This window comes from Lolium perenne, chromosome 2 (genome assembly GCF_019359855.2).
Source record: "Lolium perenne isolate Kyuss_39 chromosome 2, Kyuss_2.0, whole genome shotgun sequence".
Classification (NCBI taxonomy): domain Eukaryota; kingdom Viridiplantae; phylum Streptophyta; class Magnoliopsida; order Poales; family Poaceae; genus Lolium; species Lolium perenne.
The window spans coordinates 66974815-67046903 of NC_067245.2; the positions used below are offsets into that span (position 1 = coordinate 66974815).

General features: G+C 46.0%; 3 protein-coding genes across 5 annotated transcripts in view; 2 read left to right on the forward strand and 1 right to left on the reverse strand.

The window, feature by feature from the left end:
* The first annotated feature begins 26251 nt into the window (after positions 1 to 26251).
* Positions 26252 to 32061, forward strand: LOC127332847 (uncharacterized). 3 transcript variants are annotated; one of them, XM_071826044.1, is made up of 5 exons: positions 26252 to 26869; positions 26950 to 27094; positions 28318 to 28477; positions 28634 to 28726; positions 30894 to 31030. In XM_071826044.1, exons 1-4 carry the CDS (start codon positions 26335 to 26337, stop codon positions 28715 to 28717), a joined length of 924 nt encoding a protein of 307 aa, XP_071682145.1. In that variant the 5' UTR covers positions 26252 to 26334; the 3' UTR covers positions 28718 to 28726; positions 30894 to 31030. The 3 variants fall into 3 exon arrangements, with proteins under 3 accessions (XP_071682145.1, XP_071682144.1, XP_051215146.1); XM_071826043.1 differs by lacking the exon at positions 28634 to 28726 and adding an exon at positions 31196 to 31564 and having other exon boundaries at positions 26256 to 26869; positions 30894 to 31067; XM_051359186.1 differs by lacking the exon at positions 28634 to 28726 and adding an exon at positions 31773 to 32061 and having other exon boundaries at positions 26258 to 26869; positions 30894 to 31067.
* Positions 32062 to 33890: 1829 nt separating this feature from the next.
* Positions 33891 to 35028, reverse strand: LOC127332848 (uncharacterized). Its single transcript, XM_051359188.1, has one exon. The coding sequence runs from the start codon at positions 34911 to 34913 to the stop codon at positions 34059 to 34061; it is 855 nt and encodes a 284-aa protein (XP_051215148.1). The 5' UTR covers positions 34914 to 35028; the 3' UTR covers positions 33891 to 34058.
* Positions 35029 to 71657: 36629 nt separating this feature from the next.
* Positions 71658 to 72089, forward strand: part of LOC127332850 (NADH dehydrogenase [ubiquinone] iron-sulfur protein 4, mitochondrial) — a 7486-nt gene continuing 7054 nt past the window's right edge. Inside the window, exon 1 of the mRNA XM_051359190.1 lies at positions 71658 to 71921. Within this exon, the coding sequence (XP_051215150.1) occupies positions 71757 to 71921 (165 nt within the window). The 5' untranslated portion in view covers positions 71658 to 71756. The remainder of the gene's footprint in view (positions 71922 to 72089) is intronic.

The following is a 72089-nucleotide window of genomic DNA, read 5'->3' on the forward strand; positions in this document are numbered from 1 at the left end:
CCTCCCTAGCTCCGAAACTCCCTGAAAAAAATTCATTTCCCTCACTCTCTCCTCTGAGACCACCCACCGGAACTTCCCAAGTCCCTCTCTCTCCCACCTCCACGACCACCGCACCGGAACATCCCCGCCGGACTTCCCTGGCCTACCCGAGGCCTCGCGATCCTCGTCATCCATCCTGTCTGCCGGAGCCGCTTCATCGACGCCGTCATCAACCGGACTGGATCATCCCCGCCGAACCTCGAAACCATATACTCATCCGGCAGTCTACCGCGATCGCTTCAGCTGCGGTATCGTCCACCCCACCGGAGCCGCTCGCCGGATCCGTCGTCCACCGCATCGGATCTAGCTCACCGACACCGTTGTGCATGAACCGGATCTGCTTCACCGGCGCCTTGCATGATCTAAACTCTTCTACTGCCGCTTTTCTATTGCTTGCCCGCAAGTTCTTGTTTAATCTTGGGGGAACCTGTTTGTGCTAACGACGCGCTCGTTACGTTTTTGCGAGATGAGATGAGTAATCATGAAGTGTAATGGCCGTCTCTCCAACCCCAAGTAGCACATGTAGCGTACTTCATCACCGGATCTATCAACCCCGCAAGATCTCTTTGTGACTCCCACGTAGTGCTTCTCCTAATGTAAGTCCCTTGTTTTAGCGCCATGTTCGGGGTTCAGATGCTTGTTTGTCCGAAGCTCTTTTAGTTCATTCCTAGCTATGTCCGTAAAACGTTGCCATTTTCTACTTCATTGCTAACTTTAACCGATTTTATATTTTTGTTTGCATTCCCCGCGACGTAGATGTAGCCATCATAACTTCTATCTTGCTCGCCGTTGTTACAAAAATTATAGGTATTATAGTAACATCCTGCTATTATTTAGTTCATGGCCAAATTTAAGTAATTGCACATGTTGGTTCGCATTCCTGCTCTATAGCTTTTGGCATCGTCACTTATATATTTGGTTTACATTCCCTGCTCTGTAGATCTAGCCATAATAACTTTATCTTGCGCAGTCGTTGTTACAAAAGTTATGGCCTGCTACTATGTTGTTTGTGCCAATTTTTTACTCCATGAACATGTTGGCTTGCATTCCTGTACTACGGTGATGCCATTTTTTGTATCTAGTTCATTGTAAGCTAACAAAGTAAGGACTTAGTTTGGCATGCTATCACTACGCTTATCTAGCCCGTAGTACAAATAAACTTGTCATACTACTAGATAATAATTTTGCGTGCCATCTTGTTCTTCAAAAGCTGCATTATTGACTTGTTTCTCTCGACTTGGCATGACGCTCACATATGGAAAGCTGAACATATTGGTTTGCATTCCCTCTTATACAAGTTCACAGGTGATCCCACTATATTCTGTATCTGGTCCATCCTAAGCTCCAGCATTAACTATCCTCTATGTGTTGCTCATTACAAGTTTATATCCCGAAACATCTTGATTTGCATCCCCTTCACTATAAGTTCAGGAGTATTATTTAGTTCACGGCCAAAATGAAGTAATTGCACTTGGCACATGTTGGTTCACATTCCCTCCGCTTTATCTGTTGCCCTCGTCACTTCGATTTGTGGTTGAGATGCCCGGCTCTGTCGATGTAGCCATCATAACTTCATCTTGCTCGATCGTTGTTACAAAATTTATAGCCTCGCTACTATGTTGTTCATGCCAATTTTGTACTCCCCGAACATGTTGGTTTGCATGGGACTCGACGTAGTAAGTCTATTGTTTCATTCTAACATGCTCTGTTATATTGGCTGTTGGTATGCGGCATGCACTCTTTGTTTGCTTATTGTGCGCATTACAATGATCTTGTTATAACGACGAAATGATGAGTTCCAAATTCTTTGGCAAACAATATTGCAGTGTCTTTGCGTTTCCATAGTTGTTTTCTTAACTTGTAATGTCTTTGTTTCAGATATAGGTGCTGCATGGACAACTTAAAAGATTGCCGGATCGCTTCATTGTATTGCTAGGTTTAATTACCATTCAATTTCTCTGGGTTCTGTAATATTTTTTCAAAGCCTTGCAGCTGATGTAATATTTAGTTAGTTTTTATAGTTCTTTCGCGCATTTTTTCTTTGGTGTTTGTGGTAAGTGAGGCTATCCGACAGAAATCAATGCTGCGTAAATATTCTCAGTATCTAAATCACGAATTCCCATCCCTTAAACGGCCCAATTAAGCGAAATCACATATGTGCCGGCCCGCAAAATCCTAAAGCGCCTATTACGCCGGCATATAAACAAAGAACTAAACGCGCTGGCCCACTTACTTATTGGGCCAGCCCACTTGATTTACGGTGGACCCCACACTCTAATTGGGCCGGCCCACTTGCTTGAAGGTGGACCCCACCCACTACTGGGCCGGCCCACTAACTAGTTGGGCCAGCCCAATTGCTTTTGTGGTGGACCCCACATACTAAATGGGCCGGCCCTTTAAGACGAAAGTGGGACCCACCAGTGTTTTTGGCCCGGCCCACTATCTTGTTGGGCCGGCCCACTTGCTATATGGTGGACCCCACATACTAAACGGGCCGGCCCTTTAAGAGGAAAGTGGGACCCACCTGTGCTTTTGGCCCACCACTAGCGTGTTGGGCCGGCCCACTTGCTATATGGTGGACCCCACATACTAAATGGGCCGGCCCTTTAGCAGGAAAGTGGGACCCACCTGTGTTTTTGGCCCGGCCCACTACCTTGTTGGGCCGGCCCAATTGCTATAGGGTGGACCCCACATACTAAATGGGCCAGCCCTTTAACTGGAAAGTGGGACCCACCTGTGTTTTGGCCCGGCCCACTCTCTTGTTGGGCCGGCCCACTTGCTATATGGTGGACCCCACATACTAAATGGGCTGGCCCTTTAACAGGAAAGTGGGACCCACCTGTGCTTTTGGCCCGACCCACTGGCTTGTTGGGCCGGCCCACTTGCTATATGGTGGACCCCACGTACTAAATGGGCCGGCCCGATAGCAGGAAAGTGGGACCCACATGCTAATTGGGCCGGCCCAATAATTTTTTGGGCCGGCCCACTTGCTTTAAGGCGGACCCCACTTGTTAAATGGGCCGGCCCGATAACAGGAAAGTGGGTCCCTCATGTCTTGTGGGCCGGCCCTTTTGCCTGTTGACCGGTCAAACGAGTGCATTCGTCCCGGCCCACATGCTTAGTGGGCCGGCCCATTAAAGTTTTGACCAGTCAACTTTAGAGGTTAGGCCCGGCCCACGTAACTAATGGACCAGCCCAGCTATATAGTTGACCGGTCAAACTAAGTCAGCTGGCCCGGCCCGTAAACTTAATGGGCCGGCCCGCTTAAGATGTGGCAGGCCTCGTGTGGGCCTACCATCTACCACGGGGTTTCAGCCGGTTAACGCCGTTAACTGCCAGTTAACGGCGTCTGCCACGTGTCAGTTTGCATGATGTCAGCAGTCAACGGGCTCCCGGAAACACTTGGGCAACGGTCCGATTTTCCGTGGCGGAAGGGCGCCCAAGCGCGACGGACCGAAAAAATCGTCGTAGGACTTTGCCTGACGCAGTTTCCACAACAGAACCCATATTGTCGGGTTAGGCCCATAGGCGACGAAAAATACCCCTTAGCGGACGATTTTGAGACGTTGTCTATCAGAACTTTTCTTGTAGTGCATCATCTAAAGATTTATCATAAACATTTGCTAAGCAAAATTCTTTAGTACCATGCATTTCGACATCAGGCACAAACAAAGCATTATCATAAGATTTATCAAAGTAGCATGGATTATCATATATAACAGTAGCATAATTATTCTCACAAGTTTTACTCATAGGTAATATTTCAAGAGAATCCATAGGAACATAACATTCAACCTCTTTCGGTAAACATGGAGGACAATCAATTAGTGTAAGAGATAAAGAGTTACTCTCATTAGAAGGTTGGCATGGGTAGCTAATCCATTCTTCCTCCTTTTGTTCGTCGCTCTCCTCTTCTTTTTCATCCAATGAGCTTTCAGGTTCATCAATTTCCTCCTCTTTTTCATCCAATGAGCTTTCAGGTTCATCAATTTCTTCTTCCACCGGTTCCTGCAAATTGTTAGTGCATTCTTGTGCATTAATGAGTCTCTCTTTATAATCAATGATATAAGGATTACCACTGTAGCATTCTATGCAAGAATTAAGGATACAAGAGACATAATCTTTAAGGTCCTTACAAGCAACACAAGTTTCATAATTCTTAACCATGAAGGATTCTATCTCGGAGGCTCCCATAAATAAGATAAATTGTTCTACCTCTTCGAACCCATAATGAATATAGCAATTCCGATTATAGTCCTTAATTAAAAATTCCTCACTAAAGCCACATTGAAATTTAAGATGTTTAGTATCCTGTTGAGAGCAACAGTTTATATCATGGCGTTTAAGCAAGATTTTAGCCATTGTATTCAATTTTTCTATCATAGCACTCATTATTTTACCAGTTCTTGATTCTCTATAATTATTATAACATTCTATAAGCTCCAAGTAGGTTGTAGGTTCTCCCATAATAGCAGTTTTTAATTTTTAGGTTTTTCAAATTTTTATGGATTTTTGGGTATATGAGAAAAGTAAAACAAGACAAAAAGAAACTAGACAAAAGTAAACTAAGCAAAATAATACTAGACAAAAATAAACTAAGCACAAATAAACTAGACAAAAGTAAACTAAGCGAAACGAAATAAAAGAAAATAAAAACAGAGAGAGAGGTAGAGTGTACTCCCCAGGTGAACTTATGAGTAGAGCTATGCCTCCCTGCAAGCAACGGCGTTTAAAAACAGTCTTGATAACCCACAAGTATAGGGGATCGCAATAGTCTTCGAGGGAAGTAAAACCCAAATTTATTGATTCGACACAAGGGGAGGTAAAGAATACTTATAAGCCTTAACAACTGAGTTGTCAATTCAGCTGCACCTGGAAAAGCACTAGTAACAGGGGTGATGTGAAAGTAGCAGTAATATGAGAGCAATAGTAAAAGTAACACAGCAGCAGTAATAGCAATATGAGAGTAATGGCACCAGAAAATAGTTGATACTACTTCCAATGACATGTAGAACGAATATACGATGATGAGAGATGGACCGGGGTTCCCAGCGATCTACACTAGTGGTAACTCTCCAATAAGTGACAAGTGTTGGGTGAACAAATTACAGTTGGGCAAGGAATCAAAGCATTAAGACAGAACATCCAGATTATTAATTATGTAGGCATGTTTTCCATATATAGTCGTACGTGCTCGCAATGAGAAACTTGCACAACATCTTTTTGTCCTACCAGCCGGTGGCAGCCGGGCCTCAAGGGAAACTACTGGATATTAAGGTACTCCTTTTAATAGAGTACCGGAGCAAAGCATTAACACTCCGTGAAAACATGTGTCCCTCACATCACCGCCATCCCCTCCGGTTGTCCCGATTTCTGTCACTTCGGGGCCTTTGGTTCCGGACAGCGACATGTGCATACAACTTGTATATACAATCTAAGCAATAAGTATAGAGCTCAAATCTAAGATCATGCCACTCGGGCCCTAGTGACAAGCATTAAGCATAACAAGATTGCAGCAACAATAACTTCACAAACTTTATAGATAGACTAATCATAATGTACCATCCATCGGATCCCAACAAACACAACACCGATTACATCAGATGAATCTCAATCATGTAAGGCAGCTCATGAGATCATTGTATTGAAGTACATAGAGGAGAGAATACCAACTAGCTACTGCTAGAACCCGTAGTCCATGGGGGAACTACTCACGGAGCATGATGGAGGCGGTGGCGTTGATGGAGATGGCTTCCGGGGGCACTTCCCCGTCCCGGCAGGGTGCCGGAACAGAGAGTTCTGTCCCCCGAATTGGAGTTTCGCGATGGCGGCGGCGCCCCTGGAGTCTTTCTGGAGTTTCGTCAATTGGTACTGCGTTTTTAGGTCGAAAGGGGTTAAATAGGTGAAGAGGCGGCACAGGAGGGGCGACAGGGTGGCCTCCCCATAGGCCGGCGCGGCCAGGGTGTGGCCCGCGCGGCCCTATGGTGTGGGGCCCCCTGGCTCTCCTCCGACTCTCCTTCGGTGTTCTGGAGCCTTCCGGGAAAAATAAGATCTTTGGCGTTGATTTCGTCCAATTCCGAGAATATTGCCCGAACAGCCTTTCTGGAACCAAAAACAGCAGAAAACAGGAACTGGCACTGTGGCATCTTGTTAATAGGTTAGTTCCAGAAAACGCATAAAAACATTCTAAAGTGCAAGCAAAACATGTAAGTATTGTCATAAAACAAGCATGGAACGTCAGAAATTATGGATACGTTGGAGACGTATCACCTCTCCATCGACCAGCCATGTTTCCCCCATCCATGTGTGAGTAATTCCCCCGTTGTAGGCTGAAGGGGATGATAGGGATTGGATGAGATTGGTCATGTAATAGCATAAGATCGTTAGGGCATAGTGCCTAGTGTCCGTAATTGGTACTTTGATGATATTGTTGCAACTTGTTATGCTTAATGCTTGTCACTAGGGCCCGAGTGCCATGATATCAGATCTGAACATGTTATTGTTTCATCATGATATGCATTGTTTTATGATCTTACCTGCAAGTTGTATACACATGTCGCTGTCCGGAACCAAAGGCCCCAAAGTGACAGAAATCGGGACAACCGGAGGGGATGGCGGTGATGTGAGGATCACATGTGTTCACGGAGTGTTAATGCTTTGCTCCGGTACTCTATTAAAAGGAGTACCTTAATATCCAGTAGATTCCCTAGAGGCCCGGCTGCCACCGGCTGGTAGGACAAAAGATGTTGTGCAAGTTTCTCATTGCGAGCACGTACGACTATATATGGAACACATGCCTATTGATTCCTTTGTACTTGGACACCGTTTTATTATTATCTGCAAATGCCCTGCTTTGATTGTTACATGAGTTTCTCTCATCCATGCAACGCCCGTTATCCGTCCCTGTGCCAACAGTATTTTAATCCCGCTGTTTACTAAAATCGCTACTGCTGTCTTTGTTACTCTTTCTTGTTATTTCACTATCTTGCTATAAAGCTACATTACTACGATAAACTCTTGCGAGCAAGTCTGTTTCCAGGTGCAGCTGAATTGACAACTCCGTTGTTAAGGCTTTCAAGTATTCTTTGTCTCCCCTTGTGTCGAATCAATAAATTGGGTTTTACAACCCGCGAAGACTGCTGCGATCCCCTATACTTGTGGGTAATCAGCTATCTTTGCCTAAGAATAGTATTGATTCATGGACTAAATGTAAGGATGCTTTCATTGGTAGATATTATCCTCCTGCTAAAATTATATCTTTGAGAAGTAGCCTAATGAATTTTAAGCAATTGGATAATGAGCATGTTGCCCAAGCATGGGAAAGAATGAAATCTTTGGTTAAAAATTACCCAACCCATGGACTGACTACTTGGATGATCATCCAAACCTTTTATGCAGGACTGAATTTTTCTTCGCGGAACCTATTGGATTCAGCTGCTGGAGGTACTTTTATGTCCATCACTCTAGGCGCCGCAACAAAGCTTTTTGATGATATGATGATTAATTACTCTGAATGGCACACAGAAAGAGCTCCACAAGGTAAGAAGGTAAATTCTCTTGAAGAAACCTCCTCCTTGAATGATAAGATTGATGCTATTATGTCTATGCTTGCGAATGGTAGGAAAAATGTTGATCCTAATAATGTTCCTTTAGCTTCATTGGTTGCTGATACGTCTCCAACGTATCTATAATTTCTGATGTTCCATGCTTGTTTTATGACAATACCGACATGTTTTGTTCACACTTTATATCGTTTTTATGCGTTTTCCGGAACTAACCTATTGACGAGATGCCGAAAGGCCAGTTGTTGTTTTCTGCTGTTTTTGGTTTCAGAAATCCTAGTAAGGAAATATTCTCGGAATCGGACGAAATCAACACCGGAAGTCTTAGAAATACACGAAGCTTCCAGAACACCCGGGAAGGACCAGAGGTGGGCCCCTGGGGCCCCAGGAGGGTGGCCGGCGCGGGCCAAGGGGGGCGCGCCCCTATCTCCTGGGCACCCCGTGGCCCCTCCGACTCCGACTCTCCGCCTATATAATCGTCCCTGACCTGAAAACATCGGGGAGTTCGACGAAAACAGAGAAAACCATCCAGAGCCGCCGCCATCGCGAAAGTCCAATTCGGGGGACAGAAGTCTCTGTTCCGGCACCCTGCCGGGACGGGGAATTGCCCCCGGAGCCATCTCCACCGCCGTCTCCACCGCCATCTTCACCGCCATCGCTGCCTCCATGATGAGGAGGGAGTAATTCACCCCCGGGGCTGAGGGCTCCGCTGTAGCTATGTGGTTCATCTCTCTCTCTTTGTGATCAAGTTGAATATTATCTATGTGCTACTCTAGTGATGTTATTAAAGTATTCTATTCCTCCTCTGCGGTGTAATGGTGACAGTGTGTGCACCGCGTAGTACTTGGCATGGATTATGATTGTGATCTCTTGTAGATTATGAAGTTAACTATTGCTATGTTAGTATTGATATGATCTATGCCTCCTTCATAGTGTGATGGTGACAGTGTGCATGCTATGTTAGTTCTCGGTGTGATTGTGTTGATCTATCTTACACTCTAAGGTTATTTAAATATGAACATTGAATATTGTGGAGCTTGTTAACTCCGGCTTTGAGGGTTCGTGTAATCCTACACAGTTAGTGGTGTTCATCATCCAACAAGAGGGTGTAGAGTAGTCCTATTATGTGATCATTGTTGAGAGTGTCCACTAGTGAAAGCAGGATCCCTGGGCCTTGCTTCCAAGCATCGAATCTCCGTTTGTTTACTGTTTTGTTGAATGTTTACTCGCTGCCATATTTTACTCGGATTGCTATTATCACTCATACTCATCCATATTACTTGTATCTCACTATCTCTTCGCCGAACTAGTGCACCTATTGTATTAGGTGTGTTGGGGACACAAGGGACTTCTTGCTTTGTGGTTGTAGGGTTGCTTGAGAGGGATATCTTTGACCTCTTCCTCCCTGAGATTGATAAACCTTGGGTGATCCACTTAAGGGAAACTTGTTGCTGTTCTACAAACCTCTGCTCTTGGAGGCCCAACACTGTCTACAAGAATAGAAGCTCCCGTAGACATCAAGCACTTTTCTGGCGCCGTTGCCGGGGAACGAAGGAAAGCTACACCATTTCCTCCCTCGTCAACTACGCGCCAAGCACTTTTCTGGCGCCGTTGCCGGGGAGGAAAGGTAAAAGGCACTCATACTCCGGTTCCTGTGTACGTACTTTTCTGGCGCCATTGTGTGTGTGCTCGAAGCTATTTCCTTTAGATCCTGCAATTGCAACTTTTTGTTTCTTGTTTACACTAGTTAGGCATAATGGAATACAACTATGAGCTTTTTGATTTATTTCCTAAGTTAGGACATGAATTGTGTGATACGAAAATTAAAGAACCTATGGAGCCTCAATTGCATGCTAGTAGCAATGTTATTAGTATGAACGCAATCACTACTAATGCTATGAATAAGTCTAAGCTTGGGGAAGCTAGTTTATATAAAAATAATCTTTTTTGCTCTTCAGCTTTTGAAGAAATATTTTGCTCTGATAATGCTTTATCTCCCATATGCGATAACTCTAATGATGCTTCTGATATTTTAAATCCACCTACTGCAAGTACTTCTTTCAAGATACCCATGAAAATTATTGAACGTGTTATGGATAACCGCTATGAAGGGGATGGAACTGTCCATCCTGAAGATCATTTACTGTTTTTGCATGAATTATGCGGGTTATTCAAGTGTGCTGGTATCTCTATGGATGAAGTGAGGAAGAAGCTATTCTCTGTTTCGCTGTCTGGTAAAGCGGCGCATTGGTATAAATTGTTGGAGAATAGTCATTCTCTTGGTTGGGAGGAAATTGCATCTCTCTTTTATTCTAAATTTTATCCTCCTCATGAAGTGCATATTGATAGGAATTATATTTATAACTTTTATCCTCGTGATGGAGAGAGTATTTCTCAAGCGTGGGGGAGATTGAAATCACTAATGCTCAAATGTCCCATTCATGAGCTCCCCTGTAATGTTATTGTTAACAATTTTTATGCGAGGCTTTCAGGACAACACAAGGACTATCTGGATGCCTGTTCGGAGGGATCTTTCACAAGCAAGGAGGTTGAAGCTAGGTGGGATCTTCTTGATCGGATTGAGGAGAACACTGAAGGATGGGAGAACGACAAAGGTAAAGAGTCAGGTATAAATTATGATTATGAAAGCATTGAAGCTTTTATGGGTACCGATAAATTTCGAAATATGAGTGCTACTTATGGTCTTGACTCTCAAGTTGCTGCAAATCTTTATAAAGCCTTTGCTTCTCATTTTGAATTGCCTAAAAAGAATTTTGATAAGTATCATGAACCTTTTAAAGAGGCTTGCATGAAGAATGAAATTGTTGTTAATTATTGCAATAAGCATGCTCAAACTCCTAAGAATGCTATTTCCTATAAGCATGTTAATTTTTGTGGAATACATAGACCTTGTGAAATTAATCAAATCAAAGATGAATATTGTATCCATCATGCTAGTGAAAAAACTAGAAAGTGGTTTAGGGCTCTAGATGATCTTGGTAAAAGAGTTTGTGCCCTCTATCCTTTTATTTGTGAAGTTTGCCATGAAGTGGGTCATTTTAATTTTCAATGCTCCTCCAATGATAATTTGAACCCAGTGAGTGCTGCAAATTTGTATTGTGATGATGAAATTACTCCTAATCAGGATGATGAACTTACTTTATTTTTGGGGTGTGAAGAACTGTCGAGAAAAATCTCTTTGTTACATATGAGTGATCTTGATATTGATGATGTCCTGCATGGGTGTTTTTCTTATTGCATTGATAATAGCCATACAAATACTTACATACAAAATATTTTAGAAGATGACACCTTGCCAAAATATGGTAGGACCGCTGTGTGTTTTCAACTAATTAATGAAAAGGAGGGATCCTCCCAAGTTTCTTCTATTGTTTCTGAAAGTAAATCAGGTTATGCGGACAAGCCACCCTTCAAGCCTCTTCCTCCTAAAGAAGGGAACGAGGAGAAGGAAGAGAAGAAGAAGAAGAAGGGAACGAAGAAGAAGAAGAAGAAGAAGAAGAAGGAGAATAAAAAGAAAGAGGTAACGATGTATCCCCGTGTGAATGAGATAACGCTAGGTAACCGTAAGTATGTTGCTCCTAATGATTATTATGATAATGAATCTGAATACGATGATCTTCCTATGCTCTCTACATACATTAGTGATCATGATTTGAATGAGCATACTACTTTTGATATTGCAAATCTCTGGAAAACTAATTCTGAAAATGATGATGATAATTGCCATAGTGTCAGTGCTATCCATGCTTCCTCCCATAATGATATAGAAAGCTCTAAACTTGGGGAAGAGGTGTTTGAAAATACTTTTGCTACTGATCATTATGTGTTTGATACATCTCCTTCTAATAACAATGATGGTATGGTCATAGATAAACCGACTGTGAAAGATAACTATTCTATTTCTTACGATGACATTGTGCCTCCGATCTTTGATGATTATTATAAAGAATGCTATGATATAGGTTATAACTATCCTTATGAAACTTGTCATAGTCATGATTGGATTACCAAAAACAATTCTTTTAATATGCAACTTGTTTACCATGTTCAAATTCTTGATAATAATTTTGCTCCAATTACTATTAATGAGAATAACTCTTCTTATGCCAAAATTAATGATACTTCTATGCATATGAACCATGATAAGAATGTTTTAAGTGATGGGTATATTGTGGATTTCATCAATGATGCTACTGAAAGTTATTATGAGAGAGGGAAATATGGTTATATGCATCTTAATAATATTAAGTTTCCCCTCTTTATGTTGAGAATCTTGAAGTTACTCGTGTTTTATCCTCTTATGCTTGTCACTTTGTTCTTCATGAATTCATTTGTGTACAAGATTCCTCTGCATAGGAAGCATGTTAGGCTTAAATGTGTTTTGAATTTGCCTCTTGAAGCTCTCTTTTGATTCAAATACTATTTCTTGCGAGTGCATCATCAAAACCGCTGAGCCCATCTTAATGGCTATAAAGAAAGAACTTCTTGGGAGATAACCCATGTGTTATTTTGCTAGAGTACTTTGTTTTATATTTGTGTCTTGGAAGTTTTTTACTACTGTAGCAACCTCTCCTTATCTTAGTTTTGTGTTTTGTTGTGCCAAGTAAAGTCGTTGATAGTAAGGTTCATACTAGATTTGGATTACTGCGCAGAAACAGATTTCTTTGCTGTCACGAATCTGGGCAAAATTCTCTGTAGGTAACTCAGAAAATTATGCCAATTTACGTGAGTTATCCTCAGATATGTACGCAACTTTCATTCAATTTGAGCATTTTCATTTGAGCAAGTCTGGTGCCTCAATAAAATTCGTCTTTACGGACTGTTCTGTTTTGACAGATTCTGCCTTTTATTTCTCATTGCCTCTTTTGCTATGTGGGATGGATTTCTTTGTTCCATTGACTTCCAGTAGCTTTGAGCAATGTCCAGAAGTGTTAAGAATGATTGTGTCACCTCTGAACATGTGAGTTTTTTATTATGCACTAACCCTCTAATGAGTTTGTTTCGAGTTTGGTGTGAAGGAAGTTTTCAAGGGTCAAGAGAGGAGGATGATATACTACGATCAAGAAGAGTGAAAAGTCTAAGCTTGGGGATGCCCCCATGGTTCATCCCTGCATTTTTCAATAAGACTCAAGCATCTAAGCTTGGGGATGCCCAAGGCATCCCCTTCTTCATCGACAAATTATCAGGTTCCTTCTCTTGAAACTATATTTTTATTCGGTCACATCTTATGTACTTTACTTGGAGCGTCTCTGTGTTTTTGTTTTTGTTTTTGTTTGAATAAATGCTTGTGTGGGAGAGAGACACGCTCCGCTGGTTCATAGGAACACATGTGTTCTTAGCCTTTAATTTTCATGGCGAAGGTTGAAACTGCTTCGTTAATTGTTATATGGTTGGAAACGGAAAATGCTACATGTAGTAATTGGTATGATGTCTTGAATAACTTGATATTTAGCAATTGTTGTGCTATTGTTTAAGCTCTTGCATCATATACTTTGCACCTATTAGTGAAGAAATACATAGAGCTTGTTAAAATTTGGTTTGCATGAGTGGTTTCTCTAGAGTCTAGATATTTTCTAGTGAGGTGTTTGAACAACAAGGAAGATGATGTATAGTCTTATAATGCTTGTAATATGTCTTTTATGTGAGTTTTGCTGTACTAGTTCATACTTGTGTTTGTTTCAAACAACCTTGCTAGCCTAAACCTTGTATCGAGAGGGAATACTTCTCATGCATCCAAATACTTGAGCCAAACACTATGCCATTTGTGTCCACCATACCTACCTACTACATGGTATTTCTCCGCCATTCCAAAGTAAATTGCTTGAGTGCTACCTTTAAACAATTCAAAATTTATCATCTCTGATTTGTGTCAATGTTTTATAGCTCATGAGGAAGTATGTGGTGTTTATCTTTCAATCTTGTTGGGCAACTTTCACCAATGGACTAGTGGCTTCATCCGCTTATCCAATAATTTTGCAAAAAGAGCTGGCAATGAGATTCCCAGTCCCAAATTAATTAACAAAAAAATAGACACTCCTCCATGGTATGTGATTGTTGGACGGCACCCGAAGGATTCGGTTAGCCATGGCTTGTGTAAGCAAAGGTTGGGAGGAGTGTCATCATAATAAAACTAAAATAAAAAGGCACTCCTTCATGGTATGAGAATGTTGGCAGGCACCCGAGGATTCGGTTAGCCATGGTTTGTGAAAGAAAGGTTGGAAGGAGTGCCACCCAAAAATAAAATAAAATGGGAGCCGCTCTTTGAAGGTTTGTCTGGCAAGGGGGTTAGAGTACCCGCTACCATTCGTTGACAACAACATACACCTCTCAAAACTTTATTTTTATGCTCTCTTTATATTTTTAAAATAAAAAGCTCTAGCACAAATATAGCAATCAATGCTTCCCTCTGCGAAGGGCCATTCTTTTATCTTTTATGTTGAGTCAGTTCACCTATTTCTCTCCATCTCAAGAAGCAAACACTTGTGTTAACTGTGCATTGATTCTTACATACGTGCTTATTGCACTTGTTATATTGCTTTGCATTGACAACTATCCATAAGATATACATGTTACAAGTTGAAAGCAACCGCTGAAACTTAATCTTCCATTGTGTTGCTTCAATGTCTCTACTATGAATTTATTGCTTTATGAGTTAACCCTTATGCAAGACTTATTGATGCTTGTCTTGAAAGTACTATTCATGAAAAGTCTTTGCTATATGATTCAATTGTTTACTCATTGCATTTACATTGTTTCGAATCGCTGCATTCATCTCATATGCTTTACAATAGTATGATTAAGATTATGTTGGTAGCATGTCACCTCAGAAATTATCTTTTATCGTTTACCTACTCGAGGACGAGTAGGAACTAAGCTTGGGGATGCTGATACGTCTCCAACGTATCTATAATTTATGATGTTCCATGCTTGTTTTATGACAATACCGACATGTTTTGTTCACACTTTATATCGTTTTTATGCGTTTTCCGGAACTAACCTATTGACGAGATGCCGAAAGGCCAGTTGCTGTTTTCTGCTGTTTTTGGTTTCAGAAATCCTAGTAAGGAAATATTCTCGGAATCGGACGAAATCAACACCGGAAGTCTTAGAAATACACGAAGCTTCCAGAACACCCGGGAAGGACCAGAGGTGGGCCCCTGGGGCCCCAGGAGGGTGGCCGGTGCGGGCCAAGGGGGGGCGCGCCCCCTATCTCCTGGGCACCCCGTGGCCCCTCCGACTCCGACTCTCCGCCTATATAATCGTCCCTGACCTAAAAACATCGGGGAGTTCGACGAAAACAGAGAAAACCATCCAGAGCCGCCGCCATCGTGAAAGTCCAATTCGGGGGACAGAAGTCTCTGTTCCGGCACCCTGCCGGGACGGGGAATTGCCCCCGGAGCCATCTCCACCGCCATCTCCACCGCCATCTTCACCGCCATCGCTGCCTCCATGATGAGGAGGGAGTAATTCACCCTTGGGGCTGAGGGCTCCGCTGTAGCTATGTGGTTCATCTCTCTCTCTTTGTGATCAAGTTGAATATTATCTATGTGCTACTCTAGTGATGTTATTAAAGTATTCTATTCCTCCTCCGCGGTGTAATGGTGACAGTGTGTGCACCGCGTAGTACTTGGCATGGATTATGATTGTGATCTCTTGTAGATTATGAAGTTAACTATTGCTATGTTAGTATTGATATGATCTATGCCTCCTTCATAGTGTGATGGTGACAGTGTGCATGCTATGTTAGTTCTCGGTGTGATTGTGTTGATCTATCTTACACTCTAAGGTTATTTAAATATGAACATTGAATATTGTGGAGCTTGTTAACTCCGGCTTTGAGGGTTCGTGTAATCCTACACAGTTAGTGGTGTCCATCATCCAACAAGAGGGTGTAGAGTAGTCCTATTATGTGATCATTGTTGAGAGTGTCCACTAGTGAAAGCAGGATCCCTGGGCCTTGCTTCCAAGCATCGAATCTTCGTTTGTTTACTGTTTTGTTGAATGTTTACTCGCTGCCATATTTTACTCGGATTGCTATTATCACTCATACTCATCCATATTACTTGTATCTCACTATCTCTTCGCCGAACTAGTGCACCTATTGTATTAGGTGTGTTGGGGACACAAGAGACTTCTTGCTTTGTGGTTGCAGGGTTGTTTGAGAGGGATATCTTTGACCTCTTCCTCCCTGAGATCGATAAACCTTGGGTGATCCACTTAAGGGAAACTTGCTGCTGTTCTACAAACCTCTGCTCTTGGAGGCCCAACACTGTCTACAAGAATAGAAGCTCCCGTAGACATCAGTTGCCCAAGAAGAACATGTTGATGTGAACTTCATTAAAAATAATAATTTCAACAACAATGCTTATCGGAACAATCCTAGTAACAACTATAGGCCATATCCTTATAATAATGGTAATGGTTATGGTAATTCTTATGGGAATTCTTACAACAATAATAGGAATGTACCCTCTGGTCTTGAAGCCATGCTTAAAGAATTTATTAGTACACAAACTGCTTTTAACAAATCCGTTGAAGAAAAGCTTGGGAAAATTGATATTCTTGCTTCTAAAGTTGATAGTCTTGCTGCTGATGTTGATCTTTTGAAATCAAAAGTTATGCCTAATGAAAATAAAGATATTAAGTCATTTGCTACAGCAAACGCAATCCAAGTTCGAATTAATGATAATATAAGATTGATGGCCGAATTGCGTGCTAGGTGGGAAAAAGAAGAAAATGCTAAAAATGATAATGTAGCTAAAGTTTGGACTATTACCACCACTAGTAATGCTAATGCTTCACATGTTGCTACACCTCCTACTATCAATGGTAAAATAATTGGTGTTGGCAATGTTTCCACTCCTAATGCAAAGCTTGCAAAACTGCCTGAAACTGCTAAAACTGCTGAAATTGCTTGTGATAAAACTGCTGAAATTTTTCAAGATATTGGGGACAATGATCCCATTGCTTTAGATCATAATGGTTTAGATTTTGATGATTGTCACATCTCTGAAGTTATAAAGTTCTTACAAAAACTTGCTAAGAGTCCTAATGCTAGTGCTATAAATTTGGCCTTTACGAAACATATTACAAATGCTCTCATTAAAGCTAGAGAAGAGAAACTAAAACTTGAAACTTCTATTCCTTGGAAGTTAGAAGATGGTTGGGAGCCCATCATTCAGATGAAGGTCAATGATTTTGATTGTAATGCTTTATGTGATCTTGGTGCAAGTATTTCTGTTATGCCTAAGAAAATCTATAATATGCTTGACTTGCTACCATTGAAAAACTGTTATTTGGATGTTAATCTTGCTGATAATTCTATAAAGAAACCTTTGGGGAGGATTGATAATGTTCACATTACGGTTAACAATAACCTTGTCCCCGTTGATTTTGTTGTCTTGGATATTGAATGCAATGCATCTTGTCCCATTATATTGGGAAGACCTTTTCTTCGAACTGTTGGTGCTATTATTGATATGAAGGAAGGTAATATTAAATATCAATTTCCTCTCAAGAAAGGTATGGAACACTTCCCTAGAAAGAGAATGAAGTTACCTTTTGATTCTAACATTAGAACAAATTATGATGTTGATGCTTCGTCTCTTGATAACACTTGATACACACTTTCTGCGCCTAGCTGAAAGGCGTTAAAGAAAAGCGCTTATGGGAGACAACCCATGATTTTACTTCTGCACTTTTGTTTTATATTTGAGTCTTGGAAGTTGTTACTACTGTAGCAACCTCTTCTTATCTTTATTTTGTTGCATTGTTGTGCCAAGTAAAGTCTTTGATAGTAAGGTTCATACTAGATTTGGATTACTGTGCAGAAACAGATTTCTTGCTGTCACGAATTTGGGCAGTGTTCTCTGTAGGTAACTCGGAAAAATATGCCAATTTACGTGAGTGATCCTCAGATATGTATGCAACTTTAATTCAATTTGAGCATTTTCATTTGAGCAAGTCTGGTGCCCCAGAAAAATTCGTCTTTACGGACTGTTCTATTTTGACATATTCTGTATTTTATTTCGCATTGCCTGTTTTGCTATGTTTGATGGATTTCTTTATTCCATTAACTTTGAGTAGCTTTGTGCAATGTCCAGAAGTGTTAAGAATGATTATGTCACCTCTGAACATGTGAATTTTGATTATGCACTAACCCTCTAATGAGTTTGTTTTGAGTTTGGTGTGGAGGAAGTTTTCAAGGATCAAGAGAGGAGGATGATACAATATGATCAAGGAGAGTGAAAGCTCTAAGCTTGGGGATGCTCCCGTGGTTCATCCCTGCATATTTCAAGAAGACTCAAGCATCTAAGCTTGGGGATGCCCAAGGCATCCCCTTCTTCGTCGACAACATTATCAGGTTCCTCTAGTGAAACTATATTTTTATTCCATCACATCTTATGTGCTTTACTTGGAGCGTCTGTTTGTTTTTGTTTTTGTTTAAATAAATTGGATCCTAGCATTCATTGTATGGGAGAGAGACACTCTCCGATGTTGCATATGGACAAATATGTCCTTAGCTTTATTCTTAATGTTCATGGCGAAGGTTGAAACTGCTTCGTTAATTGTTATATGGCTAGAAACAGAAAATGCTACATGTGGTAATTGGTATAATATCTTGAATAATTTGATACTTGGCAATTGTTGTGCTCATTATTAAGCTCTTGCATCATATACTTTGCACCTATTAGTGAAGAAATACATAGAGCTTGTTGAAATTTGGTTTGCATGATTGGTCTCTCTAAAGTCTAGATATTTTCTAGTAAGGGTTTGAGCAACAAGGATGACAGTGTAGAGTCTTATAATGCTTGCAATATGTTCTTATGTGAGTTTTTCTTTGTCTTAGGTTCATACTTGTGTTTGCTTCAAATAACCTTGCTAGCCTAAGCATTGTATTGAGAGGGAATACTTCTCGTGCATCCAAATCCTTGAGCCAAAAACTACGCCATTTGTGTCCACCATACCTACCTACTACATGGTATTTCTCTGCCATTCCAAAGTAAATTGCTTGAGTGCTATCTTTAAATAATTCAAAATTTATCATCCCTTATTTGTGTCAATGTTTTATAGCTCATGAGGAAGTATGTGGTGTTTATCTTTCAATCTTGTTGGGCAACTTTCACCAATGGACTAGTGGCTTCATCCGCTTATCCAATAATTTTGCAAAAAGAGCTGGCAATGGGGTTCCCAGCCCCAATTAATTAACCTTCATAATTTTACAAAAAAATAGACACTCCTCCATGGTATGTGATTGTTGGACGGCACCCGAGGATTCGGTTAGCCATGGCTTGAGAAAGCAAAGGTCATGGTATGAGATTGTTGGCAGGCACCCGAGGATTCAGTTAGCCATGGTTTGTGAAAGCAAGGTTGGAAGGAGTGCCACCCAAAAATAAAAATGTTTCATGGGAGCAGCTCTTTGAAAGTCTGTCTGGCAAGGGGGTTAGAGTGCCCACTACCATTCGTTGACAACAACAAACACCTCTCAAAACTTTACTTTTATGCTCTCTTTACGTTTTCAAAATAAAAGCTCTAGCACAAATATAGCAATCCATGCTTCCCTCTGCGAAGGGCCATTCTTCTACTTTTATGTTGAGTCAGTTTACCTATTTCCTTCCATCTTAGAAGCAAACATTTGTGTTAACTGTGCATTGATTCTTACATACTTGCATATTTGCATTCATCATATTACTTTATATTGACAATTATCCATGAGATATACATGTTACAAGTTGAAAGCAACCGCTGAAACTTAATCTTCCTTTGTGTTGCTTCAATGTCTTTACTATGAATTTATTGCTTTATGAGTTAACTCTTATGCAAGACTTATTGATGCTTGTCTTGAAAGTACTATTCATGAAAAGTCTTTGCTATATGATTCAATTGTTTAACCATTGTCTTTACCATTGCTTTCGATCGCTCCATTCATTACATATGCTTACAAATAGTATGATCAAGATTATGATAGCATGTCACTTCAGAAATTATCTTTGTTATCGTTTACCTACTCGGGACGAGTAGGAACTAAGCTTGGGGATGCTGATACGTCTCCAACGTATCGATAATTTCTTATGTTCCATGCTTGTTTTATGATGCTACACATATGTTTTATACACACTTTATGTCATATTTATGCATTTTCCGGCACTAACCTATTAACGAGATGCCGAAGAGCCAGTTGTTGTTTTCTGCTGTTTTTGGTTTCAGAAATCCTAGTAAGGAAATATTCTCGGAATTGGACGAAATCAACGCCCAGGGGCTTATTTTTCCACGAAGCTTCCAGAAGTCCGAAAGGGAAACGAAGTGGGGCGACGAGGCACCGCCACACTAGGGCGGCGCGACCCAAGGGGGGCCCGCGCGGCCCTAGCGTGTGGCCCCCTCGTCAGCCCTCCGACTCCGCCCTTCCGCCTACAAATAGCCTTCATCGAGATAACTCCAGTACCGAGAGCCACGATACGAAAAACCTACCAGAGACGCCGCCGCCGCCAATCCCATCTCGGGGGATTCAGGAGATCGCCTCCGGCACCCTGCCGGAGAGGGAAATCATCTCCCGGAGGACTCTTCACCGCCATGGTTGCCTCCGGATTGATGTGTGAGTAGTTCACCCCTGGACTATGGGTCCATAGCAGTAGCTAGATGGTCGTCTTCTCCTCATTGTGCTATCATTGTTGGATCTTGTGAGCTGCCTAACATGATCAACATCATCTATCTGTAATGCTACATGTTGCGTTTGTTGGGATCCAATGAATATGGAATGCTATGTTATGTTGATTATCAGTCTATCATATATGTGTTGTTTAAGATCTTGCATGCTCTCCGTTATTAGTAGAGGCTCTGGCCAAGTCGTTACTTGTAACTCCAAGAGGGAGTATTTATGCTCGATAGTGGGTTCATGCCTCCATCAAATCTGGGACAGTGACAGAAAGTTCTAAGGTTGTGGATGTGCTGTTGCCACTAGGGATAAAACATCAATGCTATGTCTAAGGATGTATGTGTTGATTACATTACGCACCATACTTAATGCAATTGTCTGTTGTTTGCAATTTAATACTGGAAGGGGTTCGGATGATAACCTGAAGGTGGACTTTTTAGGCATAGATGCATGCTGGATAGCGGTCTATGTACTTTGTCGTAATGCCCAATTGAATTCCACACTACTCATCATGACATGTGTGTGCATTGTCATGCCATCTTTATTTGTCAATTGCCCAACTGTAATTTGTTCACCCAACATGCTATGTCTTATCGGAGAGACACCACTAGTGAACTGTGGACCCCGGTCCATTCTTTACATCGAATACAATCTACTGCAATACTCGTTCTTACTGTTCTCTGCAAACATCATCATCCACACTATACATCTAATCCTTTGTTACATCAAGCCGGTGAGATTGACAACCTCACTGTTAAGTTGGGGCAAAGTATTTTGGTTGTGTTGTGCAGGTTCCACGTTGGCGCTGGAATCCCTGGTGTTGCGCCGCACTACACTCCGCCGCCATCAACCTTCAACGTGCTTCTTGGCTCCTACTAGTTCGATAAACCTTGGTTTTTACTGAGGGAAAACTTGCTGCTGTACGCATCACACCTTCCTTTTGGGGTTCCCAACGGGCGTGTGCTTTACTCGTCATCAGCGATGGCGCCTCTGCTCCTCTCGTTCATAGGATAATTTATGGAACGAGATGGAGAGTCAGAGACAAAAAAATTCTCCCTTTCCTATTGCATGCAGCCATCGTAGATAGAAATGGATTCCTAATTAATTGCAAAAAAAATCTCCCTTTCCTGTTGCATGCGGCCATCGTTGATAGAAATGGATCCCTAATTAATTGCAAACAATTTCTTCCTTTCCTATTGCATGCGGCCATCGTAGATAGAAATGGACCCCTAATTAATTTGGCACATTTAACTTTGCATGCGGTGAGATTGTTTCCTAGTAATAAATTGGCATTCCTTTGAAATTGTTTCCAAATTAATTGATAATGTGGTTGATGATACCATAATTGTTATGCGGTGACATAGGCAACTCGATGTGAATTTGGATCGGACAAAGCGGAGCCATGAGATTGATTGGACGGACATGATGCTCTCAATGACGACCACCAAAGTGCGTTGAGTGTCAAACGACCAACTCTCATTTAATAGTAAAGATGATACCATAATTGTTATGCGGTGACAGAGGCAACTCGATGTGAATTTGGATCGGACAAAGCGGAGCCATGAGATTGATTGGACGGACATGATGCTCTCAATGATGACCACCAAAGTGCGTTGAGTGTCAAACGACCAACTCCCATTTAATAGTAAAGATTTTCAACCGAGATTGCCTTTTCTCGCCCTTATCAAGAACCTTTTTTGTGAAATTCGAGAGTGATATTTTGACCACCCCCTCCACCCCCAGTATACGTATGGCTTCCACACTTCATCATGGTTTCAGATGACTACATATATTATCAAGATGGGGGACTCAATCCCTATTACCAACTAGTTGAGTGCCCGTGCGTTGCCACGGATCCCCAATTTTTTCCACCACACATTTAAACCCCATGATGCATGTTAAAATTCATGTTTATACAATAGTAAAGTTTAATTTGAAAGACCAGCTAGAGCGCTTTCCCTATCATAGTCGTCCATTTCAACCACATTGTGACGAATGTGAGCGACGGTAGCTTATTAGTACCTTCAGAGACTTTAGTATTGTATTTATCTTATATTAAGTCAATCCAAGGCCTATGCGAATCTCAACGGCCCTGACCGGTGTAGATTTCGTAAGTATATATTTTCCCGGGAGCCAAAGCGTATCTCTTTCCTTCTTTCTTTTTCTTATTTTTTCTTAGCACCTCCCTATGCACATGTGATACTCTCCATATAAACTGGCAGACCTACCACTTTGACCTGATTTTCCTAGCAATATCTTTGCCAGCTACAATCATATATATCACAAAACTTTTTTAGTTCTTCTCATCACACATTGAACCAAAGATATTTTAAGAGAACACATTTAGCCGAAAATTTATTCTTAACTTGGTTGCACCTACCAATTTCTCATGGGAAATTACAACTACAACATACTGCAGATTATTTTTTTACTAACTCAACACAATGCATCTCTCATAATTTCAATGATATCTGTAGGTGTTCTTCGGATGACTCGTAAGACCGAAATTTGAGAAACAGAGCTTTTTCGTGTTGTTTCTTTGGAGAATGCAGATTGTGTTTATGTGCTAGCAGTCCTGGCAAACAAAATAGAACCTACACATGTTGACTGAATCATCAACGAATGTGATACATCAAGATGAAATTGGTAACATTTTATTATTGAAACATTAAACTAAAAACAACTTCTAAATACATTTTTTATACATGGAACTTCAACGCATGCACTTTCAGTTTTAATCTTGAATGAAATTGTCTGTCAGCATGTCAACTTGATGCATTTACCTCCGATATAAACCAAATGTGTTCAATATGTAATGTATCTACCTACACACTAAGATCCAGTAAGTACAAATCAAAATGTGTTCTACTCAGACATAGTCCTCTCGGGTTGACCTGTATAAATCATGATCCTGAATGTACCAAGTTTCATTTTGGCCAACCAAAATAATTCTACCTAATGGTAAACAATCAAAGTAAAATGCTAAAAATATCCAATTATAGTTTCTACTGGTTGTCCCAATTCCAAGTGAGCACTACTCTTTGGCAAAATAAACTACAATAGCCTAAATTCTTGTTTTATTTTGAAGAGACTAAGCATCACAAACAACTTAATTTATTTTCAATACAGGACCTCCCCAAAAATATTTATTATTTTGATTGAATGGTCCTAAGGTTGAAGAGACATGATTCAATTTCTTACCTTTCTTTAGGTCAGATGGCTACCATATAACAAAAACATCACATAAAAGTTCAGAAGTGAACATCTGCAATCCTGGCATAAGGCCAAATTCAGTACAAGTCACCACAAAAAAATGGATTAAACTTACACATGTTTCAACAAGCCAACCATATGACTGCAATTTACAAGTGAAAAATCATATGAGTTCACATGACAATCACATAAAAAATTGATTCACAAACGAAAGTAGAAATTCATTTTCCAGCAGTGTTTCAACACACATTGCAAAATCCTACAAACTATCGGAGACACTTGCGGTATTCTTTATTTTTCTCTCTTATGCTGCTACTCTAGCTAGTACTATTTTTTCTCATCAAACATCCAAGCATACCCACCTCGAAAACTTGGTGGTTCATTTCTGAGATGATCATTACTCACGGCATTTGTAGCTCCATCAGTCATTGTGTTCGTTAAGTCTTTGAATGGGGAACATCCCAAAACTTTTTGCCAAGAATTTTAACTCAGCGAGTCAATCTATAACCAACCAACTTAAAATATACATGAACCCTTTGTAATATCTTGATATGTAAAATAGAAGGTTCACAATTGCGTGAGTTCGAAAAGGAATTGGAAATGGCCAAGTAGCATGTAAACTTGCAATTGTGAGAACTGCAGATGTAGGAAAAATAACGGTATGTTGAGACAATCTATAAAAAACAGATTATTTTCAGCTTCTAGTTGCACAATTTACATGTGCTAGAGCCTGAAAGATTTACAACCTGATGCAACTCTTTTTCCATACCACTTCTCAATTCATGTTCATAGTAAAAAGTAAGAACTCATTGATACCCTAGCTTCTTTGCATTCTCATACAGAAAGTGCACAAAAATTAGTCAAACAAATACCGTTCAAGAACTGGAACCAATACATGCTATACCACTGCACTATTTGGATATAGACAAGTAAAGAAGTGGAATTGATCGAAAAATGAGTAAATTGCCACCATGAACACAACAATGCAATAGGGGAAGTAATATAGGTAGTAAGATTGATGAAAAAGCAAGTCTAGCTTGACCATCAGGTAGCAGCGTTAGGGTAACATCTAAAAAAAAGCAGCGTCAAGGTACCCCTGTCCAAGCTGGTCAAGGGGTCGGGGTGGAGGCAGCCACCGATCGTCCTCTCCGAACCACCAAGCTCGGAACAGCCGTCAACACACGCTAGTGACACATCTCTTCCTGAGTTACTATTCCTCCCCTTGTCGGCGACTGGCGGCGCTGACACCCGATCGCATCGCATGACCAAGAGCCACACCCAGAAATCCATCGCCGTCCGGTGCCAGGATACTCCCGGATGGCCGGACCCTGTCCCCTCACCACCGCATGCACTATCATCACAAGAGCCCCGACTACCGTGCCCCACCCGCCTCTGGCTCCACACCTCCGTACATCTCAGACGGGTACCGCTGCCTCGACCGGGACAGCCACCACAAGATCCTCCGATCCCAAGCGATCGGTTACAACATGCCCCGTGCACGTGTACGCGACCTCATACGCCGCGCCAGTACGTGAACGTCTCAAGGCCACTTGGGGGTTTGGGATGAGCATGCAGCGACAGCCGAGGGGCACCGGTCCGAACTGCCGGCGCATTTCTCCATTCACATGTGATGAGAGAGAGAGAGAGAAAGAGAGAGATGTGGGAGGCACCAGGCATGTACAGGAAACGAAAACTTTCACGGGAGTGATGCAAGGAGGTAGACATACATCACGTCCTGATTTTTGGGGAGATAACATTCGTTTCTATCTTGATAGTTTCCTTTTTTCGGAAATAACCTTCCTTAATGGATAAGGAGTGAATCACGTCTTGATTGTTAATTGGAAAGACCGGATTATGTCTGGATTCTTTTGTTGCACGGACGGTAGGATAGACAATGAGTATATTGGATGGACAAGATACTCCAAATGACGACCACCAAAGTGCGTTGAGTATCAAACGACCAACTCCCATTTAATAGTAAAGATAAACAATTCTTAGTCTCCATCAACAATCCAATAAGAAATCAATTCTCCAAACAAGTTTATTCAAAAAAATGAAACAAAAAATTCACTTTCCTGTGATGGCTCGGCGAGTAAGTGAATGAACAAATCTAAACTTCAGGAATCTCTCAAGCCACACTATGCAATAAGTAACTCCTGACCCATAGAATCTCTGAAGCCACACTATGCAATAAGTAACTCCTGACCCATAGACTCACAAATAAATTCCTTAATTCCTATCCCAAATGATAGAAGGCATCCATCATTTTATTTGGCTGAAATGAAATGAAATTGATGGTATGGATTCATTCTACAAATCTTGAGAAGTAAGAGGGTACCAAGAAAAAAATAAGGTTAAGGATGATATGAAATCCATGGAATTATGATACCAATTCCATGGTAACCATGCAAGTTGATTCTCTCGTTTGACATCCATCATTTCATTTGGCGGAAATAAAATGAAATGAAATTAATGATATCATTTTATTTGGCAAATCAAGAGAAATGAGAGGGTACCAATTAAAATTAAGGTTAGATATGGGATGCCATCCATAAAATTCTTAATTAAATTATGATAGTAACAATTTCATGGCAGCCAAATTCTCAGAATCATAAATGAATTGTTGAATTGTTTGATCCAGTCCAAATGATAGGTGCCACAAACCATCTCCATGAGGATTTTTGAGTACATCTTAGCTTTGGGTGTTAGGGCTAATCGCGGCCGTTGATTTTAGATCTGGCCGTTGCCCTCCGAGTTCTCAGACCGGGTCCTCGTGCCAGTCGTCTCCAGTCTCTGCGCAGGCCAAAACCCAGGCAGTCGGACGCCATCCCTAGCCACCGCGCCACCATGTCCGCCGCCGCCGCCACCGCCACCGCCACCGCCATCGCCGCGCTTCGGCCGACGGAGCCATTCCCCCTCCCGAGCGACCTATCCCTGGCGCGGCGCCTCAAGCTGCTCCTCTCCTTCTCCCGCGCCGACCTCTCCGTCAGCCCCGTCGACGAGTGGCAGCTCAAGTCCGCGCTCCTCGCCTTCCTCCGCAACCCGCCGCTCTCCCTCTCCCTCCTCCAAGACTCCGACCTATCCGTCAGCCGCCTCCCCGACCTGCAGAAGCGCCGCCGCGAGGACCCCGTCGCCTCCGGCGTCCTCTACGTCCGCGATCTCTCCTTCCTCAACCGCAAGGGGGGCGAGGAGATGACCCGAGAGCAGGAGGAAGAGAAGTACTTGCAGTGGCGGAGCTCCCTGGTCGAGAAGCTCGCCGGCATCGAGCTCAACCTGAAGGGGCTTGTATACCAGATGAGCGTCGAGATCCCCGCCTCTGACGATTTCGAGGCGATGAAGAAATCGTGGGAGGATTTCTACGCCTCCGAGCTCTACAGTAGCAGTATGGGCTTGCCCTTGTATTGGCCATTGCTGGTTCGATTTGCTGATAGGTGGACTTGATTGACGGATTGCTGGTTTCAGGGAATCCGGTGAGGAAGATTGCAAAAAGACCAGACACGATTCTTGTCCGTGGCGTGCCGTCCAGGTGGTTTGCTGAGACGCGGATATCATCCAAGGCGTCCACATTGGTCACCCACACTATCTTCTCCGCGCTTGGTAAAATAAGGTGCATTATAGTGTTCTTGATGCATGTTCTAGCACCTATTTTTTTCGACAATGGTCTACAATTCTTCAGGCCACAAGAATTAATGCAACCAAGTTGGAATCTGCTAAAGCATAGACACCTAAACTTATACATTTGTTAGAACATGACAACGTTCTTGAGTCAGCTTGTTCATCTTGGCGGTTCCTGATTTGAATGCAGTACATAATTGTTCTCACACAACTTCCCTGTTCCTGTTCTGGACACATAGCTATTGAACTGTGAAAATAAAAGGTGGACCACTGGAAGGTTCCTTGATATGTGTTTTCTCATGTGATGCCGGCCATATATAACCTTTTTTTTTTCTCATTGTGCTTTCTATCTGATTGTAAAATCATAATCTGAGTCTCCAAGTCCAACCCTAACAACTCGCATGCACAGGCCTCCCTCCGCGTCGATTAAATCCGACCGGAGGGAGTATGAATCAAGGATTTGTTTCTTCGTTATTCATGTGGAAAAGTATTTCCATCTCAATTTTAAGAAAATGACGTATGCAATAGCATCACAGTTATTGCTTTGAAACTGCCTAGCCAATTTCTGGGCTTCATAAGTTCGTCATGGCTAATTTGTGTTTCCCTAGGCCAGGATCAACATTTTAATTGATGCCCTGTAATTAGACCCACTGGAATTATGATCCACATATTCTTCTATTCCATATTTTATATCCGATCCCTGCTGCTTTAGAATTTTCTTACTAGCACATAAGGCAGCGTGAAGATTTGTGTCCTGTGATGCTTGGTTCACTGCACTCTCTAAACTTATGTTACACAGTCATCTATATCTTACAAAGCAAAACCCGACTAACATCCATTAATGATAATCTATCTCTACATGCAAGATATCCACATCATTCATTCTTTTAACCGTACAATTGTCCATGTCATCCCGCTAATATGCATTAGCGATAGTCTATCTCTACATGTAAGATATCCACATCATCCATCGTTTCAGTCATCCAATTGTCCACATCATCAATTTTTAGCCGTCAAATACACAACCATTTGACGCCGGTTGAATATTTAGCCTCATGATTTATATGACCAATTGAATCTTGCATCTTCATGTAGACAACTTCATGTTTCATGTGTCTTATACCATATCGTTTACACAATAGAGTTCTTAAAGAGATTCCGCTACAACACGCTTGTATCCTTCTAAGTTTCTTGACATCTCCCTCCAATTTACAGGACCTTGAATATTTCTAATGATGATGAATTGGGAGCAAGTAAAGATGAGACTAATAAGGGTCTCATATCTGGACTTAATTGCAAGGTGTGGGTGCAATTTGAGAGTTACGATGACTTCCACGATGCAATGAAGGCATTATGTGGACGTTCATTAGAGAAGGTACAGCTTGCCTATCTATTACTTGTTCTTTCTGAACTCTCCACTTCTGTTGATACAAGCAAACATAACACAATAACATGACATGAACTGCTTCACTATCTATTTATCACTGGGCAGCTGATGTTTTAGTACCGCATATTGGAAATGGTAATGTAGGAATGTTGCATGGAATACATCCTTCCTATGCCCTTCTTTGGCAATATTGTGCCCTATTCGTGTCTGACATCTTCTGACCTCTAAGAATGCCAGGTATTATCTATGTGTGTTACTTTCTTACCCATTTGTGGTTTGTCTGGTTACTTTCGTCTTGTGAACCCTATAGTGAACTATGTCATGGTCCAATAGCGCCTAATTTAGTGCAAGAACTGAGAGCCAGCTGAAGAACATTTATATGAATTGTGTTGATAGAGTCACCGGCTGGGCAAAACTTAAAAGTTTTTTACTCTTGAAATGTGTCGGTCCTTGCAAAAAGATCGACGGAGCGACTCGCAGGGAATAACTTTATGAACTCTACATTTTCTGTTAATCATGTCAAAATCATTCCAAGTGGTGGTACTTGTACGCTCAAGTCAAGTCAAATCTATGTGTTGGTATGGTAGAGTGCCCTTTTCGCATTTAACGGAAGTTTGTGGTGCATGGTCCAGTTGATAAGTCATGCTGGGAACTATATACTCTAATAAAGAAGGGAGAAAAAGAATCAAAATAACCCTACATACTTTTGTTGCATACAGAAAGCAATTATCTTGGATTCTAGAGCTCAAACATGCCATGGACTAGCGCATTGAAATGAAGAGAACTACATAAGGCCTTTCCAGTACGCAATGGCTCGAAATATCTTGCTTTTAGAGATGAAAACATGTCATGCACTAGTGCACTAACATTCAAAAGAAACTCGTGCATTAAAGACGGCGCTACCCCTGCTGCTCGATGTACTTGACCCCAAAGGGGGGCCTGGCCTTCTGTACGTTATTGAGCTGTAGCAACTCCGGAAATACCTCCATAGACACAACCTGTTTCTGTTCTTGCTTAGGTGCCTGCCATCGTTGGTGGCAGTCTCTGACTTTTCCCCTTCGTTGTTACACTGTCTGGTGCCCTCAAGGTTGCGACGGTGGAGCATCGTGTGTCTGTCCTGAAATGTTTGTAAGATCACGAATCCGGCGTAGTTCGCGCATGTTGTTTTTTGCATTGCTTTGTGCTGTTCTTGACGATCTGAAACACACCATTGAGATCCCCTAGTGTCGGTAGCACCCTGTCCTCAACTGGCTCATTGTGTTGTCGCAACAACTTTGCTGGAGTTGGACATGCTGATTGTAACCATGTCCTGGACAGGGTAGGAGGAAGAGGAGGATGAGAAGACCCGATGCGGCAACCAATTGTGATTGGTGACCATCCCACCTCATCATGCCTTTGGCTGCATCACGAGGCCACATCAATAATACCTATAGTTCTGCTTGTCTTTCTCCTGTGTCCCAGCGAGGTTATGAATATGACACCCTACTTTGACGATGATAGCTTTGATAACATGACGAGCCGGTCGAGGGGTACTAACAGTGTTGGAAGCTCGGCATTGAGGTCAGGATCCTAGAAACCATCCGTGAACTCTGCCACAATAGTATGTGCGAACTTCCCAACACATTCATGGTCTTACATGCACTCCACGACGGCTCCTCTTCGTTCCACCGCCACAACATTGACATCTTAGGCCTCTTGAAGATGTACTCTTTAATGGAGAAATATGTTGAGAAGCAGTTTCCAGCTTGGTGAACTGTAACAGGGTGCTCTATCAGCCCTCCTTGGAAGCATGGTGGAAATCTTACTGCCCATAGTTGTGACTGCATATAAGGCTATGGCTGCCTGTTGGATTTGTAAATCAAGCGCCTGTGGCAGCGTCAGGTTTGATGCATGAGTTGCATGCAGTGTGGCCTCTGATGCACTAATGCATGGCATACTTTGAGCTTCGATGCAAGATGTCTTTCAGTCTGAACCGGAGATGTTCCCGAAACACATCTACACACGATATTCGTCCTTGTTTTTATTCCTTTTTAGATTACATTGCTTGCCAGACACGAGTGCATATCAAATATTCAAAGTCACCAAAGCATGATTCCATCGATTTTCGTTGAATAAGAAAAGGTACTATCATTGTTGATACTTTTGACATGATTTTTTAGGAAATATTTTTGACATGATGGTTAGATAAAAGAGATGTAGTATATTCCTTCTGACTCATTCATCAATCTTTATTCAAGGGTCACCATGTCGAGTGTAAACTTCATCAGTTCTTCTAATCACTAGATAGTAGTTTATGTGCCTTAATATTTACTATACAGTATACTTTAAAATGTCATCTAACAAGTGTCTGTGTTCTTTGTTAGAAAGCAGAATGAAAGCTGACTCATTTGTTTTGTTTCTAAAGGAAGGATCACGGTTGAAAGTAGACTATGAAGTGACTTGGGACAGTGAAGGTTTCTTTCGTAATGCACAATACGAGCCTGCTCAGACCAAACTAGAAGAAAGAGATGCACCGGTACATGGAAGGAAGAAACATTACACCTCGCGAATCGAGTCAGATCATAGGAAGAGATTCAGGGTAAGTTACTCCGTCAAGTCTTGTGCGAAAAGTTTTCAACTCTGATGTGGTATGCCTGATTGCCTACGACTCCATGTTCCACTGCAACTGAAACATTCCTGCATGGTTTCTGCCAAATATATTATCAGAATATGGCTCATTAATCTTCTGCACTATGCGTCAAATAGGATACATGCGTATGAGGAATATTAGGCAAGGCGTCAGTTCACATGCATACATGTATCTTCATGGGAATCCAAGATAGCAGTATCAGGTGTTGCAATATTGAGAAGGAAACTTGACACCATGGCCGTATCAAACATGAGTATCTCTGTAGAAGTTCAGATGCAGGGATAATTGACTCCATTTGTCCTGTATTAAAGAAATGTATGGAATTAATCATGTCTCGAGTAAAATTGCCACCCATAGACTGGGAATAACCACGAGTTGTAAATTTGCTATTATGGGTGCATTTTGCGAATTTTTCATAATTCCTTTCAATGCTTTTTGTTAGGAAATATTATTTATTCTTTCTTTCGTACTATTGGTTAGTCTAACGGTGGGTAATAAGCATTTCCAGGGCTTAGCTTGTAAATTTAGTAATGTATTTCTCTTCTTTTTGCGATGATATTAATGCATTCCTCTGATCTGTATAATGTATTCCCTTCCTGTATTATTCTGTTTTTCTTTGTATTTTCTAACATCTGTATTCCAATTGTGGTTCAGGATTGACGGCACATAGCCATAAAGACATGACAGATGAGGAGTTACATAAGGAGAGGGAAAATTGTAGCTGTTGTACCCTATTCATTTTCCAAAGTTTCTCAGTAGCCTAACAGCAAAATCATTCTAGTTGAATTGTTGATTTGTAGTTACTGCTGCTAGTTTGGTACCTGGTTGATATCCAAAGATAGACTGATGGAGCACAACAAAATTTTATGTAAGAAATTGGTCATTAGCACAAATATTTCTGCTCATTTGGTCAATCACAAATCACAACTATACTTCTAAACTCTGCACTTATGTTCCATTCTAGAATCTAGATGCACCTGGTCCGGCGTGGGCAATTTTTGACTTGGCGTGCTCTTTATCAATTTTAGCAACCACTGTCGACCACTTCACAAGTGTGACCAATGTACACATACACACCAAGTAGGATGAATGCCATTACAATCTACCGTGTTGAGTCCAATTGTTCCATTATCTGAAAAGCGAGAGTGAGAACTGCGGTGTATAATCCGTACTCATGCCAGGGATTACTGGTGTTGTGGAATGGCGTAGATGCCCAGGTACATAACTAAATTCCATTTCAAATGAAGATCTCCTCGGTTGTCAAAGCAAGAAATCAACAGCGAGTTCTTTTTTCTGCGGACCTTTAGAAAATGGTAAGAAATCAAAGCAAGTATTCAATCATCTAGAAGTACACATGGTTAAATTACGCTTATGGGTGTTAACATCTAGATGCATACATGGTGGCGTTCATTATGTACGAATTAGAACTAGGCTAGAGAACAAAGTTAATGGAAGTAGGAGAGAAACGCTTGACAAAAAAGGGTAATAGGAATACATTAGCATAACACCATGCAGTTGAAAAGTACATGTGTATACTGTTTGGCAGACATGTTTGCGAAAAAAAAATTATTACTCTGTAGCAACACACAGGTATTTAGGTAGTGGCTAGTAAGCATTTTCCAGGGCTTAGCTTGTAACTTTTATTAATGCATTTCTCTTTTTTTTGCGACGATATTAATGTATTTCTCTGATCTGTATGATGTATTTATTTTCTGTCTTCCTCTTTTTTTTCTTTGTATTGTGTAACATCTATATTCCCGTTATGATTCAGGATTGATGGCACATAGCCACAAAGACATGACAGATCGGGAATTACATGTCATAAGGAGAGGGAGAATTGGTTGTATTTTTCTTGTTGTACCCTATTCATTTTCTAAAGTTTCTCAGTAGCCTAACAGCAAAATCATTCTAGTTGAATTGCTGATTTGTAGTTATTGCTGCTAGTGTGGTACCTAGTTGATACCCAAAGATAGACTGATGGAGCATAACAAAATTAGTCTTGCTTATGTAAGAAATTCTTCATTAGCACCAATACTTCTGCTCATTTGATCAATCACAATTATGCATCTTGTCCAACGTGGGCAAATTTTTGACTTATCAAATTTGGTAACCACTGTCGTCCACTTTTCACAAGTGTGACCAATATACACTGACACACCAATTCATACTGTGTCGAGACCAAATGTTCCATTATCTTGAAAAAAAGGAGTATGAGAACTGAAGGGTATTACTGGTGTTGTGGAATGACGTTGATCCCAGGTACATAAGTAACATAACTAAATTCCCTTTCCATTGAAGATCTCCTCGGTTCTCAAAGCAAGAAATCGTCAATGTTTTTTTTTTCTGTGTACCTTAAGAAAATGGTAAGCATTCAAGCATCTAGAAGTACACATGGTTGACTTATGCTCGTCGGTGTTAAACATCTAGAAGCATACATGCTGGCGTTCATTCATTGCCCACTAGAATACATGCTGATGATAACCGCAGAGAAAATGGACAGGTGCCGATGCCGATGATGATGCACATGCCAGCAGCCTGAATCTAGAAGATCTTAACGGGCGGAAATATGCCTAAAATCGTTGTGTTTTTTTTTTCGAATTCGCTGAACAGTTTTTCTTACAGCAATCTGCTGAACACTTTATTCGAGTAGCCACGCATGAATGGGCTGATTTGGTGTACATGAACACTTCGATTGCAAATTTACAGTCAGTTCATTTTAGAAAGAAAATCGCTGAACACTTTGTTTGGGTAGCCACACATGAAGGGGCAGACTTGGTGTACATGAAAACTTCATAATTACAAATTTACAGTCAGTTCGTTTGAGAACAGGAACATCCTAAACTGAAAAGAATGGAGTAAAAGATAGCCTTGAAATTTGATCTTTCTGGCTACCCTGTTTGACAAGCTATTTACAACACGACCGTTTCTTCTAAGTGCGAACTACCCTTTCTTCCCATGTGCATGGCTTCTGGGTGAAATCACCTCATTGGCACCAGAGCTATTCTTCTTGCCGTGTGAAGGAGGCAGCGACGACCAGCTAAGCTTCCCGCCGATCTTCTTGTCGGTCGCCTTCTTGACATGATCTTTACCGATCTTCACGCCGTGTCCTTCCTCGCCGCCGGTCAAGATCGGCACGAGGTACCACAAAACGGTGGTGCAGCAGATGGCGGAAGCCCTCCCGAACACCACCAGGCTCACCAGCAGCAGCACCGCGGCGAGCGGCCAGTACTGGCTCGGCCTGATCGCCCTCTTTCCCCATGACCACCTCCGTACGGGGGCGACCTTCTTCGGCACCGCCGAAGCGACCACCGCCGGAGTAGTCTCCGCAGCTGCTGCTTGCTCGAAGACGACTTCTCCTCTTGGACTGGAGGACTCCGTGCTACTCCGCGGCGTCGACGGCTGCGAGAGCGGCGGAGACACGGCTGACTTGAGCTTGCACTTCTTCTTGGGCTTGCCCTTGGCGGCTGGCTCTTCCGGTGGGAGCTTGACTACGATGGGCACCCAGCCCTTGGCCCCGGACTGCACGAACCGGACCATGACGTGGTCGCCGCCGCCTTCGACGCGGCGCAGAACCTTCTCCCGCCGGGACTCGAGCTCCGCGAGCACGGTGGAGAACTTTTCCAGCCCGAGCGACGCGTACGGGTTCTCCTTCTTCCCGCCCGCCGGCTTCTTCTTTTCCTTGGCCACATGAACCGGCTTCTCCTCCTTCCTCGGCGTCTCGCCACGGCCGCTCAGCTCGCATCTGTCGACATCCTTGAAGCTGGCCGTGCCACAGCACATCATTTCTTCTGGCATAATACCACTCTCTATCAGTGGAGGAACCAAGGGCCTTTTAAAGGGGAATAACTTGAAGCTGAAGAAGCTCGCAGGTTCGTGGACCTGTCTGCCTCGCTCTAGCTCCGTTGAGTTGCTGTTGTTGTTCTGGTCTGGAAGTCGGAGGCGACGACTCGATCATATGGAGGCCGCGGGGCGATGTCCTGGTCAAGCATGGATGTGCCAGATACTAATATTCAAATTTCATGCCTTGCTTGCCACGATTGACCCGGTAAAGGAATTGATTAAACAAGATTCTTCAGAGAGAACAGCGACCTGTCCAACCATGTTTACAGAGCGTGCTTGTATTTGTGAATTGTATGACAAGTTTTTATATGAATCTGTGATGATTCTGCATCAAGTAATCCATGACGTGCATGTGCCTAACACTAACTGCGTATCTAGATTCCGGATCCTCTTGCCATCAACCTTGTTAGTTGCCGGAGAATGATTGGTTAATTTAACATCATGTGAAGAAGAATTGACTCCAAACCTTCCTAGCTTGATCCTGACCTGAGCGGTGTACTGGTTGTCCGCATTGATTTTCATTCGTTACACAGGCTAGCGGTGCCGCGGGATCACGACGTCGCCGGTCGCCCTCGTGATTATGGTGACGGTAACCCAAGTTTCTGCTTACTTTTTTCTAGTTAAAAAAAAAAAAATACATGGTGCACCCATAATCTTGTCCTCGAGACCCTCGTAAACTTGCATATTGGGGTGGAGCTGCCCTTAAACTTAGTTAGCGGTGTGAAAAACCATAGGTTAGTCCGAATTTAACATTTGCTGCCAAGCTGGAGGTGCTGGGCTGGTTTTACTGCAGAAACACACTAAGATTTAGATAAACCCTTTTGCTAATTCCAGGTTGACCGGGAATTAAGTTAGTCCATATCAACTCGACAACTGTTAGATTTGCATCGTGATTTGTGCATACGAGAATTACACATGGATGTGTATTACATGTGAAACTAGGTGGCCAGAAATTAAGCTAATTCTAGGTTGACCGAGAATTAGCCGTGTCCTTAGAGAAAACCCATATTCTGGCTCTCCGTATTTTGGCCGGCATAATTACTTAAAATTGTCCATATTTTCTTACCATTTTCTTTTGTTACCCTTCTTCTCATCCCACCTAGAAAGTTTGAGTTAGGCTTTCTACCCCTTGCCCCCCCCCCCCCCCCCCACGATGTCAACCACGTCATCCATGTCGGTGGGTAGGAGTGGGGCGTTGCCATCGATTTTGTGGTGATGCAATCACTCTGACTCGGCCAAGACCCTTCAAGGAGGATGGGCTGCCTCACTATGGTATGGTTTTTCCCCTCACCACAACCTTGAGTTGCATTTGTCGATTGGGGTTTAGGTGTGCTTTTGGGGTAGATGATCCATGCCGGTTTAGAGTTATTTAGTTGGTGAGTTAGGTTATGTTCTGTCATAGGTGGGTAGATTAGTTTAGGTTTTGATTTTGAGAAGAGAGATAAGTGGATGTAGACGAATGGATGTGCACGCAGTTCCCTTTTTTTTAGAATATGAAATTGCACATAAAGATCCTCTGAACTATGATGCACCGACTGTATTGGATCGTCTTGGCGCTGAAATTGATCACAATTTCTTATGTAGAACATCTGCAAGTTGGGTCTAATAATGTACACTTGCAAAAGAAGAGATGGAGGACAATAATTTAAATGAGATTTTGCTAATTTTTTTTGGTTTTTGATTTGAAGTGTGTACTTCATTTTATCTTCAATCTCAAGTTGTGTCCTGATTCGTGGCATAAAGTCTGAATTTTTATTATTAGGTAGTTTGAACCTTAGGTGCATAGTCACACTTCAAATCAGGGGTTTATGCAAAAAAAAATGGCTGGACCACGCAAGCATGGCAGTAGATTATTAGGTTCAGACTAAATTGGCGTTTTACACACTAACCAAGTTTAAGGGTCACCCCACCCCACTTTGCAAGTTTATAGGATATTTGCACATCGAGGACAAGTTTGCGGGTGCCTGACCCATGTAATTAACTCTACCGTTTTGTACACGAATTTCAGAATATGAATTTGCATAGGAAGATCCTTCAAAATATGATGCACCTGTTGTACTGGATCGCCTTTGTGCTGAAATTGATTACAATTTCTGTCGGGGGGAAGACCCCGGATAGGGCAATGGACGCGGAGCAGCCGGCTGGCCACTGGCCGGCTCGCGGCAAGGCCGGCTGAGGAGCAGCCGGCTGGCGCCGTGGCCGGCTGGTCCGGAAGCCGGTTGGCTCTAGGTCCTAGTCGGCCTGGCTGCGGCCACCAATGCTGTAGCTGGGCCGGCTTCTACAAGCCATATCCGACTGGGGTTTGTACCTCAGACCGACTCGAGGCTGGCGAGTCTTGCACTCGAAGGAACCGGGTTGGTGATCCGGGTTCCCAAAGTCCACGCTGACTCCATCTTCCATAAAGCGCGGGGCACTGTGGAGCAATAGTGCCACGCGCTGGACAGGCCGTCGAGCTTACGACGATCCGTACTGGCTACAGTGGCTGACGGCGACAGGGACACCTCCTCCATACCGCTGACCGTGGCAGCCGGATGGGACAGGCCACGATGCTCAACCACTCCTGACGTCACCACCTCGGGAAGGAGCGGAAGCCGAAGCCGGCCAAGCCGGCCAGTAGACTATAGGGTCTTATGTGTAAAGTGCCGGTGCCTATATAAGCCGCACTACCCCTCTAGTGCGAGGAGGATCGATCATTTTATTGCTTTCACCTACCTCTGAGCTGCCACCGTGAGAGAGACCATCGTCTTCCTTAGCCTCTCGGGCCAGCCGGACACGACTCTAGGAGCACCAGCATCTTGTGTGATCATCATATACACTCATAGCAGGAGTAGTGGTTTTACCTCCACCGGAGGGCCTCGAACCTGGGTACGTCGCCGTGTCGCTCGTGCCCATACCCGCTTCCGGATACCGCCGTGAGATCCCTCAGGAACCACTTCGATTAGCCACCCTATGGCATATGCCGTGACGATACCACGACATTTGGCGCCCACCGTGGGGCCTTCAGCATCCTCGGCCGGTGTCTTCATCCGGACGGGCCTCACCATCACCACCGGCGAGCGAGTCGCTTCAGGCTTGATGCGGAGATTCGGCTCCCTCAAGCTGCGTCGGCCGACAACGCTGGCTGCTTCGCTGACCGGCCCTTCCCGGCCGGCGGCGGCGTCATCTCCTTCGGCGGCTTCGACGTTTACGTCGCCACCGTCGCACCGCCGCGCTACCCGCGGCAGGTGCTGCGCTGCGCTAGCCCTCCTCCGCGAGCAGGCAGCAGCGCTCCCGCCAGCCCCGCCGTCGTGCAAGTCATGATGGCTGGCGAGGAGCTCCCGAGAAGAACCCGCGCACCCGCGGCCCCGGCTGGAGCGCAACATCGACCCCAACGCCTCCGGCTCGGGCCCGAAAGCGCCACCACCACCGTCCGGCTGGATGCAGTCCGGGCAAACCGAGCACCCCGCTCACGCTCGGCGGAGATCCCACCGCCGTCGAGGCGGACTTGGAGGCGCACCGCCAGCTCCTCCTCAAGCAAACCGAAGAACCGGCTGCTGCTAAGCGCCGGATGGAGATCACCCGGCGCGAGTACAACCGCGCCCACGGCCTCACTCCGGCGGCGACGAGCCAAGCCGAGCCGGCCATATCCGCCGCAGGGGCCGTGACCTTGGCGCTGAGATCGCCCGCGACGGCGCTCCTTCGCCGGCTCCGTCCATGGAGCTCCCCGTCTACAACACGCCCGACAAGAACATGCGCGCGGCGAAGCCGCCGCGGAAGAGCTGAACCGCCTTGAAGGCGAAGAGTTACGCCGTCGGACAGGCGGGTGGCGAGCTGCTTAACGCAGCCAACGGGCAGATCGTCGACCCCGGGTATGTCAATGCCCCAGAGCTTCTCACGCTCGTGGAGCTGCAGCAACGACAGGGAAGGCGCCGGGGACACGGCCGAGTCCGCCTCCCGGGACCAAGCCGGCGCCATGACTCCCGGGCCACGCACAGCTCGGGCCGGCCAAGCCACCAGCCGAGCGGCGGCCGCAGCCGGCCCCCTCCAAGCCGGAACCGGGAGCAAGACTCCGGACCCCGCCGTCATCACCGGCCGGCTCCGAAACAAGCGGCGCGCGCCAGCCGGCACACTCCCGGCTGGGCCCGCGCATCGAGCCCGCCGACGCCGAGATCGCCTCGACCGGCTGGTCGAATCCCGCATTGCGGAGGAAGAAGCTCCAGCCGGCCCAAAGTGCTTCGGGCCCCGCATCGCCAACGAGCCCACGCTCGAAGGCTTCACGCTCCCCCGCGACACCCCCAAGTACGACGGCACCGCCAAGCGGAGGGCGGCTGCAGGACTACTCCACCGCGGTCGGCATCGCCAAAGGCAACAAGCGCGGGCCGTGCGCTACTCCCCACGATGCTGGTCGGCTCCGCCCGCACATGGCTCAACAACCTGCCGGCCCGGCAGCATAAACGGCTGGCTCGACTTGAAGCGGCCTTCATCAGCAACTTCACCGGCACCTATCGCCGGCCGGGTCGCCAGCAGCTCGAGATGTGCAAGCAGGGCCCCGACGAGACGGATCGCGCGTACCGACGCGTTGGTGCGAGATGCGCAACTCTGCGAGGGCGTGCACGAGATCCAGGCCATCAGCTTCTTCATGGGAGGCTGTCGGCCCAACACCATGCTGTGGCACAAGTTGCGCCGCGATGACCCCAAGTCGATGGCCGCCTTGATGGCCATCGCCGACAAGTACGCGCTAGCGAGAGGAAGCCGGCAAGGCGCCGGCTGATATTTCACCGGCTCCGGCAAGGCGGGACAACAACAGGCCGGCTGAGCACAAGCCGGCCGAGGGCGGTTCGCATGGCAGCCGGCGGGACAACTACCGCGGCAAGCGTCACGGCGACCAGCCGGACCGCCGGTGCGGCTCCGCCCACGTAGCCGCCGGGGCAGACAACGCGGCGGGCGGCAGCCGCCGCCGAAGCAAGACCGGCGGTGGAAGCCGAAGTACACCTTTGAGCAAATGCTCGACTCGCCGTGCAAGTACCACAGCGGCAAGAACCCCTCCAACCACACCACCCGCGATCGCCACTTCATGGAGCGGTGACAAGCGGTGAACCTCTACCGCCTCCACCCCCGCCTCCACCGGCCGGCGGGCCGGGTGGCCCAGCCGGCGCAGAGAACGCCAACCTCGAGCACCACGAGGCTAACCAAGTGCACCATGGCGGCCGATATCTGGCCGAAGACGCCACCTACATCATCTTCACCTCCGAGCCCGAGGATCGGACGAGCCAAGAGCGCCGTTCCCTCGAGGTCAACGCGGTCATACCGCCGGTCCCACAGTACATAAACAGGTCAGAGCAGCCCATCCCTTTTCATCGCCGCGACACACCGGCTGTCCTGCCGAAGCCGGGTAGCTACGCCATCGTCCTCGACCCCACCATCGGCACAACCCGGCGCACCGAGCGTAATTCCAGCGACCTCATCGACGGCTGCAGCAGCATCAACATACTCTAACCCGACACCGCCCGCAAGCTGGGCATCCAGGAGGCCGAGTTGCGCCCCACCCCACCGTCTTCCACGGCATCGTGCCAGGCCATTGCTGCCAGCCGATCGGCCGGATCACGCTGGAGGTGATGTTCGGGCAGCCGGATCACTTCCGCACCGAAAGAATCGAGTTCGAGGTGGTGGACCTCGTGAGTCCCTACCACGCGCTCCTGGGCAGGCCGGCCACGACCAAGTTCATGGCGGTGCCCCACTATGGGTACACGAAGATGAAGCTGCCTGGCCCCAAGGGGGTCATCACCGTAGCCGGCGACTATCGCCGCTCCATGGACTGCGCCACGCAGAGCTCCAAGATGGCCCAGACGCTGGTCATCGCCACCGAGAAGCAGCTCATCCACGACGCCGTTGCCCTCGCCAAAGCCGCGCAGACGGACATGCCGGCTGCAGCAACCCGGCTGGGACGACTCACTTCCAGCCGGCCGACCACACCAAGAAGATCCTCCTGGACCCGGCGCAGCCGGACAAGTTCGTCACCATCGGTGCCGGCTTGAACAAGAAATAGGAAAGCGAGCTCACCAGCTTCCTCCGTGAGAATCGGGACATCTTCGCATGGACTCCAAGAGACATGCCGGGTGTGCCGAGGGAGTTGGCTGAGCACCACCTCCACGTCCGGCCTGAAGCCAAGCCGGTGAAGCAGCCTCTCAGGCGCTTCGCCGAAGAACGAAGGAAGGCCATCGGTGAAGAAATCGCCCGGCTCCTAGCTGCCGGCTTCATCATGGAAGTGCTGCACCCGGACTGGCTGGCGAACCCGGTCCTGGTGTTGAAGAAGAACGGCTCCTGGCGCATGTGTATCGACTACACCAGCCTGAACAAGGCGTGCCCAAAGGATCCCTTTCCCCTGCCGCGCATAGATCAAGTTATAGACTCGACTGCCGGCTGTGAACTGTTGTCTTTCCTAGATGCCTATTCAGGCTACCACCAGATTCCTTTGAATCCGGCTGATCAAATAAAGACTTCGTTCATTACCCCGTACGGGGCTTACTGCTACACGACTATGCCATTCGGCTTGAAAAATGCAGGCGCCACCTACCAAAGGTGCATGCAAAAGTGTTTGCAGGATCAAATCGGCAGAAATGTTCACGCATATGTGGATGATGTCGTTGTAAAAACCAAGGAGATGCCTACCCTCCTTGACGACCTGAGAGAAACCTTCACCAATCTGAGAAGATTCCGGATGAAGCTCAACCCGGCCAAGTGCACATTCGGGCGTACCGTGCGGCCAGCTCCTCGGCTACCTCGTCTCTCGGCGAGGGATTGAAGCCAACCGGACAAGATCGGTGGCCTGGAGAAGATGGAACTGCCGCAGTGCCTCAAGGACGTCCAGAAGTTTGCTGGCTGCCTGGCCTCCTTGAGTCGCTTCGTCAGCCGGCTGGGAGAGAAGGCACTGCCCCTGTATCAACTAATGAAGAAGGCGGACAAGTTCGTCTGGTCACCGCAGGCGGATGAAGCCTTCCGTGACTTAAAGCGCGTGCTCTCAACCGCGCCAATCCTTGCAACGCCGGCTTCAATGGAGCCGATGCTGTTGTACATCGCAGCCACCAACCGAGTGGTTAGCGTTGTCCTGGTGGTGGAGCGCAAAGAAGCCGAAAACAGAGAGAAGCTGGTCCAGCGCCCGGTCTATTACCTCGGCGAAGTGCTCTCCCGATCGAAGCAAAACTACCCCCACTACCGAGAAGGTCACCTACGGCGTCTACATGGCGGCCAAGAAGCTCAAGCATTACTTTCAAGAACATCCCATCGGGGTGGTTGCCACAGCGCCTTTGGCGGAAATCATCGGCAGCAAGGATGCCAACGGCCGGGTTGCCAAGTGGGCCCGGAGCTAGCCGCCCACACTATCCTCTACGAGCCACGCACAGCCATCAAGTCGCGAGATCCTCGCGGACTTCTTCGTCGGCCGGGCTGAGATGCGGTACCTGCCGCTGTGCCGGATTCCACACATTGGAAGATGCACTTCGACGGCTCGAAGATGCGCAACGGCTTGGGAGCCGGCATCGTCATCACCTCTCCCAAGGGAGACCGGCTGGACTACGTCCTGCAGATCCACTTCGCCGCATCCAACAATGTGGCGGAATATGAAGCGCTCATTCATGGGCTGAAGCTGGCCAAGGAGATTGGCGTGCGTCGCATACTTTGCTTCGGCGACTCCGACTTGGTCATACGGCAAGCATCCGGCGACCGGGACGCGAAGGACGCCAATATGGCCTCGTACCGCTTCCATGTCCAGCAGCTATCCGGCTTCTTCGACGGCTGCGAATTCCACCACGTGCCACGAGCAAACAACGAGGCGGCTGATGCCTTATCCAAGATTGGCTCAACCCGGCAAGCCATCCCGCCGGGTGTCGCCTTGGCGGTTCTCAAGAAGCCGTCCATCATACCGTCACCGGACTCGGATTCAATATTCGTGCCGGCTGACCCGGGGGCTGCTCGGTCCAACCCGGGGCTTCATCGCCCAAGTCGGGGGCTAACAAGCCAAACCCGCCGGCTAGCATGCCGAACCCGGGGACTTCTCAGTCCAACCCGGGGGCTTCATCGCCAAACTCGGGGCTAGCAAGCCGAACCCGCCGGCTAGCAAGCCGGACCCGGCGACCATGCGGTCGAATCCGGAAGCTCCCACGCAGAGGCCCCGTTGGTCAGCGTATTCGAGATAAGATGCGTACCTTCATGGGCACAAGAATTCCTCTCCTACCTCACCGACGGTGTCTTTGCACGATGATAGAGTCCGGGCCGAGGCAGATTGAGAGAAGGGCCAAGGCCTACACCATCATCAACCACCAGGCTGTACAAACGCAGCGTAAGTGGGGTGTTCCAGCGGTGCGTCGAGCCGGCTGAAGGGATTGAACTCCTACGGGAAATCCATCAAGGAGAGTGCGGACATCACGCCTCATCCAGAGCCATAGTGGCCAAAGCCTTCCGCACGGCTTTTATCGTCGATTGCGCTCGAGACGCAGAAGATTTGGTGAAGAAGTGCAACGGCTGTCGGCGCTTCGCAAAGCAAAGACACCAGCCGGCTTCCGCCTTGAAAACCATCCCCATCACATGGCCATTTGCCGTATGGGGCTTGGATATGGTGGGCCCATTCAGAACAGCGAGGCGGCATGACACATCTCTTGGTGATGATTGATAAATTCACCAAGTGGATCGAAGCCAAGCCAATCAAGAAACCGGACGGGTCCACAGCCGTCACATTCCTCAAGGAAATCATTGTGAGATTCGGCTACCCCCACACCATCATCACCGACAACGGCACCAACTTCTCCCAAGGCATCTTCTCTCGCTATTGCGGGGAAATGGGAATCCGGATGGCCCTATCTTCTCGTGGCACACCCGAGTCCAACGGACAAGTGGAAAAGGCTAACGGCTTAGTCCTAGCCGGCATCCGGCCCCGGCTGGTGGAGCCGCTCGAGCGAGCAGCCGGCTGCTGGATTGAAGAATTGCCCGGTGTCTTTGTGGAGCTGCGCACAACGACAAATCGCTCGGTCGGCTTCACACCATTTTTCCTCGTATACGGGGCCGAAGCCGTCTGCCGGCGATATCGAGCACGACGCGCCAAGGATCAAGCTCTACACAGAAGCCGAAGCCAAAGAAGCTCGCGAAGATGGAGTCGACCTGGTCGAAGAGGCCCGGCTGCTGGCTGAGTCTAGATCTACCATCTACCAGCAAAGCCTCCGACGCTATCACAGCCGGAAGGTCCAGCCCTTAGCATTCCGAGAAGGAGACCTAGTGCTCCGGCTGATCCGGCGGACAGCCGGACGCATAAATCGTCATCCCCATGGGAGGGTCCCTTCATCGTGAGCAAGGCAGTAGGCAATGATTCCTACTATCTCATAGATGCCCAAGAGGCTAAGAAAAACAAGCCGGACAAGGCTGACGAGGAGACTAAACGTCCCTGGAATGTCAGGTTACTCCGCCCATTTTACGCATGAGAGCAGGAATGTATGTATCCCTTGTATCCCCTTTGTGAGTTATGAAAAAGCTTGCGCCAAGAGCGCCGTTTCCGACAAGTTTTTCGCATACTTTACCTTGTTTCGCCAATTGGCTTGAACCCTCTCACGCGGTCAGCTCAGTAACGTGATCCGGTTTCCGACAGCCGGCTTCCGACCAGCTACAGACCGCAACCCGGCTGTCCGGCTGGCGGGAGTAAGGCCTAGGGAGCCGGCACGCGAAAAACGACTAAGGGAAAGAGTAAAAGCGAGTTGACTTGCAACTTTTCCTATAAGTGCCGGATTGCCAAATTCAGCTCGTTCGACTGAAATACTATCGGCCTCACCCAGCGGCCCGCTCTTGATCCGGCGACGGACCGCAAGTCGGACGTACGACCGGCAAGGGCACAGCAAAGAGTGGGGCGGATGGGAAAAAGCGAACGAGTCGAAAGAAAGCAGCTCGGCACATAATTGGTTAACAAACACATTAAAGTGTGGCATAATTAAAAGGCGATAATATTGTCTTACATCTGCACCCGGCATCCCGGGGATTTAATAAATTGTCTTGCAAAAGAACAACTGAAAAGCAGGAAATCTAAGCCGGAGGGGCATCAGTGGAGCCGGCGGCCGGGTCGTCCTCAGGCACACCTTCCGCCTCCTCATCATCCAGGTATTCTCCATCGGATGGAGGAGGGTTCGGGTCCGCGACGAAGAGCGTCTTGTCGACGAAGTCGGCGATGGTGCTGGCTCGAGCAAGGCGGGCGGCCTTGAAGTCGGCTGGGAGCTTGTCCTCCACGCCGGCTCGCCGGAACTCAAGCTGCCCCAGGTCCACCTCGTTGTACCAGGAGAGGACGAAGGACAGCGCCATATCGGCACCGGCGCGCGTGGCCGACTCTTTCCCGATCGAGGAAGCGGTCCGGCGCTGCTCCATCGAGGAGATGAGGCCGGAGATGTCTTGCGGCGCCGCCTCCCCAGGCCACAGCATGGGCACCAGCTCTTCGGCCGCCTTCCGCAGCTCCCAGCCGAGCTTGGTGACGGGCTCGATGCGGGCAGCCATGGACGCCAGATGGTCCTCCATGGAGAAGTACTCCAAGCTGCCCTCGCCGGTTTCCCGCCTCCTGGAATCGCGCGCGACGCCAACGGCTGCCAAAGCCGCCTCCTGCGTCTCCGGGAAGGCCGCTGCAAGAAGAAGAAGCAAGTCAGAAACCATCAAAGCCGAAATAAGCTGAAAAATGCAAATTTTCGAAGTCCTAAACCAAAAGGAAAAGCCTGGCGGCAGCCGGCAAGAACCGACTGCCGCCAGCCCGAAGATGAGGGTAGCGAAGAAATAAGAAGTTTCTGCTGCCGGCTACCAACGAAAGTTGGCAGTCGACAGCCGAAAGCCGGCAAAGGGAAGGAACATAAAGATGCACTCACCCGCCAAGCCGCGATCAAGCGCGCTGAAATCGTCGGTCCAACGCTTGGCGGTAGCCGTCGGCTCCGTGGACTTGGCGGTGACCTCCTCTGCAGCGCAAGCCGCTGCTTCTCCACCTCCGACAGCCGCCGGCTCAGATCATCCACCTTCTCCTTCTCCGCCGTCCCGAGGGAGTTGAGCTCGGTGATGTGGTTCTTCTCCGGCGGGCGCAGCCGTGTCGGCTCTGCTCAGCCGGCTTGAGCTTGCCGGCGGCGGATCGGCCCGCCTCCTCGCTCTCGGCGCCTTGCGCGCGAGCGGCTCGGAGATCCGACTCAGCTGCGGGACTTTGGCGGCTTCGGCTGCGGGGCGGCGGAAAGAAATATCAGCCAACCAAGATTAAAAAGAAAATAAGACATCAAGTCGAAAGAAGCGTAGAGCTCACCCTTGACGACCTCCAGCTCACGAGCCAAGGCGGCCCGCTCGATCTTGGCCCGGTGGTAGCTGGTCACCACCTGGTTGTACAAGAGGGTGCGCCGCTCCTCAACCGTCTGAAAGAATCAGTTGTTTAGACGAAACCCGAGCCGGCTTCGGGCAGCCGACCCACGTCTCGGAGGGCTACCGGGACAAGAAAATCGCGAGAAGAAAAGAAAACACACCTTCTCGGCATCCTCCCGGCGTCGCCGGTGGGCAAGGGTCTCGGCGGCCTTGGTCTTGAGGCTGGCCCGATAGCGGAGAAAAGCATCTTCATGGGCGCCGTGCCGAGCTGCCCCTCCCGGCTGAGTACCTCGCAGAGTTCGCCCGATGCCATGCCCTCTCCATGGTTCTGCCGAGCCGAAGGCCGGAGTCGGAGGCGGACGGCACAGCCACCAGCCGGGCACCCTTGGCCACATGAAGGCCCTCGACGGGCCCGCTGCGCCCTGCGTCCTCACCAGCGCGCGCGAGTCGGCGCACTCTGTGCGCGCCGGCTCGTCCCTCGCCGGCTCTGCCTGGTCGGCTCGTCCCTCGTCGGGCTGCGGCGGCGGCGTCGCTCCGGGCGCAGCGGATGGCCCAGCCGGCCAGTTGTCTCCGGCGCACAGGCGCCCTCCGGACTCTCGTCCAACTCCACCACGGTGGGCCTGCTGCCGGCTCCGGCCGCAGCGGCGCGGCCTGCCGGCGCCAGTCCTAGGAGCAGCCCCGCCGGCTCCGGCCCCCGGCCGAAGGCGGCATGCCCGCCTGGCCCCGGCGGGCTGGGTCCAGAAGAGGCGTCCGGCGCGGGAACATGTCGTCCGGCGTCGGCTGCCGCGTTGGTTCGACCCGCATGCCGCGATCGGGCGCGGAGGCCAGCGGCACGGCAAAGGAAGACGCCCTGTCGCAGCGGCGGCGGCGGCGTAGGTGCGCGCGAGGAAGGCTGTGGCGTCTCGCTCCCTCCTGCGGCGCGGAAGCGGCGACACCACGCGTGGAGCTTGCCGGGAGCCGCCGCCCGGGGCAAACTTGATAGGGGCCCTAGCCGGATAAACGAAAGATAATAAGCACAAAAGTAAGGAAAGAAAAGGAATCAAACAAGAAAAAGAGAGAGAGAGCTCACCCGGCTTGCTCCGGGACCTTCTTCGGGCTGATGCCGGCGCTGTTTCTTCGCCCTCGACTCCGCGGCGGCGGTGGAGCCGGCTCTCTTCGTGCCCTTGGGCGCCGAAGTCGCCGTGGCGCTTGGCGGCCTCGTGCGCAGAGGCACGGCGGGGATTGGCCCCATGCCGGACGTCGCCGGCTCCTCCTCCTCCTGGTGCTCTGGTGAAGGGGGTGGATTGTGCTCCCCCTGGCCGCCTAGATCGGGCGCTGCGGCAGGTCGTCGTCGCCGGCATGGTCGCCGGCTTGGTCAGCCGGATCGACGAGATCCGGCGTCCACCTCTTCGTCGCCAGTGTCGCCGTCCTCGGCGTTCGGCGCTCAAAACCTAGAAAGACGAGAAAAACATGAGCATAGCCGGAAGTCGGCGAGAAGAAAAGGAAGTCGGCCTCGCAGCCGCAAGCCGGAAAATGGCAAAGACACGAAGCTTACCCGCGCCGGTGGATGGTTCTGTCGCAGGGCACCAGCCCGTAGCTCCGATCCTCCGCCGAGTTCGCCTTGGTGATGTGGTTCACCCGGCTGGCCACCAGGCCTTGGTGAGCGGCACCTTGGACGTCCGGTTCGGATCGAACCGGCCGGACATGTGCCCGATCTTGTGGGTGCGCATCTGGAGCGGCAGCACCCGGCGCTCGGCGATGGTGCGAGAGAAGATCTTCGGCGGTCAGCCCGCCGGCGGTGGCTGTCGCCAGGAGATCCCGAGCAGGTTCACCTCGGCGTTACGGTCCGTCGAGCGGGCGTTGTGGCTCCGGTTGATCCGGCCGCGGAGGAGGAGCCGGATTGAACTCCGGCAGGTTGATCCGGTCGACGAGCTCCCCCTCGTTGCGCACGTAGAAGAATGACATTTGCCGGTTCTTCACCGAGTCGACGGTGGGGATCTTGGGGAAAGGCGTACCAGGCCGGGTGTAGATCGAGGCGGCGCCGCAGGCTCGCAGCGGCCGTCGTTGGTCTGCGCCTTCAAGAAGAAGAGCCGGCTCCGAAGTCGATGTCGGGCCACAAGCCGGCGTAAGCCTCCATGAACGCTACGAAGCAGCTCGGGAGGACGCACGCGTTGGCCGGCAGGTGGTGCGGCGAAGGCCGAAGTGGTCGAGGAATTGCCGGAAGAACGGCGAAGCCGGCGGACCCAGCCCGCGGTCGAGGTGCGCGCCGAAGACGACGCGCTCGCCGTTCCTCGGCTCGGGCTCCGTCTCCTCGCCGGGCACCCGCGTGATGACCGGCTGCGGGACTCGCCGGAGGCGTACCGAGCGCTCGATGTCGTCCTCCCGCATGTAGGAGCCCCTCCACGATCCAGGGGGACGCCATTGACGAGGTCGAGGAAGAAGATGACCAGGAGAGGCTGAACGGCGAGGAAGAACCTTGCGATCGCGGCGGCGACAGCGGCGGCTGAGGACGCTCCGTCGAGACGCGGCCCCGTGGCGCCGGATTGGCGGGGTGGCGGCGGCGGATCGGTGGAGATTCGCCCGCCGGAGTTCGCGGCGGAAGATGTTCGCCGGAGCGACAGCGAGCTCGAGCGCGCAGAGGATAGCGATGGGAGCAAGAGTGCGAGGAAGAAGAAATGGCAAGTGGCCGCCTCGAGGCGCCCCCCCGCGGCATTTATAGCCACCCGACGCGGGCGGTTGGCCTCCAAGTGGCGGTCGTGGGCCGTAACTCCTCCCACGTCGCCGGATTTACTGCGCCGTAACTGCGCCGTAACTCCTCCCACGTCCACGACGGTTACCGAAAACGGCCACACCACGTCGCCCACTACCGCACCGGATCCGGGGGAACATTGATGTGACCAGACGAACCGACCACCGGGCCGGGCGTCAGACCCGTCAAGTCGGGCGCAGGACCCGAGGCGGCGGAGACTCGGCGCGCCGCAAGCCGGAGCCGGACCAAAAGTTCCACTCAAGCCAAAATTCATCAGCAAGGCGGAGGCGCCGTCGGATCTTGCAAGAAAGCAAAAGCGTACAAGTGTAAAAGCGGCCGGTGGGAAGCGGCCGCGCAGAACGAGCCGGATGAGGGCGCGGCCGGCTGAATGGAAATTCTCAGTCGGCCCCTCCAAGTGCCGTCTAATATATTCGAGAAGCCGGGAAAACCTGCCTAGGTCCTTCTAAACGCAGGACCTTGCCAGCTTCGGGGGCTAATGTCGGGGGGAAGACCCCGGATAGGGCAATGGACGCGGAGCAGCCGGCTGGCCACTGGCCGGCTCGCGGCAAGGCCGGCTGAGGAGCAGCCGGCTGGCGCCGTGGCCGGCTGGTCCGAAAGCCGGTTGGCTCTAGGTCCTAGTCGGCCTGGCTGCGGCCACCAATGCTGTAGCTGGGCCGGCTTCTACAAGCCATATCCGACTGGGGTTTGTACCTCAGACCGACTCGAGGCTGGCGAGTCTTGCACTCGAAGGAACCGGGTTGGTGATCCGGGTTCCCCAAGTCCACGCTGACTCCATCTTCCATAAAGCGCGGGAGCCTTTGTGGAGCAATAGTGCCACGCGCTGGACAGGCCGTCAGAGCTTACGACGATCCGTACTGGCTACAGTGGCTGACGGCGACAGGGACACCTCCTCCATACCGCTGACCGTGGCAGCCGGATGGGACAGGCCACGATGCTCAACCACTCCTGACGTCACCACCTCGGGAAGGAGCGGAAGCCGAAGCCGGCCAAGCCGGCCAGTAGACTATAGGGTCTTATGTGTAAAGTGCCGGTGCCTATATAAGCCGCACTACCCCTCTAGTGCGAGGAGGATCGATCATTTTATTGCTTTCACCTACCTACAGAGCTGCCCTGTGAGAGAGACCATCGTCTTCCTTAGCCTCTCGGGGCCAGCCGGACACGGCTCTAGGAGCACCAGCATCTTTGTGTGATCATCATATACACTCATAGCAGGAGTAGAGGTTTTACCTCCACCGGAGGGCCTCGAACCTGGGTACGTCGCCGTGTCGCTCGTGCCCATACCCGCTTCCGGATACCGCCGTGAGATCCCTCAGGAACCACTTCGATTAGCCACCCTATGGCATATGCCGTGACGATACCACGACAATTTCTTATGTAGAACACCTTCAAGTTCAGCCTAAGACTTGCAAAAGAAGAGATGGAGGGCCACAATTTAAAGGAGATTTTGCTACCTTTTTTTTTTGGTTTTTGATTTGAAGTGTGTGCTACATTTTACCTTCAATCTAAAGCTTTGAACCTTGAATCCCTGATTGGTGACACAAAGTCTGAATTTTTATTATTAGGTAAGTTTGAATCTTAGGTGAATAATCAAACTTCATATCACGTGATAAGGGGTGGCCCGATCTTCTCAGTAAGCAACGATGGTGATGATGATCACGTGGTGATAGCAGCGGAGGAACACGACGATGTAGTGGATGATAACTTGTATGACGCAACGAGATCTCTCGATTGGTCCCTGTCGCCAATGCAACAGCTCTCAACCCTGCAAGATATTCGCAACTCCACACACTTGCGTACGTAGCCGCCGACCACGAAGCGGTAAGTTACAACCGTCTAATTCCTAATGGAACAGTAGATCACACAAGACTTTATCAGGATCTACACAATATCAAGCAATATGGTGTAGGGAATTCAATAGTTTTGCAGAGCAAACAACTAAGAACTAGGGTTTATCTTAAACGTGGTCTAAAGCAACTTTGGGGCGTCCTATGGACTTATATAGACGTCCAGGACAACCTCGTCGAAAAAGTACAAAAATAACCGACCCAGAATAGATCTGGTCGAGACAGACTCGGAGTCGGCCGGTCTGGCGGCCGGTCGACCGGGTCTGGGACCGGCCGGTCCGGTTCAAACCGGACCTGGCACCGGGTGGTGACCGGGCGATGCTCCCGGGCATACTGGATAGTGCCCGGATGGCACAAGCGCTGCGCCCGGTTGGAAACCGGGCTGACCCGGCTCAGGATCCGGTCAGACCGGGCCTGGGACCGGATGGTCCGGCGGCACGGCCGGTCGGACCGGATCTGGCACCGGCCTGAACTTCAGCTTCCCCTCTCGCGCGTGCCTCCCTCCCCTCCATCGCGCGTCCATGGGATGTCTTCATGTCCAGTTCCATGTCCAGCTTCACGTCCATCTTCTGGTCCAGCTGCTCCTCTCCTCCTCGTGCGATGCTTGCTCTCTCCTCGTACCTGATCATACATAAATAATAGCACTTAGGCAGTATAAAGTTCTCATCAATCACAGTATCGTTTAGGAACAAGTTCATGAAGGAGATATGCCCTAGAGGCAATAATAAAGTGGTTATTATTATATATCTTTATGTTTATGATAAATGTTTATATACCATGCTATAATTGTATTAACCGAAACATTAGTACATGTGTGATATGTAAACAACAAAGAGTCCCTAGTATGCCTCTTAACTAGCTTGTTGATTAATGGATGATTAGTTTCATAATCATGAACATTGGATGTTATTAATAACAAGGTTATATCATTGTATGAATGATGTAATGGACACACCCAATTAAGCGTAGCATAAGATCACGTCATTGAGTTATTTGCTATAAGCTTTCGATACATAGTTACCTAGTCCTTATGACCATGAGATCATGTAAATCACTTATACCGGAAAGGTACTTTGATTACACCAAACACCACTGCGTAAATGGGTGGTTATAAAGGTGGGATTAAGTATCCGGAAAGTATGAGTTGAGGCATATGGATCAACAGTGGGATTTGTCCATCCCGATGACGGATAGATATACTCTGGGCCCTCTCGGTGGAATGTCTTCTAATGTCTTGCAAGCATATGAGTAAGTTCATAAGAGACCACATACCACGGTACGAGTAAAGAGTACTTGTCAGGAGACGAGGTTGAACAAGGTATAGAGTGATACCGATGATCAAGCCTCGGACAAGTAAAATATCGCGTGACAAAGGGAATTGGTATCGTATGTGAATGGTTCATTCGATCACTAAAGTCATCGTTGAATATGTGGGAGCCATTATGGATCTCCAGATCCCGCTATTGGTTATTGGTCGGAGTGAGTACTCAACCATGTCCGCATAGTTCGCGAACCGTAGGGTGACACACTTAAAGTTGGATGTTGAAATGGTAGAACTTGAATATGGAATGGAGTTCGAATATTTGTTCGGAGTCCCGGATGAGATCCCGGACATCACGAGGAGTCCCGGAATGGTCCGGAGAATAAGATTCATATATAGGAAGTCATTTTATAAGATTTAAAATGATCTGGAAGGTTCTATGGAAGGTTCTAGAAGGTACTAGAAAAGTCCGGAAGAAACCACTAAGGAAGGCGGAGTCCCGGTGGGACTCCACCTCCCATGGCCGGCCAACCCTAAGGGGGAGGAGTCCCAACTGGACTCCCCAAAGGGGGCCGGCCACCCCCTCCCAAGGAAGGTGGGAATCCCACCTCTAAAGGGAGTCCTAGCTTGGGTAGGTTTCATGTGTTATGGAAGGTTTTGGTTTGGGGTCTTATTCGAAGACTTGTAGACCAACTCTTGGGTGTTCCACCTATATAATGAGGGACAAGGGGAGGGGGCCGGCCACCCCAACAACACCAAGGTGGCCGCACCACCTAGATGGCCGGCGCCCCCCTCTCCCAAACCCTAGCGGCCTTTCTCCTCCACCACATCCCGCACGCTTAGCGAAGCTCCACCGGATTTCTCCACCACCACCGACACCACGCCGTCGTGCTGTCGGATTCAAGAGGAGCTACTACTTCCGCTGCCCGCTGGAACGGGAGGTGGACGTCGTCTTCATCAACAACCGAACGTGTGACCGAGTACGGAGGTGCTGCCCGTTCGTGGCGCCGTGATCAAGATCTTTTACGCGCTTTTGCAAGCGGCAAGTGAACGTCTACAGCAGCAACAAGAGCCTCATCTTGTAGGCTTTGGAATCTCTTCAAGGGTGAGACTCGATAATCCCCTCGTTGCTACCGTCTTCTAGATTGCATCTTGGCTTGGATTGCGTGTTCGCGGTAGGAATTTTTTTGTTTTCTATGCAACGATATCCTACAGTTCACCTGTTGTTTAAGTAGCTTCGCACGAGTTCGTGTCATTGGTCCAATCCTAACTTCATTGGACTTGAGCTTCACAGCAGGATCATCTTCAACTTGCAATGACGGAGGTAGTAGTGAGGTAGGGATGTCCTCATCATCTCCCCCCTCCTTCAAAAGGCGTCAACCTCGACGCTCCAAGGTCTTCTCCGTCATATGGTGTCAAATCAGCAACATTGAAAGAATTACTGACACCAAACTCATCAACTGGAAGATCTATCGAGTATGCATTATCATTGATCTTGGCAAGCACTTTGTAAGGACCAGCACCACGAGGCTTCAACTTAGACTTTCGCAGCTTCGGGAACCTATCCTTGCGAAAATGTACCCAGACCATATCACCAGGCTTGAACAACATCTCCCTACACTTCTTGTTCATCCTTGCAGCATTGCTCTTGCCTTTCTTCTTGATCAACTCTTTTGTCTTCACATGTATCTTCCGTACAAAATCTGCCCTCTTGGATGCCTCCATATTAACTCTCTCATGTATGGGCAAAGGCAACAAATCAAGTGGAGTAATTGGTTTGAAACCATACACCACCTCAAAGGGACACAACTCTGTGGTAGAATATACCGCCCTGTTATAAGCAAACTCCACATGCGGCAAAAACTCTTCCCACTCCTTCAGGTTCTTCTTGATCATGGATCTCAACAGTTGTGACAATGTTCTATTCACCACTTCAGTTTGTCCATCAGTTTGGGGATGACAAGTAGTACTGAAGAGTAGCTTCGTTCCCAGCTTTCTCCACAGCGTCTTCCAGAAGTAGCTCATAAACTTCACATCACGATCAGAAACAATAGTCTTCGGGACTCCATGTAGTCGCACAACTTCCCTGAAAAACAGGTTAGCAATGTGCGACGCATCGTCGCTTTTGTGGCAGGCAATAAAGTGTGACATCTTAGAAAATCTGTCCACTACCACAAATATAGAATCATGGCCTCTCTTAGTACACGGCAAACCCAACACAAAATCCATACTAATATCCTCCCAAGGTGTAGTAGGTGCTGTAGGGATTCGTTGCATAGAAAACAAAAATTTTCCTACCGCGAGAACGCAATCCAAGCCAAGATGGAATCTAGAAGATGGGAGCAACGAGGGGATGAACGAGACTAACCCTTGAAGATTTCCAAAGCCTATAAGAGTAGGCTCTTATTGCTGCGGTAGACGATCACTTGCCGCTTGCAAAAGCGCGTAGAAGATCTTGATCACGGTGCCACAATCGGGCAGCACCTCCGTACTCGGTCACACGTTCGGTGTTGATGAAGACGACGTCCTTCTCCCCGTTCCAGCGGGCAGCGGAAGTAGTAGCTCCTCCTTGAATCCGGCAGCACGACGGCGTGGTGGCGGTGGCGATGGAGAACTCCGGCGGAGCTTCGCTAAGCGTGCGGGAGAGGTGGAGGAGAGAGGGGGCGGCTAGGGTTTGGGAGAGGGGGTGGCCGGCCTCAAGGGGTGCGGCCAAGCTATGGATCTGTGGTGGCCAGCCCCCTCCCCTATGCCCCTCATTATATAGGTGGAAGCCCCAAGAGTTGTAGTCCAAGTCTTCGAATAAGACCCCAACACCAAAACTTCCCAAAGGTGGGAAACCTACTCAAGGGGGGAGTCCTACCCAAGCTGGGACTCCCACCTTTTCCTTAGGTGGGGTGGCCGTCCACCATGGGTGGAATCCACCTGGGATTCCTTCCCCTTAGGGCTGGCCGGCCATGCTAGTGGAGTCCCTCCGGGACTCCACCTTCCATAGTGCCATTCTTCCGGACTTTTCTAGAACCTTCTAGAACCTGCCATAAATGCACCAGATCATTTCCAAACTTGGAATATGACTTCCTATATATGAATCTTATTCTCCGGACCATTCCGGAACTCCTCGTGATGTCCGGGATCCCATCCGGGACTTCGAACAAAACTTCGAACTCCATTCCATATTCAAGTTCTACCATTTCAACATCAAACCTTAAGTGTGTCACCCTACGGTTCGCGAACTATGTGGACATGGTTGAGTACTCTCTCCAACCAATAACCAATAGCGGGATCTGGAGATCCATAATGGCTCCCACATATTCAACGATGACTTTAGTGATCGAATGAACCATTCACATACGATACCAATTCCCTTTGTCACGCGATATTTTACTTGTCCGAGGTTTGATCATCGGTATCACTCTATACCTTGTTCAACCTCGTCTCCTGACAAGTACTCTTTACTCGTACCGTGGTATGTGATCTCTTATGAACTTATTCATATGCTTGCAAGACATTAGACGACATTCCACCGAGAGGGCCCAGAGTATATCTATCCGTCATCGGGATGGACAAATCCTTTGTTGATCCATATGCCTCAACTCATACTTTCCGGATACTTAATCCCACCTTTATAACCACCCATTTACGCAGTGGCGTTTGATGTAATCAAAGTACCTTTCCGGTATAAGTGATTTACATGATCTCATGGTCATAAGGACTAGGTAACTATGTATCGAAAGCTTATAGCAAATAACTTAATGACGTGATCTTATGCTACGCTTAATTGGGTGTGTCCATTACATCATTCATATAATGACATAACCTTGTTATTAATAACATCCAATGTTCATGATCACGAAACCATGATCATCTATTAATCAACAAGCTAGTTATACAAGAGGCTTACTAGGGACTCCTTGTTGTTCACATAACACACATGTATCAATGTTTCGGTTAATACAATTATAGCATGGTATGTAAACATTATCATAAACTCAAAGATATTATAATAACCATTTTATTATTGCCTCTTGGGCATATCTCCAACAGTCTCCCACTTGCACTAGAGTCAATAATCTAGTTTACATTTGTAAAGATATAACACCTTGGCCTTCTGGTGCTTTACCATGTTTTTTCTCACGGGAGAGGTTTTAGTCAACGGATCTGACACGCTCAGAAACGTATGTATTTTGTAATTCATTTGCGTCTCAACGCATCACTCATTTCCAAATGAGTCGGCATTAAATATGTTTGGTCTTCTGGTGGAACCTTAATTCCGCGGTCTGAAATATGTCACTAATATTGTCACACACAATATAGCTTCAAAGTTCTGACTCTGTCGGAACTACACCAAGTTCTCAAAGAACCTCTTGACTTTAACATCCTTTGTCATTGTCAAAACAATGACATACTCTGCCTTCTTTTGTAGAATCCGTCACAATATTTAGAACTCTTCTAAATCCAGCATAGACAACTTCTATTTCATTGTGCTACCTTTTAAACAACACTTAGTCTAATTTGAGATTGAAATTTTATTTTCATATGTGACAAAACAAATATCGGTGCAACATCTTACAGTGATTTGTTTGTCATTTCTCCATACAAAACTATATATATATATACTTGGTTCTTTTTAAGTACTCAAGAATATTCTTACTGTTTTTCAATGATCATCACATGAATCATTCTGGTACATGCTCATAAAACTTTTAGAGCATAGGACATCTGATTGTGTACATATTATTCGTGATCTATAATCACTCATGTGTTTTTTTTACTCATTGAGTGTCAGATACACTCAAATCTTGTTAAACCTTCACATGACAAGAACATTTTCTTAATATTTCTATATTGAACTACTTCAATATCCATCCTATGTACTTTGACTTAAACTTATTTATGTGTTTCAATCTATCTTCATAGATCTTGACACTAAATTTGTTTCAGTCCATATCCTTTCATTGAAATTAATTCTCAATTAAACATTTTTAATCAAGTATATAATTACATCATTTATAACCAACTATATGTTATCTACATAAAGTATTATAAATATGTCTCAGCGCTCCCACTTAATTTCTTGCAAATGCAAGTCTCTTCATTGTCTCTGATGAAATCAAAAACTCTTTGACTATTTCATCTGGTGAAGATTCCAACTCCATGATACTTACTTCATCCAATTGAAGTTTGTATACCTATCTAGTATTCCACGGACCAGCAAAACTCTTGGTTGTATCTTGTATACACCTTTAATACACACTTCTGATAAGTAATGTATTTTGCCATCCTACTATCATATCTCATAAAAGAAATATGTAGTGATTACTAGAATAATCCACATAGACTATAAGCATTGCTACAAAAGATCTAATCTTATTGTATTCAACTCTTTGAACTTTGTCGCAAACAAGATTTCGACAAGTCAAGCTTCATCTATTTTATAGATCCATTTACTTTCAATAAGTATTCATCTATCTTGGATTTCATGGCGTATCGCCATTTTAAACGGAGTCAGGGCCCATCATAACTTCTTTGTTTGTAGTCGGTTTATCATTGTTCAAAATCAATCCTTTGTCCACAAATCATTTATTTGATCACAAAGTAAACCGTACCTACAAGGTTCAATATGTACTTCGATCTCCATGGCTAAAACACTTTGTAGTCATGGGAGCCATGATCGTTGTGGCCGCTTCCGGAACCAATTCCGATGCTGCGCTACTCTGATCATTATGCTCAGGTTCATAAACCTTATCAAGTTCTATTGTCCTCCCACTCAAATACTTCGCTAGAAAACAATTTCTTGGAAATAAGAAACATTGACAAACACTTTTGTCTTTGTCTCGTGGGAAGAATTCCCAATCAAATTTCTGGGATAACCAACAAAGACATTTATCCGTTTTTGGTTGTAAACTTTTAAACCAAAATTTAAAGAAAGGACTATTATGGTTTATACCCATGCCATAACTCGTATGGTGTCATTTCTACGGATCATGATGATGCTCTATTCAGTGTAAAAGCGGTAGTCACTAAAGCATAATCCACAAAAAATATAATGGCATCAATATTTTATCTCATCATTGATCCAACAAGGTTTGGATACATCTCTTGGATACTTCATCATTACTATGATACTCCAAGAAACGTGAGTTGTAGAACAATTTCATAACTCTTTTAGATGTTCGCTAAAACTCGTAATTCAAATATTTCCACCATGATCCAATCATAGATATTTGACTTTTCTATTACGATGATTTTCACTTCATGCTGAAAATTATTTGAATCCATTCAAATGTTTCAAACTTCTTCCTTATCGAATATATCCATATATACTCAATTCATTGTTGAAAGTTTTCATGAAGTAGAAGAATCTCCCGCACACAACTATGACCAGTGAACCACATACATCATCATGTATTTTTCCACTAAGTTAGTTGCCCGTTCAACTCTTGGCCTATGAACGGTATTTTAATCATTCTCTTTAGAAAAGATTTGCAAGTGCCAAATGATTCAAAAATCAAATGACTCCAAAAATCCATTTGCATGTAGTTCCTTCATGCGTTCCTTTCTAACATGATCTAAATGGCGGTTCCACAAATAAGTGGAATTCAAATCATTTGCCTTATGGCATTTTAGCGCCAGTATTATGTGTGTGTGTTTCACCATTAGGATTTATAATAACTTATCCATCGTACATGGAGTAATGTCATAATTTGAACAACTCATTGTTTTCATTTGACCAGAGCAAAATAACAATTATTAAGTTCTTTATTATAAATTCTAAGGGCTAGATAGAATGCCAACGACGAACATAATAACACTTTATTTTGTTCCAGACGTGTATTCCTATCATATTCCTTGTCAGTCACTTAGGCCATTGTATTCTTGTATTGCGTTGTTTTGTATGACACTTCATACCAACCAATATGGTACAAATACCCAAGAATTTCATTGTGTGACCAAACGAGGAATACATCCATAACATGTATATCATTTATATACACCTGAGCTAGACTTTCTAGTCTTTTCTTTCTTTCTGCCAATAATCTTTTGTAGTTTCTCTTTTAGCTTTCCTCATTATTCAGATAAACACTTCAACATCAATAACTTCTAGGTTTGTTGGTCAAATACCAATAACCTTGAGGTTCTTACTTTGAAGTTGATCATCATATGACAAGTGTTCCGGATTTCACTATTAGTAACCTTGTAATATGATGAACAATTTCACTCATAATTTTATCCATTGTATCATGATGACTTTCTGAGACCATGTCTGTACATGCTAGGCTCATAAAGTTTAATCTTAGTATTCGCATGTGCAAATCTGGCTTGCACCCGTTGTATGCACACGTAGAATCTATAACACCCGATCATCACGTGATGCTTCGATACGACGAGTCTTAGCAACGGTGCATACTAAGGATGATAACTTCATGGATATGCGAATATTATTAGTGCCCCAATAGTTGGAGGATTGTGACGCCTGGCGTCTTCAACCTTCATACATTCCCATAAAACTTATGAGTTTATGTAGTCTCACCAAATTATATTCTATCATCTTGCAATAAGGTCTTAGATATCACACATATCTCATACCTTGATTATTTCTGAAAACTAAATTTTTAGCTCCTTACCTTTCAAACAGATTTGAACGAAGACAAGATAACTTTAGGTACTATTAGAAAACATAGCTCTTTGAATCAACAATGTGAGGTTTACTAAAAGTTTGCAATAGGACTTAATCACTTCTTGATTCTTTAACAATACGGTACCAGTCCGTAAAGTTTCTTGTCAGATTTTAACAGTATTTTTATCTCAATAACAAGACTAGCGCATGGTAGAAAAACGGATGCCAATACTACAAAATTAATTCAAAATACTACTCAGACTAAGTTTATGATAATTAGTTCATGTTTTAATCTAATTACTAATGAACTCCCACTTTATACAACATCCCTCATAGTTGTTAAGTGGTACACGATCCAAATCCACTACACCAAAACCGATCATCACGTGAGATGATGTAGCTTCAATGGTGAACATCAACATGTTGATCATATCATCCATATGACTCGTGTTCAACCTTTCGGTTTCTGTTGTCCCGAGGCCATGTCTGTACATGCTAGACTCGTCAAGCAAACCCAAGTATTCCGCGTGTGCAACATGGCTTACACCCGTTGTATGTGAACGTTGAGTCTATCACATCCGATCATCACGAGATGCTTCGAAACGACGAACTGTACAACGGTGCATACGAGGGGAGAACACTTTATTATATTGATAGTAATGTGAGGGATCATCTTATAATGCTACCGTCGCGATCTAAGCAAAATAAGATGCATAAAAGGATTAACATCACATGCAGTTCATATGTGATATGATATGGCCCTTTTGTCTTTGCGCTTTTGATCTTCATCTCCAAAGCACGGACATGATCTCCATCATCTTCGAGCATGATCTCCATCATCGTCGGTGTAGCGTCAAGGTCAATGGCGCCGTCTTCATGATTGTCCTCCATGTAGCAACTATTACAACTATTTTGAAATACTACTCAACATGAAATTTAAAGACAACCATAAGGCTCCTGCCGGTTGCCACAATACAATAATGATCATCTCATACATATTCATCATCATATTATGGCCATATCACATCACCAAACCCTGCAAAAACAAGTTAGACGTCTCTAATTTGGTTTGCATATTTTACGTGGTTTAGGGTTTTCGATAGAGATCTAATCTACCTACGAACATGAACCACAACGGTGATACTAGTGTTGTCAATAGAAGAGTAAATTGAATCTTCACTATAGTAGGAGAGACAGACACCCGCAAAGCCTCTTATGCAATACAAGTTGCATGTCGAACGAGGAACAAGTCTCATGAACGCGGTCATGTAAAGTTAGTCCGAGCCACTTCATCCCACTATGCCACAAAGATGCAAAGTACTCAAACTAAAGACAACAAGAGCATCAACGCCCACAAAACCATTGTGTTCTACTCGTGCAACCATCTATGCATAGACACAGCTCTGATACCACTGTAGGGATTCGTCGCATAGAAAACAAAAAATTTCCTACCGCGAGAACGCAATCCAAGCCAAGATGCAATCTAGAAGATGGGAGAAACGAGGGGATGAACGAGACTAACCCTTGAAGATTTCCAAAGCCTATAAGAGTAGGCTCTTATTGCTGCGGTAGACGATCACTTGCCGCTTGCAAAAGCGCGTAGAAGATCTTGATCACGGTGCCACAATCGGGCAGCACCTCCGTACTCGGTCACACGTTCGGTGTTGATGAAGACGACGTCCTTCTCCCCGTTCCAGCGGGCAGCGGAAGTAGTAGCTCCTCCTTGAATCCGGCAACACGACGGCGTGGTGGCGGTGGCGATGGAGAACTCCGGCGGAGCTTCGCTAAGCGTGCGGAAGAGGTGGAGGAGAGAGGGGGCGGCTAGGGTTTGGGAGAGGGGGTGGCCGGCCTCAAGGGGTGCGGCCAAGCTATGGCTCTGTGGTGGCCGGCCCCCTCCCCTATGCCCCTCATTATATAGGTGGAAGCCCCAAGAGTTGTAGTCCAAGTCTTCGAATAAGACCCCAACACCAAAACTTCCCAAAGGTGGGAAACCTACTCAAGGGGGGAGTCCTACCCAAGGTGGGACTCCCACCTTTTCCTTAGGTGGGGTGGCCGGCCACCATGGGTGGAATCCACCTGGGATTCCTTCCCCTTAGGGCTGGCCGGCCATGCTAGTGGAGTCCCTCCGGGACTCCACCTTCCATAGTGCCATTCTTCCGGACTTTTCTAGAACCTTCTAGAACCTACCATAAATGCACCGGATCATTTCCAAACTTGGAATATGACTTCCTATATATGAATCTTATTCTCCGGACCATTCCGGAACTCCTCGTGATGTCCGGGATCCCATCCGGGACTTCGAACAAAACTTCGAACTCCATTCCATATTCAAGTTCTACCATTTCAACATCAAACCTTAAGTGTGTCACCCTACGGTTCGCGAACTATGTGGACATGGTTGAGTATTCTCTCCAACCAATAACCAATAGCGGGATCTGGAGATCCATAATGGCTCCCACATATTCAACGATGACTTTAGTGATCGAATGAACCATTCACATACGATACCAATTCCCTTTGTCACGCGATATTTTACTTGTCCGAGGTTTGATCATCGGTATCACTCTATACCTTGTTCAACCTCGTCTCCTGACAAGTACTCTTTACTCGTACCGTGGTATGTGGTCTCTTATGAACTTATTCATATGCTTGCAAGACATTAGACGACATTCCACCGAGAGGGCCCAGAGTATATCTATCCGTCATCGGGATGGACAAATCCCACTGTTGATCCATATGCCTCAACTCATACTTTCCGGATACTTAATCCCACCTTTATAACCACCCATTTACGCAGTGGCGTTTGATGTAATCAAAGTACCTTTCCGGTATAAGTGATTTACATGATCTCATGGTCATAAGGACTAGGTAACTATGTATCGAAAGCTTATAGCAAATAACTTAATGACGTGATCTTATGCTACGCTTAATTGGGTGTGTCCATTACATCATTCATATAATGACATAACCTTGTTATTAATAACATCCAATGTTCATGATCACGAAACCATGATCATCTATTAATCAACAAGCTAGTTATACAAGAGGCTTACTAGGGACTCCTTGTTGTTCACATAACACACATGTATCAATGTTTCGGTTAATACAATTATAGCATGGTATGTAAACATTATCATAAACTCAAAGATATTATAATAACCATTTTATTATTGCCTCTTGGGCATATCTCCAACAGGTGCTGGTAAAGGAGTATACAAACCGTGAGGCTTCAGCTTGGACTTGGACTTGTTGCAACTAATGCACCTCTTCACATACCTGTCCACATCCCGCCTCATCTTTGGCCAATAAAAGTGGTAAGCTAGCATGAGTAGCGTCTTCTCACGCCCAAAGTGACCCATCAAACCTCCAGCATGAGATTCCTGCAATAAGAGCAAACACACAGACGATTCTGGAACACATAGTTTGTTATCTCGAAACAAAAACCCATCATGTATGTGATATTTTTCCCATGCTTTACCAAGAGCACATAAGCGATATGGTTCAGCAAAATCATGATCAGTAGCATACAAATCACATCGTACTTCTAATCCAGGAATTTTAACATCAAGTTGAGTTAATAGCATATTCTTCCTAGATAGAGCATCAACAACAATATTATCTTTTCCCTTCTTATGCTTAATAATATATGGAAAAGACTCAATGAACTCAACCCACTTAGCAAGATGCTTATGCAAAGTAGACTGAGCTTTCAGACATTTTAAAGCTTCATGATCAGAATGTATGATAAATTCTTTTGGCCACAAGTAATGTTGTCAAACCTCAAGAACTCTAATTAAAGCATACAATTCTTTATCATATATAGGATAGTTCAACTTAGCACCAGAAAGTTTCTCAGAAAAATATGCAATTGGGCGACCCTCTTTCATCAACACACCACCAATTCCAATACCACTAGCATCACACTCAATCTCAAATTGCTTATTGAAATCAGAAAGTGCAAGCAACGGTGCAGAAGTTAACAATCTCTTAAGTTCATCAAAAGCATGATCTTGGGCTTCGCCCCACTCAAATATAACACCCTTTTTAGTCAAGTCATTCAAAGGTGCAACAATAGTACGAAAGTTGGGCACAAATCTTCTATAAAACCCAGCTAGACCATGAAAACTTCTTACTTGACTCACATTCATGGGAGTAGGCCAATTTTGAATAGCTTAAATTTTAGACACATCTACTTCCACTCCATGCTTAGAGACAACATAACCCAGAAATATGACCTTATCTTTGCAAAATGTGCACTTCTCAAGATTACCATAGAGTTTATTATCACACAACACTTGCAAAACATGTCGAATATGTATAGTATGATCAGATTCATTGTGGCTGTAAATTAATATATCATCAAAATACACAACCACAAACTTGCCAATAAATTCACGCAAAACATGGTTCATCTGTCTCATGAAAGTACTAGGTGCATTAGTCAAACCAAAAGGCATTACTAACCACTCATATAAACCAATTTTTTTTTTAAAAGCTGTTTCCACTCATCCCCTTCTTTCATCCTAATTTGATGATAACCACTACGCAAATCAATTTTAGAGAACACATCAGCACCACTCAATTCATCTAGCATATCCTCTAAACGGGGAATAGGATGACGATATTGAATAGTAATATTGTTTATAGCTCTACAATCTACGCACATACGCCATGTACCATCTTTCTTAGGAACAAGAATCACAGGAACATCACAAGGACTAAGGCTTATGCGGATATAACCTTTGTCGAGTAGCGCTTGTACTTGCTTCTGTATCTCCTTCGTCTCTCCGGGATTTGTTCTATATGGTGCCCGATTGGGTAGCGAAGCGCCGGGAATCAAGTCAATTTGATGCTCAATACCTCGCAATGGTGGAAGTCCTGCGGGTACCTCATCCGGAAACACGTCGCCAAATTCCTGCAAAACATTAGAAACACCAAGAGGAAGAGGGGTCATGTCGTTAGAAACCAAAACCGTACCCCTATACAAGAGCACAAGAGGCATGGCTGTAGGGTCCTCGCTAAATTCTCTCATGTCTTCTTTGGTGGCTAATGAGACCAAGGAATTCACTCTCTCACTTTTCGTTATATCACTCACAACATTACAATTCTCTCGCCTATCTAACGAAGCATCCTCCAAGTTTACTTCAACTTTCTGACGAGACTCATTAACAATTTGATGTGGTGTCATAGGCTGTAAGTTGATTTTCTTGCCCTTGAACTCCAAGTGATATGTATTGGCACGGCCATTGTGCTGCACAGAACGGTCATAGAGCTAAGGCCGACCCAATAATAAGTGACACACCTTCATAGGAACCACATCAAAGTCAATGCAATCCTTATACGGTCCAATAGCAAACTCAACACGCACCATGTGGTTGACCTTCATCTCTCCATTGTCGCTCAACCACTGAATATAGTATGGATGCGGATGCGGTAGATACTTTAACTTCAGCTTGGTACACAACTCCTTGCTTGCTAAATTGCGGCAACTCCCGCCATCAATAATGACCTTGCAAGTCTTGTCAGGACCAACTAAAGCCTTTGTTTGGAACAAATTGCAGCGCTGAGTAGATGCACTAGGCAATACATTAAGAGCACGCTGCGACACACCAATGGTGCGAGCATCAGACGGATATGCATCTTCACCATCAGTGTCATAGTCATCATCTTCTGGAGCATTAGGATCAACATCATCTCCAGTCTCATACTCATTGTCCTCATTGATAATCATGACTTTGCGGTTAGGACAATCTCTCTTGAAGTGACCTTTGCCACCACGTGTATGACAAGCCATATCACGGTTACGCGCAGTAGACACATTAGAGCCACTCGTACTTGCAGCAGATTTAGACTTCTTTGTGTTAGCCACATTGGAGACCGGCTTACTAGGCGGAGTAGAGTAAGGGGCGGAGCGCGTCGAAGGCGCCGGCACCGTAGATGGGGCCGCGCGGGGTGTGAAACGCCCAGCTCCTGAAGCTCGACCTTTAATCTTTGCTTCGTTAGCCAACTGTGATTCAGCTTCTCTTGCATGATGTAACAATTGATTCATATTGGTGTAGTTGTAGTGACGAACAATGCCTTTGATATCATACTTCAAACCGTTGAGGAAACGCTGCATTGTCATCTCGAGAGACTCACGGACACGGCCACGCTGCATAAGCATCTCCATCTCCATGTAGTATTCATCCACAGTCTTCACACCTTGTCTCAATAGAGTCAACTTATCATATATATTCCGCAAGTAATTTGTAGGCACAAAGCGAGAAGTCATTGCTTCCTTCATGGCACGCCATGTGCGTATAGGTTGCTCACCATCCTCAGCGCGGTTACGAACAAAAGCATCCCACCAACGCAATGCATAGCCATCAAATTCAGAAGAACCAAGATTGATCTTCCTATCTTCAGTGTAGTTCGGATGTAAGTTCCATAACTTCTCAATCTTGAGCTCCCAAGTGAGGTATTCTTCAACATCAGCTCCTCCTTCAAATTTGGGTATGGAAAACTTAGGCTTACCCAAACCATCTTCCTCATCATGTCCACGACCATGGCGGTCAAGTGGAGCCCATCCTCGAGGACGATTACCACGTGGCGCACCACGAGCATTGTGTGTGTCATCTTGAAACTCACGATCTTCGTCTTCGTCTTGTTGTTGTTGTGCGGTCAAATTCTCAATAGCTAAGCGCATATCGGCAATATTGCACTGTATATCCGTCACTTGATCAGCCATTGTGGTGACGGTCGCATTAGTAGCATCCAACTTTTGGTTGATCTCTTCAACCTTCCCATTAAGCACATCATCCTGAGCGCGGAATTCACGTCGCATCTCATTACGAAGAGCCTCAAACTCCCTCCATGTGATGAGATCTGCAGCACTCTTGTTTTCCTGGTTAACAATTTTATGATCACTAGCAGACATGATTAGTAGGTTAGTGCACTAAATAAAAATATATATGGTGGTACTCTCACAACTCACTCAAAACTGATAAGAAAAGGAGATCTTACCGTTCCAAAGTAAATTAGTGTTGCTTACCACTTGCAGAAACAACTAGTGCACGGATGTAGCGAAGCGAATATCAAGGGTATAAGAACAAATCACACGACAAAGCAGGGTATATGTGGGGCTGTAGGTAGGCTACCTATTTGCACCAATAACAAGCTCTAGCGCTGACCGTAGACAACCAATGATACTCACACAAGGCGATATGATGGGACAATGCAACTATATGGAGAAAAGGTTGCAATGCACTAGAGAGACGCTAGCAAAACTCAATGAAACAGGCACAAGATTGCTCAACTACGGGTGCAGTAAAGTAAACATAGGCCTTCACTTGATTCTTCTAGCACTTCACTTTGTCTTTTTGTATTTTCTTTTGTAACGCAGCTATGTAGCTCTTTTTGTTTTTTTTTTCATTTTTCTATTTTTTATTTTATTTTATGACACACTCCTAGATAACACGGCCAACAAGATATGCAAAGCACCAAAACCCTAATGAGCAGCCTGTCGAGCGGGAAAACTAGTCTCTTCTGGGAAAGTTCCTAGTCACGTATATCGATAGGCTGTGGCTATGGTTGGGAAAAACACACTGTACGCTATGTGGACTCGGAGTAACAATAACTATAACTAGATGACAGTAGAGACTCAAACCCTAATAATACTAGATGCAAGAAAAGATACGCAAAAACAACTACAAAAAGCAACTAAAACTTGAAATTAGTGCAATCTAAGGCTATGGCAAACCCTAACCCTAATATTTTTGGCTTTTTTCTGGATAGGAAAACACTCACAACTCAACTATGGGGTGGATTATAGATGGCTTACCGAGGAAAACTGGAAATCTGATACCAAGATGATAAGGGGTGGCCCGATCTTCTCAGTAAGCAACGGTGGTGATGATGATCACGGGGTGATAGCAGCGGAGGAACACGACAATGTAGTGGATGATAACTTGTATGACGCAACGAGATCTCTCGATTGGTCCCTGTCGCCAATGCAACAACTCTCAACCCTGCAAGATATTCGCAACTCCACACACTTGCGCACGTAGCCGCCGACCACGAAGCGGTAAGTTGCAACCGTCTAATTCACAATGGAACAGCAGATCACACAAGACTTTATCAGGATCTACACAATATCAAGCAATATGGTGTAGGGAATTCAATAGTTTTGCAGAGCAAACAACTAAGAACTAGGGTTTATCTTAAACGTGGTCTAAAGCAACTTTGAGGGCGTCCTATGGACTTATATATGCGTCCAGGACGACCTCGGGTCGAAAAAGTACGAAAATAACCGACCCAGAATAGATCTGGTCGAGACAGACTCGGAGCCGGCCGATCTGGCGGCCGGTCGACCGGGTCTGGGACCGGCCGGTCCGGTTCAAATCGGACCTGGCAGCGGGTGGTGACCGGGCGATACTCCCGGGCATACTGGATAGTGCCCGGATGGCACAAGCACTGCGCCCGGTTGGAAACCGGGCTGACCCGGCTCAGGATCCGGTCGGACCGGATCTGGCACCGGCCGGAACTTCAGCTTCCCTTCTCGCGCATGCCTCCCGCTCCTCCATCGCGCGTCCATGGGATGGCTTCATGTCCAGTTCCATGTCCAGCTTCACGTCCATCTTCTGGTCCAGCTGCTCCTTTCCTCCTCGTGCGATGCTTGCTCCCTCCTCGTACCTGATCATACATAAATAATAGCACTTAGGCAGTATAAAGTTCTCATCAATCACAATATCGTTTAGGAACAAGTTCAACTTTTATTTAAGTAGCTTCGCGCGAGCTCGTGTCATTGGTCCAATCGTAACTTCATTGGACTTGAGCTTCACAACAGGATCATCTTCAACTTGCAATGACGGAGGTAGTAGTGAGGTAGGGATATCCTCATCATCAGGGTTTCTGCAAAAGGAAAAAAAAAAAGGCCGGACTGCTCTAGCGCGGCAGTAAATTATTCCGTTCAGACTAAATTGGCGTTTTACATGGTAACCAAGTTTAAGAGCTACCTACTCCAGCGCACTTCGTTAGTTCATGCGATATTTACACATCGAGAACAAGTTTGGGCAATATTTACACATCGAGGACAAGTTTATGCACCCCATTTTATAAGTTTATGGAGGTATTTGCATGTCGATGACAAGTTTGTGGGTGCTTGGGTATGTATTAAACTCTACTTTTTTTATATAAATATCTGCTTACTAGGATTTTGTATTTCTAAGTATACGTATGCAATGCTGACCAAGTTAACCCCATGTACACCCGGACCAAGTTTACACGAAAAAAAACTGCCAGACCACTCCAACGTGGCAGTAAATTATTTGGTTAGACCAAGTTTAAGAGCTACCCTACCCAACCCCACTCTGCAATTTTTGCCATACTTACACATCGAGGACAAGTTTTTTTTTGCGATCAAATGGAGCTTCATTGATTAAGTAATAGGATTACAATCCTTCAACAGGACATTCTCTAAGAAGGGTGGCTTATAATTAATCCACAAACACCTTCTCCTATTATTATTATTATTATTATTATTATTATTATTATTATTATTATTATTATTATCATTTTTAGCGCAAAGATGAGCTGACTCATTTGCTAGTCTACCAATGAACTTAAAATAAATGCTAGAAATAAACCCACTAAGCGCCTTTATCTCCTGGTAAATAGAAGTAATTTATGATTTACTTCCTCCAGAATCTTCCAACCGGTTCAACACCGCTTTGACATCGGTTTCAATCTCTACCGATATAAGGTTTCGATCAATGGCTAGTTGTACCCCATCACGTACCGCTAGAGCCTCTATAATCAACGAATTAGCAGCATGTTTCGTACCACCCATGTATTTAACTCTACATTTTTTAACATGAATTTTCTGCTTACTAGGATGTTGTATTTCAAGTATACCTGTGCAGTGCTGCGGATCACGAGCGGCGGCTGCAGACACGACGCGGTAAGACTAGATTGCTGTGCAAGCCGTGGACCCTCTAAAGCTTATCGTGTCGATTTTATACTATCACGAGCCCCTGAAAGAGTCAGCGGCTGTGATTCATACGTAGGGATAATTTACCTGTTTTTGCTTGGCGTATGTCAAAGGAGGAGACAAATCAGCAGCTCGCTATGCTCCGCGCACATCATTTCGTTTGGATTACCATCTCCTCCCTTACGTGGTGACCGCCCCATCTTGACTAATGATTTTGGGGTGAGATCACCATGGATCTTCCGTGCGGATAGCTAGGTTATTGCTGATGAAATAGAACGAAACTACCTTGCCGCCTAGGCCTAGCCATATGAAGAATGCCTGGGAAGTTAAACTCGCACTGAAGTGCTCGAAACACGGACGAGATGACGGCTGATCGAACAAGTTGGGAGGAAAATTCAGCTGCTCCTGCCAACTATTCAAAGTCCCGTAGTATGAAAGTATTAACAACGCGACTTCTTGCTACTTACCGCTGAGCCTGACGCTGTCACCCGTTGATTAATGTTTGATCTTGTTAATTAGCAATTAATCGGGACCTGTAAGGGATATAGCTGCCACGTACGACAATTGGATGATAGCTGAGATACGATCGAGGGTTCCTTGGAATGCTTCTGGATGGACTATGTAAGTTTCTGCAGAGGATGCCAAGGTTGTTGCTAGCAGCTGTAAAAAAGAATAGTTGTTGTTAGCAGCCTAGCATCTCTGACGCGCGCATGCCATGGCCCATGCCCCATGGCATCGACGATTACATAGCTCTTTTTTTTAAGGACGATGATTACATAGCTCTTTCATTCTTGTTTCCTCCTTCAAAGTTCGTATTCTTTTTTCACCCCTCTTTTGCGAGAACAATAATAATAAGTACATTAATAGCAGAACATATAGGCAACGAGTTTGAAAAAAGGATTCTCCATGCTCTCGACCATATGAACATTGTTAATGTTTATTTGAACACCAAATATAACATGGAAATGTAGATCACCCAACATAGGACTAAGTCGTGCTACGAAACCTATTTAAAAAACATTGCCGGGCCAAAACTTGTTAGTGTACAATGACCTCTGTCATAAGATTACCGTGCATGCTCTCTACCTGTATTTTTTTGCGACTACATACGGTGAGAATGTTGGAAATATGATGCGGAGGCAATCATCTAGGTGATTATATTTCAATATATCCATGGATACTGAATGTTTCTTGAGTATTGTATTTTTATTTGCAAGTACGTGATTTAGTTGTGAAAACATATACATGTATGGTTATTCTAAAAATGTAATCTTCAGGTTTACAATGAAGCATGTTACGATGCATGGTCAATCAATATGTGATTTTCTTCTCTCTACATGAGAGAGATATCTCCGGGCTTAGATCTAGAAATACATGGCCGTGCTACTCAAGGATTTCAAATCAAACAATCAAAATAGAGTGGAAAGCTTGGATCCCAAATCAATAGTAAAATAATATTAACCTAGCTATTCAAAGCTAAAGAGTTAACCTAGCTATTCAAGGATTTCAAATCAAAGAATCAAAAAAGAGTGGAAAGCTTGGATCCCAAATCAATAGTAAAATAATATTATTCATACCATGAACGTTCTTTATAAAATATATGAACATTTTATTTCCAGGAACAAATTTTATTACATCTATATTTACCTTTTTTCGTACCGTGGACATATTCTATAATTTACATGATTTTTTTATTTTTATTTCATGAAAATATTTTATAAAATATAAGAACATTTTCATCATGCATAGGAACAGTATTTTGATAATACATGAACATTTTTTTTAGAATGCGCGGATAATTAATCTGATATAAACCCAGGTCGGCCTGTATGGGCCTAAGCCTGTAGAACAATTATCCATAGGGCCCAATGACCTAGCCCAGAGGCCATGGACCTGATCCATCTACTATTATGGGCTCCGTCATATTCTCGGCGCGGCCAGATCGCGCATTCGCAGGCCGTTTGCTCCGAAGCTCTTCTCCGCAGCATCTCCTTCCTCCTCCACCTCTCTCCGGCGTGCGGCTCCGACGCGATGGCCGCCCCACTCCGGCGGGTCGTCCCCGGCCTAGGCCGCGCCCTGCTATCCCCGACGCCCGCGCGGATGCTCTCCGCGGAGGCCTCCGATGCCCTCGTGGAGATCAAGCCCGGGGAGATCGGCATGGTCTCCGGCATCCCCGAGGAGCACCTCCGCCGCAAGGTACCGTTCCCTCGCCTTCCTCGGCTTCGCCGTCATCGCCATAGGCCAGTATTTAGCGGATCCATGCGGGCATCTCTCGAGATGTTCGGGTTTCAAGGTTTTTTTTTGTAGGTTGTTAGGTGTTGAGGTGATGGGTCTATGCGTTAGTTGTACCTGGAGTCTGTACTT

Bases quoted from the DNA above. Each gene is read 5' to 3' on its own strand.
- LOC127332847 (XM_071826043.1), top strand. From the start codon at position 26,335: ATGTCCGCCGCCGCCGCCACCGCCACCGCCACCGCCATCGCCGCGCTT. The intron at 26,870-26,949 runs GTATGGGCTTGC...TGCTGGTTTCAG, and splicing joins CTCCGAGCTCTACAGTAGCA to GGAATCCGGTGAGGAAGATT. The intron at 28,478-30,893 runs GTACAGCTTGCC...TTGTTTCTAAAG, and splicing joins GTGGACGTTCATTAGAGAAG to GAAGGATCACGGTTGAAAGT.
- LOC127332848 (XM_051359188.1), bottom strand. From the start codon at position 34,913: ATGCCAGAAGAAATGATGTGCTGTGGCACGGCCAGCTTCAAGGATGTC.